Below are 72,089 nucleotides of genomic sequence, written 5' to 3'. Positions count from 1 at the left end.
TAGCAGCTTTTTTAAAACGTAATAAATTTCATATTTTTAAATACTTGTAAAATTTTCAAGACTTTTAGTAGTTTACTTTTTGTTTTAAAATAAGCTGATTTGCAAAATAAAAACATTACAAGTTTAGTTTTTGGTATGAATTAAAAACCTTAGACAATTTTTTTTAATACTATTAAACTTTCCATGGTTATAAAGGTGTACAGTTGTTTTAAGTTTTAGTTGTAATTTTTTTTGTTTTAACAAATTAAAGTTTTTACCAGTTCTATCTAATTATTTAAATTAATGAAAATATTTTTGTATTATACACTTATACTGTATACATGTAAATGTTTAAAATATATTTATCAAATGTAACATTACATAACAAAAATTTTTACGACATTTTATATATTTTTAGTTATATTACTTCGTACTTAATAAACAAAACAAGTTTTTTTAAGGTTAAAAAAAGTGTTTTAAAAAATTTCAAGCAGATTTTATGATTACAACTACTTTGAACTACTTATTAATGTTTTTATATGAGTTTCGATTGCCTTTATTTAACTTATAATGTGACCTCAAGTTTAGTATAGTATCTATAAAGCGATAAAATCAATTTTATGACATTCTTGTAAAATGCACAAACAACATATAAACCGAAATAAAAATAAATAATTTTGTAAATGAAAACATTAGTTTTAGTGTCTTGTACTTGTATTTTTTTGACAGTTTATCTTATAAAATTTTGATTAGTATTTGTTTCAAGCTTTCCCGACGAATAACAGACGTAAAATTATCTTGATTCGTTTGTAGATAAAATTTTATTTTACGTTGTTTGACATTAACCTCTGTTTAAATTGATAAACTTTATTTGATAAAGTTTTATCAGACTTTAATTAAAAATAAAATGTTAAGTTTCAACATAAACCTCTTCAATAAGTGTGTCTGATAAGTTTTAAAGTTGCAAAACTTCTTTTAAAAACTGTTTTATAAAAATAAGACACTCAAAAAGTTTAGCTTTAGAGAAACATATGGTTAAACAAAGAAATGTCTTTTTAAGTTTTACTGTACAACTTATTTTTTATCTTCATATTTCTTTACATAATATTCTATACAATCTTTCAAAATAACAATTTTCATAAGTATATAATATTAGATGTTATTTTATATTGATATTTTGTATTTTTATTAGAGACTGTGGTAAAAAAAATGATTGAACTGTTTTAGTAACACTTCTATAAAATTAAAAGCTAAAACTTAATTGTTTGAAACAGAGAGAGTATTTCCAGAATTTTATAAAGCAAAAATTTATAAATTTAATTCATACATTTCACATTTAACTAAACATGTATGATAAGTTATTACTGTTACAGCAACTAAATTTTATTCTAACAATTGTGGCGTTGTGCTGTTGTAACATTTTGAGTGACATATTAGTAAAACACACAAATCTGTTTTAAGTGTCAATCATATAGTACAACAAATTTATAATCCCCTCTGCTTAAGAATAGTAATACTTTATGACAGTATTTTTACATTTTATTTAAAATTTCATTTATTTGTTAAACTTAATTGTTTTAGTAAAGCAAAATAATTGTATGTAACTTTCTTTGTATCTTGCCTTAAACATTTTTTTTACAAAAGTTTAAATTTAAAGCTAATGATAATGATAAAATCATACGCTTAAAACTTTATAATCATATATAACATCTATTTTTAATAATAAATTTTTATGGAATGTTTAATTTATTATTTTTAGAAACTTGAAAAACAAAACTTGACTTTTTTGAGTAAAATTGAACTAACTACCTTAATTATATCCTTAAAGGCTTTTAGTTCAAAGTTTAATCTCTTAATTACATTTACTAAAAGAACAAACAAAAGAAATCTAATTAGTGGAGACAGTTTGTGTGTAAATAGTCTAAAACGTATCAAAGAAATAAATTAGACTTTAAATGAAAGAACTTTTTCTAGTATAGTAAAACATTTTTAAGAAATATGTTTTCTTCAAAATTGTAGTGGTGCATTTATCTGTAAATTAAAAGAAAAAAACAACAAAACTTTAAAAAGAAGCATTAAAATAGCACTTGGAAGTATAATATTATCAAACACCTCTAAATAATTTAAATTTCTTGTAATCGGTTCAAAAGTGATGTGTTAAAGTATTTTCATTAAAACAATGATATTGATTAACTTCAAAAATAAGTTGTCATGACAACTAATTGTTTCAAGTTGTCATGCCAATTGCTGAAGTGTTTATCTTTAATTACCCTAAAAGAAAACATCGGCGAAAATTTATAAGTACTATGCTTGGTCTTTCGTATGATTTGAAGTGTTTGCTCAATTTAACATAAAAGTTTGATCATACATATTTAATCATTAAACCACATGTCTTTGGTAGACTGTGTTTCATTTAACTAAATGTTTTTGATGTTATGATCAAATTGGTATAACCAAATCTTTATGTTGATATCGTTTTCCAATAAACTATTGCTAAAGATAGTTTGCAACGTTTTTATATTTTTAATCTTTAATTTTCAAAAACTACGGTAATAAATATAACAGTAAGAGTTTTATTTTAGATAAACACATACCCATTAAATTTGAAAAAAACATTAATCTCAATAAATGTAGATTCAAAAAAATAAACTGGTTAAACAAAATATATGAAATTTTTTTAACAAGCGTATCAAATGAGGTATTTAAAGTCTAGTAACACTAAATTATACACGGTGGCCAGGTAAATTTTTTTTTACAAATTTAGTTTTTCAATTGAATCTTAAATGGTTTATAGTTAAATATTTACTTTTATAAATACAATTTGTAACAAAATTTGTATAATAAACAACGTTTAAAAAGCTACAAAATTAAATTTAGAAATAACTTTCAGTCAACTAAAACGTTGAAATAGTTTTTTACTAACTTTGAAAACATAGCTTTCATTTGAAATGAATTTTCTTTAAGTCGATTTATATTTCAACACTTTTACAAGTTTATGCTAGATTAGATGTGAAAAAACTTAAATGCAAAAATAAATGCGATTAAGTTTTTATATTTCTAAGACTTACCCTTTTACAACTAACACTTTAAGTAAATCTCAATAAAAACTAAATGATTTTGTACAAAGTTTACTGTTTTTGTTAGAGGTTCAATAAAAAATTCAGTTTTGGAATTAGTTTTTTGTTCTATATAAAAAAAAAACAGTTTACACTGTAAGCTAGAAGAAATCGAACTGTTAAAAAAATAATAAGCTTAAAGCTTAGTCAATATGTTTCTCTTTTATATTTTTTTCTAGTTTAGATTTAGCATGTCTACTGAGTTGAACAGTTTCAAGATTAAATTAAAATTCTTATAAATAATACTGAAAATTACATTCAGTTTATTTAAAAAAATCAAAACTAACAATGTTATTGACAACATACATTAAATTAATTATAGTTATTTATTAAACGCCCGAAAAAAAGCGCTCAAAACGAAAAAACATTTCGGTTATCGAGTCGCTCACTTTTTACATACCTTCAAACGTCTTGTCTAGGACTGTATTACCGCTTTAAGTAGTTAAATGATTCTTTATTAATATTCTTTTTAACGCGTAAATACTTTTTTTTTTGAAAAATAAAGATATTTTAAAACATTTTAAATTTTGAATAGTTTAAAATTTAATGGGACGTTATTTCATAATTATTAATATATTTCTTTATCATTCATTTATATAAGTAACTATTTTTATCAAAAAATCGTCTCAAAAAATACATTTATAACAAAACAACGCATATTAAAATAAGTTAGAAATTGGAGGCTATTAAGTTTAAAAATTTCAAAAAAAGTTTGTAATTAAAAATTAGGTTTGAGTACTCCAAAAAGAGAGATGTTATTAGATTTATGTTTGGTAATTTTGAGACAATTGTTTACTTCTTTTACTGTAGCTTTGTTAACTAGTAATATTAGTTATAACTAAACTGATCAATCTTTAGCATTTAGTTGTGGAAGTTAAAACTAAAGACAAAGTAAATTATTTATTTGATCAATTTTTCTTATTAATTTAGATTTTTAAATTACAAATCAAAAATTTTTACACTGCTTTTGACAGTTTTTAAATTTCTTTAGATAATTTTCCTTTTTTGTTTAGATGATTTAGAAATATGACCTAATTTTTTCAGATAGGTTTAAATTATTTTACTTATTATAAAAGTAGTTAAATACTACTTTTATGCATGACTAAAATTTTAGTATGTGCAAAAACTTAAATATATTAGAAGTAATTTTTACGTATAGATTGAATAGTTATATATAAAGTTTGACAGTTAGATAAAATCTATAAATGGTTTTGAATTTAAATGATGAATTTATTTTAATTATTGATTAAACGCATGTTTTAAGAACTTGTAACTTTTTTTAATTGCTTAAATTTTTATTTCAAAAACAACAAAGCCAATAATTTTTATATTAAATATTTTAAGTTGATTTTTAAATTATTTTATTTCAAAAACATGAAAATTTATACATTCTCGTATAACTTAAATTGAAAACATTCATACTTATTAGCAACCGTGACTATATTAAAACGTCTTGTCAGAATTTAGAATATTATTACGCTAAACATAATGTTTGTATATCATTTTAAAGATAAAATTCTAATACAATTTACAACATAGTGAGCAGTAATGCTCGAAAGTTGAAGAAAATTTATATAATTTATGGTACTTTTCAGTCAAATAGTTTTGATAAAACTTTTGTCTTAAGAACTTAACATCGAATTAAAATAAATGTTAGAAAAATAAATTGTGCTATATGCCTATAGTAATATAAAAACAAGAATATTATAAATAAAAATTATCAACTAATATAATAAATTTGCAAAATATGCCATGAAGTTTGAATAAGTTTACGGTTTACTTAAAAAGGCAATAATTCATTCAGAAGCATTTGCAACACACTAATTTTTTAGTGAAGTTGGCAAAATTCTTTAAATCTCTACAAAATTGTGTTACAACACTTTAAAATTAATCGAGTAAGTTATTAGGATGACTGTTTGATTAGATTTTGTTTACGCTTGCAGAAAGTTATTTAAAATTAATTGTATGACAAAGTAAACATCTGAAAGTTATATATAAATTATTTACTTAGATCAAATTATCGTTCTAATTTAAACTTTTTAAAGTTGTTTTTATCTTTTATAATAACTTTTTTTTTAACTTAAGTTTAAATATTGAAGTATTGAAAGATAGTTTTTATACTTTTAAATATATGATGGTATTACAATAAGCTTATTAATAAAAAGTATTTACATGATAAGCATATTGTGTATAGTAAACAAAGAAAACTTTGAATGTTTTTTTTCATTTTTTTTTTAGTAAAAGTATTCTATTTAAAACAAACTTTCCTCTTCTTTGAGTTGTGATAAGTTTCTTTAAATAGTTTTTTATGTATGTTAGAAATCGTACTATTTTCTAACCATCTTTTACAAGTTTAATATTTTGTTCTACATATACAACAAAAAAACTATTCGACAGATTTAAATATGTATAGATCAGGGGTCGGCAAACTGCGGCCCGCGGGCCAAATGCGGCCCGCAAAATGTAAATCTGCGGCCCGCGAGCACGTTATTTTTTTGAATTGAATGCGGCCTGCGAAAGAAAATTTTGCGGCCCGCGAGCATGTAAATGTGGCCCGCTGAAAAAAAATATATTTTGAGTTAATTTTGTCTTTTAAGTTGCTGTATAACATTTTAAAACATTTAAAAGACTTTTATGATTTAGCTTAAAATATGAAAAAGACAGGTTAACATTCTACCAGGATTTTTTTTTCTCAATTTATTAATAAATTTCTTCTTGCAATAGCAAATTATTGTCTGAAAAAAAAGTGTAAAAATTGCTTTGAATTTGTAAAATAGTTATATAATACCTATTTGGTAAACACTAAATGCAAATGTTTTTCGTTTTGTACAACAGTAATGCGCAGTAATTAACTAAAATGTCATTACTTTAGTTTACTTTTTTTACACTTTTTTATACCTAAGTTTCTATTACAGATGTTTTATTTCTGAATGTTATATTCTAGTTTACACAAAAACATTTAATTAACATAATATTAATAATAAGAAGAAATAAGGTTAGTTTTATTTTGGTTTTGACACCTATGATTTTCCTTAACATTTTTTATTAATTCCTGTTCACAACAATGAACAAAGATGCTTATATTTTAAACAACTTTTTATTTAATACTAAACAAGATAAAATTTAGTTTATGCATAATTTTCTATCATTTTTTTTTCTACATGTAATATCTAAGTGTGTACAGAAACATTTAAAACAATATATATGACATAAATTTATAAAAATTTGTTAGGTATACTTTTTGATTTTTCATACCATGTTCTTTGGCAAAATAAGTTAATATTTATGCGTTGCATACTAATATAAACATTTGCTGTTTTTTGGAACTAACTATTTAATACAAACTAGATTAGGAAATGGTAGTTTATTAACTTTGTACATTTTAAATTAAAATAGTTCAAATTTGATCAAATAAACTGTTATAATATCAAAGCATTTATTTTACAATTTTAAACCGTGTGAATTAATATCGAAATTTTCGTAAACAATAAAAACTGCGATAAGCTTTCTCATAACAAATCATTTAAAGTTTCAAAACAAAAATATCATTTTCCCATAAATAAGCCAATATTGAGAGAATATGTGTTCTTTCCGAATGCATATATAAGCGGTTGTTTAAGAAACGTTTTCCCTTTTTTGTTATGCCTATAAAACAGCGCGGAACTCAACTATAAGCCGCAGGAAAGAATTTCTATGATCAAAGCTGCTACGACTTTCAAACGGATATCTGTAACGTGTTAGTGTGTTCTATGTTTTGTCACTGCACTTATTATACTTATTAAAGCACAATTACTTACTCACTATAAAGTTGTATAAAATAGCAGAAGTTAAGTAATATTATTAATGCCTCAAACGCGCGGGAAAAATTCCAAGTCGAAGAAACTTTCCCTCCAGAGAGTTTTGCGGTCCAAGGATAAAACGGACAAATCGTCTAACATGGACTCTAATACAGGTTACAATAATAATGGAGACCACGCCCACGCACCGTCCGATAATAACCCGAAATTTTCGCAGCGCAGTATAAACGAAAACGTAACAGAAGAAACTCGCGCAAAGTCTAACATAAGTCCTAAAAATTTAGACTCACATAAGGTTATAAGTGAGGGAGAAAATTTTATTTCGTCAACTAATCCCCAGGAAGATCTTGCGCTTACACGATCATTGTACAACCAAAAATTATTAGAGGTCCAAAAGTTAGAAGCGCAGGAGGAATTAGTAAAATTACAAAATGATATTAAAAAACTAGGTATTAGGTTAAATCAAAACAAAGTACAACAAATGCCAGATTATTACGATCGCGATTTGCAACATAAAAGCGAACATTTTTTCGATAATTATGAAAACAGCCAAAATAATACTAACAATAATTTTAACGATACACTTAGAGCACAAAGACTAAGTAAAAAATTTAAAAGATTAACCGTTGTAAGAAACCCGCGAGACACCATAAACTATTTCGAGGAGGAACTGTACGATGAAAACGTCATAAGCGACTCAGAAAAATACAATTATCTAATAGGGTTTTGGCCAAGAGAAGATATTTCAGATTATTATAAAATTATTGAAAGAGGCGAAAGAAATTATAACTCACTTAAAAACTTCTGTTTACACCGTGATAACGAATTAACCGAAATCTTAGACAAAATTCCGACCTGGGAAACCAAAACTACATTTAATCAAATCTTCTCAACGGCCACAAAATGGGCCAAATGCCCAGAAGACGACAGAATAAAGTTTTTTCTCGCGTACTTAATGCCCTCCGCAATAAAAAGTAAAATTAAAGAGTATTACGACGCGGACCTTGATGTTTTTAGACGTAAAAGTCAAGCCCATAAAGAAAGCGCATTACAAACTAGTCAAGTAAATTACAATAGGCTACACAAACCCGTTCAAAATCATTATAGCTTTAGAAAAAACTATCAAGGTAGATTTCGCGCTGAGCCTCAACAAGAATCTTACCAAAGGCATAATAATACAAACAATAACTACAATCACCAAAACCGAAATAGAAACTATGCGAACAATAACAACTCGAACCAATCTTATCAAAACTACCGATATAATGAAAACAGAGACCGAAACGATTCTAATTCGTATCCACGTCCTTATGCTCGCACAAACAATCAGAATCGACAACAGGGAAACGGGTCCCCGTCGTCCCGACAATAAGAGGAAGAGACGATGGGTACAACAATAATCCTCTTAACAACACTATAAATAGCCCAACTAAAGTAGCTAATGTAACTCATCGTAAATATCATAACCAACTTACAAACAAAAATAATAATCCTATATATAAACCTTACTTTAATGATGCCAAAAGGCTTATAAAAAAATCTAAACCATTTCAAAATAATAATGAAAAACCGCTTGCAAATACTAATTTATTAAACAGTAAAACGTCTACTACGAATAATTTGAAAAGTGATGATGCTTGGAAATTTGAAATAAAAAAAGCTTCACACGTTAGCTTTGAAAAATTACCACAAAGTTTACCATTTATAGTAGATAATAATTCCGAAGCATTATTTTTGGTCGACACGGGTTGCAAAATCTCTATTCTTCCAAAAAATATAACAAATGGTATTAATCACTATTTTCGACCGCAAAGTAAGACCATACAGGGAATAAGTAATACTCCTATACATCCCTTAGGTAGTGTTAAGGTCATTTTAAAATTTGGTAATTTAAAAGATATCGAACATAATTTTTGGGTCACTCAAGAAAATAGAGAATACGGCATCATAGGAATTGACTTTTTGAAAACTTATAAACTATCTATTTCGTTAGAAAACTCTAAGTTGTATCAAAATAAGACCAATCGCGTAGTTAAATTATATACGGCTAACGAATTGCCAAAATCGGTTGTAGTTACCTCACACAATTTAAAAGTAACTGATAACGAATTTATTTCACACTTTGAGGATAAATGTAAAAACTTACTTAATGAATTTCCAGAACTTACAGAGACACCTGATTACACTCGACCAGTAAAACACGGGCATTCTTTGGAAATTATAGTCGAAAATTTTAGCCCTAAAATAGTCAAAGCGCGCCGATGTAATGGTGTAAGACGAATGAAGGTTGAAGAAAATTTTAATGACCTTATTAATAGGGGTGCAATGTCACGTGGTACGGCAGATATGTGCGCTTCGCCCATTACGATAGTTCCAAAGAAAGACAATTCCATACGCGTGTGTGTGGACTACACAGTTCTTAATGCACACACACGCCCAATGTCTTACCCCTTGCCTAGGATTGATGAACTTGCAGAAATCATCCCTGAAGGAACTAAGTATTTTTCGTGTCTTGATCTTAAGGAAGCTTACTATAGCTTGCCTATCAAGCCTAGTTATCGAAAATATGCCGCAATAATAGCTCACCATGGGGTATTCATACCCCATCGCACGTCTTTTGGACTAAAAAATGCCCCAATGGCATTTCAGTCCATGATGCAAAGCATACTAGCAGGTTGCTCTGGGTATACATTTGTGTACCTTGATGATATTTTGATTTTCAGCAAGTCTGAGAATGATCATTTAAATCATCTCAGAAAAGTTTTACAAACTTTACACAAGAGTGGGTTATATCTTAATTTACAAAAGTGTGTTTTTGCCAGAAACAAACTAGATTTTCTTGGTCATTCAGTAAGTATCGATGGGGTTGATGTCCTAGAAAATAAAGTAGCAGCAATTAAAAACTTACCTATACCTACGAATCGCAAAGAATTAAAACGTTTTCTTGGCTTGTGCAACTATTATAATCGGCACATTCCAAAGCTAGCCAAGGTAACTGCTCCACTTAATGAAATATCAGGGGGCCCTAAATCTACTAATAGGAGACAAATGAAACCCAAATTAAATCTTATAACGATACTCTAAATACATTGTCAAACGCAGCGACCCTCGCCTTTGAAGACCATGAGAGGCCATTAATCGTTTATTCAGACGCATCCGATAATCACATTGGGGCCGTACTCGAACAGGAGGGGAAAAACGGGGAAAAACGTCCACTCGCATTTTTCTCTAAAAAACTTCCAGTTCTAAAAACTGTCAGATCGACGTTTTTTAAAGAATTGCGTGCGTTATACTTAAGTCTAAAACATTTTCAAAGTCGCGTTATAGGTCGAAATTTAATTGTCAGGACTGACAGTCTATCTGTAGCAAAAGCTATCAATAACCCTATGGGGAAACAATCTCCAATGGAACAGAGATACATTGCCGCAATTAAAGAATTTAATCCAATAGTTACTCATGTATCAGGAGATGAAAATAAGGTAGCGGATGCCTTAAGTCGACCCCCATTAGTAACGGCCATGTACATTAAAGTACCGCAAGAAGATTCGGATTACATCTATACCTCCGAAGAAGATGACGAAGATAGTCTATCAGACTACCAGTCATCTGAAAGTGAGGAAGAAATCATTACCCCAGAATCTTTAAACAAAAAAGAGATAGCTAAGTTACAAAGCGACGAGCCTGATTTAATACAGGCAGCTTATGAACATAAAAAAGACGTTCGTTTTTTAAAACCAGAAAATTTAGCAGTAATAGTAGAAGACGACCAACAACGAATTATATTACCTTTTGTTTTAAGATTATCTGCTTACGAGTTAGCACATAGCTACTTACATTTAGGGAAAGAGAAATCTGTTTTAGCAACGGCAAAAGATTATTGGTGGCCAACGTTACGGAAAGATGTAGAGTATTACGTGCAAACGTGCTCAACCTGTCAAGCTACGCGAACGACGAGACATAATCGTCCGAAACTGGGTTTCTACCCTGAGAACATCGAGCGTTTTCAGTTTGTTCATGTCGACCTCGTAGGTCCTATTGAAAAAGATTCAGGAACTTTCAATTATATTCTTACAATGAGAGATAGATCAACTGGCTTTCTTGCCACGGCTCCAATCGTAGACAAAAAAGCAGAAACAGTTAGAGATGCGTTTATACAAAACTGGTGTGGACACTATGGTATTCCACAGGTCGTAATGACTGATAATGGGCGTGAATTCTCAAACTTAATCTTAACTCGCACCTTTGAAGAGCTTGGTATTGATCATAGATTTACACCTCCTTACAGTCCCCAAACTAATGGTTTTGTGGAAAGAATACATAATCCCATTAACGTAGCACTTAGGGCACTTTCTGATAAAGCAAACTGGCCTTTGCATTTGCCTTTAATAACGATAAACATAAACAACTCGTTTATGGAAGGGTCGCCTTTCACACCTTCACAATATGCGTTTGGAACGTGCGTAAATATTAGCGGTCGCGTAATGCTAAACGAAGTAAATGATAACGAGCCAGAAACCAGCGTATTCGACACTAAAATTTTCCTTCATACAATGTCTAAAGTTAGTAAAGTTCATAGAAAGCATGAAGAGAAAAAAAATTATTACGAACCGGGTTTGTTTGAATGTGAACAGGTATGGTTAAAACGAAAAAGTAGAAAAAAACTTAGTTCTTTATACCAAGGGCCTTACCCCGTGCATTCATTTAGTGAACACTCGGCTATCATTGATAAAAATTCAAAGCTTATTAAGGTTAGTATTAGAAACATTAAAGCGTATTTTCCCAGGGAGGATCTTAACAAAAATGGCGAAAAAATAGGGAAAAATAAAGCGTATGATTTAAGAGAACGAAGAAATAAAATTAATTACGCAGAAAGTTCATCGGATGACGAAATATAAGTTTGGCTGTAAACGCAAAAAAATATTAAACTTATAGTTTCAGTTTTTTCGGAATCATAAATATTGATTTTCTAAGTATAAACTTACTGGTAAAATCAGCAAAAGTTATTTTTGATAATCAATATTTTCTTATCATTTCACTTGTTGTGAAACAATGCTGAAATTAATTTATTGAAATATTTTAATACTGAAACTAATTTGAAACTAAGTTTTTGTGTTTAAGCAAAAAAAAAAAAAAAAAAACTTTGACGACACCAGTTTATTAAAAAAATCATCTCTTATCACGTTTTAAATTAATTGTTTCCTAAGTATAAAACACTTGTCAGTTTTTATTACATTAGCAAGTTCAAGCGTTAAAATTATCGAAAGTGTTTCTTTTCACTCCCTAATGAATTTCATTCGCTACACGCGTAAACTTGCGGTTTTTATTTTCCCTTACTTTTAAAGTGTTCTGTTACGAACTCCAAAAAAACCTATACAGTTTTCTTTGCTTTCGCTACAATTCCGAGAATTTTTTTCTTTATTCATATTCAAGCCTCTAGTTTTAAAACAGTGATTTTTGTGAAACTTAAATGTTTTATAGACATACTAAGCTTTCAAAGGTAAAATGTAAACCAAATCATGCACGTTTAAAAAAGATTACAAAACGGAAACACCTGCATAAACAAAAATAAATCAATGTTATTTAGATGTTTAGTTTATTTTTAAACCGTACTCCTTTGATTATAAACAAAATGGATATTTATAAATTTCTATGACAAACTTTTCTTTTCTCTTTTCCGTCTTTGTTTCGATATATAGCGAGCATCGTTTTGAAGCAAACATTTGTTTAAAGATGTTCCGTGTAGTAGTTTGTCTGATTCTGGTCCTTATTATAAAAGCGGATGAGGTTATCCGTAAGCAATACTTACCGCTTTGCGAAAACTTTCCAGTAAAAGCCTACAAGCTGACAGACCCAGGCCCTTGCAAATCTTATAACGCCACACAAATAGTGTCCCCTGTTGACGTTTACAGACCAATAGGCGACACGAAAACATTAAAAGCAATTGCATGTAGAGTTAAGATTGAGTACCATGAGTGTACTTATTATTTTTTCTTTTCCAAAAACTGTATTTTGAAAAGGGTTGAATATCGACCGGTAGACGCTGATACATGCAAGCGTGCAGAAAGAAATAGGGTTACAAGGCAGGGAGTCTTATTCCCAAAAACTGATAAAACACTTTCATCCAGAAACATTCTTAAACCAGTGTTTAGTTACCCGTGGACCACGGTAAATAAAGTCGAGAATTTTATACTCGCATTTATAACGGTTAAAAAAGAGAGATCTTCGAAAACGTTTTCTCACATAACACTTGGAACTTTAAGATGTAAGCCAGAAGAAAAAGTTTGCTCAGCTGATAACTGGATCATCGTATACGAGGAAAAAATAGAAAACAGTTGCAAAGACCCACCAAAAATAAAAAATACCAGTCTAGTTTTGCACACTACGGCAAACGGCGTAATTTACGAGATTAAACAAACTAATCTCATTTCCACGATTCTTTCAAAGTGTGACGATAAAGTAACTAGATGCATACCTAGAAAGGAAGGGGGAAAACTATTATGCTTTCTTTCCGGTCACGTCATTAAAATCAATGAGAGTGCAAATGTTTCATCGACAGAAGGGTTATTGATGAACACTTCACTAAAATTCAAACAATTGTATGCAGCACTAGCAACAGTCGCAAATATAAATTTGTTAAACACACAGCTACTGCAACGTGCTTTCGAAAACGCGCTATGCAAGAACGCACGAACTAGTTTAGTAAGTTTAATGGGGTCTCAAAAGTTTAACCCTTCGAAAACTTTAAGCTTCCTGTTGGAAAGGGAAGTTAATGCTGTTTTCTCGGCTGGATTGTTACGCGAACTTAAGTGCGATATGGTTGAGGCATACTTGCAACCAAGTCTTAATTATAAAGGTCGCATTTCTGATCGACCTCTTTTTCAGGCTTATGTTGGTCTGGGGACGGTAATGACAAGCCTCCGTCAGGGGCGTTTCTTGTCAAAACATATTTCAAATACTGTTTTTACCGCAAAACAAAAACACTTTGAGTTCCGTGACAACGTTTTACTTTTTGAAAACGAAACGCTTGTGAACGAGCGACCTTCGATTCATCGAATAACAATTAAAAATTTAAATCTTAAAGAAAAATTATTTGCAATCAATGAAAGCGAAATGGCAAAAGACATTGAACTTATTACTAATTCTGAAAAAGAAAATACAAAGGAACAGCTGAAAAACCTCATCTATTTAACAAAGAAAACATACAAGGCCCAAGGCATTAATATCGAACCTTATCTATTGGAAGGCCAAGGGTTCGATTTTTCTTTTCTTACGGACATTTTCACATCAGTAACTTCCGGAATATGGGGGAAGACAGGAAACATCATCGATATTCTGACCAAAGTATATACGATTGCAATATCCTTGCTTCTGATAACGGTCATTGTTCAATCAGTACGAGAAGGAATGTCAAAAGTTTGCGGAAGAAGAAGGGCGATACAGGTTGAAACTTAAATTAAAACATTAAACAAAAACTAAGTTTACACATGTTTATTTTTTTCTTTTTCTAAAACTTTTTTTGATTAATAAATCTATTTTAAACTTTTATATAATACTACTAAACTTTTAGATTTAAAATACAAAAACCTATTGCCTTAAGTGTAATTACTAAGATACTCACAAAATTCGCAATTGTAGTTTTATCGTTAATCAAATTAATAACAACTTTTTTTTTCTGTTTTGACAAAAGTTAGATTTAAATATAGTATTTTAAACTTGTTGTTTTTCAAATAATTTCCTAGTTTTTTTCTCTCCGTAAATAAAGTAAACTAAAATCTTGATTACCAGTGAACGATTTATCTACAATATTTTTGTTAAACTTATTAACTATTCACATTATGTAGCTCGTTTGTGTTTAAAAAGTTTTACCTTTTTTTGAGTTAAAGATTTTTCAAAGGACTTATAAATTTGGAAACAAAATTACTTTTTAGATTAAACGACGAAATTTGCTTTTAATCGATAACTCATATCAATTTTTGATAACATCTCCCAATTTTGTGTGTGATTCGCAAAAACAAATTTGTTTTATTTATCTGACAAATATAATCTTTGTAACAATTTAACAACCAGTTTTTGTTCTATTCTCAAAACAAATCAGTTTTACTATCTGACAAATGAATTTTTTTTATAATTTAACTCTCAGTTGTTTTGCTCTGTTATTAAAACGAATCTTTTTTATTTTTCAAATCGTTAATACACATCGACCTTTCGAGAAATCAACTCTCAATTTGATTTTTTCCCTACTGGCACATAAGAAGAGCGGACATTGGAAGTTGCTTTTTCAAAAAATTTTGTACACTTGGCATTAGGATGTACCATAGAAATTATAGCCCAATTCGTCGTCGTCGAATAAGGTCTAGGTCATCAAAACCAAGAAGAATTAAAGTTGAGAGGGATGCCCCCACAATAAATATCCGTGACAGCGAGGATACAGGGTCAAGGAGTGATCGAATTATCCAGACGTTGGAAACGTGCTACCAAGTATTTGCTAGAGTGCAAGCAACAATCATGTTCATTTCAATGGTTATCATCGTGTTGAAAGCTGTTCTTGGAATCAATACATAAATTGGTGGAAGAAGGAACGAACATTGTACATAAACAATTTATAAACAATGAACACTATGTTAAATATAATATTTTTTTTGTGTTATGTGTTTATTACAAGTTAAATTTATGTTGTTTAAATATCTTTTTGAAGAGCAGCTTTCATCATTTTTTCGCGAGTTAAGAAAAGTAGGGAAAGAGTTTTTGTCTTTTAACTAGGCTTTAAATACTAAGTTAAAAAGTAAAAAAAAGAAAATGTTATAATATCAAAGCATTTATTTTATAATTTTAAACCGTGTGAATTAATATCGAAATTTTCGTAAACAATAAAAACTGCGATAAGCTTTCTCATAACAAATCATTTAAAGTTTCAAAACAAAAATATCATTTTCCCATAAATAAGCCAATATTGAGAGAATATGTGTTCTTTCCGAATGCATATATAAGCGGTTGTTTAAGAAACGTTTTCCCTTTTTTGTTATGCCTATAAAACAGCGCGGAACTCAACTATAAGCCGCAGGAAAGAATTTCTACGATCAAAGCTGCTACGACTTTCAAACGGATATCTGTAACGTGTTAGTGTGTTCTATATTTTGTCACTGCACCTATTATACTTATTAAAGCACAATTACTTACTCACTATAAAGTTGTATAAAATAGCAGAAGTTTAGTAATATTATTTAATGCCTCAAACACGCGGGAAAAATTCCAAGTCGAAGAAACTTTCCCTCCAGAGAGTTTTGCGGTCCAAGGATAAAACGGACAAATCGTCTAACATGGACTCTAATACAGGTTACAATAATAAAACAAATAAAAATTGCAATAAAATCAGACTATGACTATTTGAAGACTTCAAATCTCTGGCCAATCTAGTAATTTTCAGTTTTTGGCTTGAATTGCTTTTTGTATGCCAAAATATCAGGCTAGTTTTGGTCACTCGGACTGATTTTTTTTGCTTTAAAAAGTGGTAAATTAAATTTATGATGTATGTTTTGTTCAATGCACAGTATTGGTTTGAATTAGAATATATTTCAAATTTTAAGTTTTTCAATTGATAAAATTTAAATTACTTTTTATATTAATTGTATACATATAAGTGTGAAACAGTAAATGTTGTTTGAAAATCCCGAAAAAGCTTGGAACTTGACAATTTGTACTTAAAAAAGTGAAAAAACCCGAAATTTTAAACAATTTTTACTTGTAAAGTAACAAAATTTCGATCTGACACAAAAAATTTACCATATAAATATTTTTTATTAAAAAACATATTTAAAGTATCTTAACAGTATCTTTTAATTTTTTCAATATTAATATAAGACAGTATTTTTTTACCTTTAACTTAATTATATACTAAAAATAGAAGCAAAAAGTTGAACTTTTAAAAATTTTATATTGGTGCATCGCACCTTTGCTTTTAAAATGTCTTTACCTATTGTTGTGCTTTGTATTGGAACTAAACCTAGAAATTCTTCTAAATTGTCAAAATTCGTAAAACCAACTGTAATAAAAATTCTAAAATTAGCAATATCTGTTTAATCAGTTCTCGCATCTTATCAGATTGTTTTAAGTCCTAATTTGGTTTATGCGGCTTTTAAATTTTCAGATATTTCCTAAACACGACTTCTTGTTGATATTAAAAAAAACAAAAACTTTTTACTAACGTTAACACAAATTATTCAAATAAACTTTCAACTATCAAGGGTATCTTTTTTTAGTAAATACTTTTGCTACTTTATAACTTGCCTAAACAACTTTTTTCTGATCAGTCTGTAGTCACTGAAAATAATTATGTGCATTGTTGAAATGACTTAAGCGATTTGTTTTTTTTTTTTTTTCGTTTAACGAATAACTCCAAACTAACGTATTATGGTTCTTACAGCTCGTCTTATAACTCACATTTGCTCTATTTAAATGCAATATTTTTATTGCAGATAAAGAATTGCTATAATGGTCAATAAAAAATAGATTAATAAAATTTATGCAACTGTTAAAAATTAAAAAAAAACTTCATTGTCCATTCAAGCTGAATTACAATATTTTTTTAAGTTATATAAATAATTAACTGTTTTTAAACTTTGGTATTTCTTTATTTTGTGAACTTTATTTTAAAGAAGGTTGCCAAACAAACGGGCTAGTTTATTTTTTTTTTAATTCAGACTAGATTAAAGCTGTTTAAGACGTTTTTATAAAACTTAGGGGTATCTGAAACCTTTATTTTAAACACTTTGTATAAACCTTCGAATTCTCAGAAGAGTTTTTATGACCGTATTGTAGTTTACTAATTGTATTTTTGTCTATTTACATGTTGTGCTTTTTGTAATAATGATGTTTTAGATATGTATTTATGCTTGATTAACAGAAAGTTTTTAGCTACTTTAACTTTTAGTAAACTTTTCTTATAATTCAGACATTGTTGCTTTTAAAACGGCAAACGGGTAAAAGACTAATTAGTTACTAATAAGGTGTTTTATTATAGTATTCTTAAGCATTAATTATGATAAACAATTTGATTTAGCTTATCTACAGTATAAATAGGTATTAATTTTATTTAATTGACTAATTACTAAATTTTCTAAAGAGTGCAAACTATTTAAGACGTAAAAACTATTTTCTAAACTGAAAACTAAACAATGTATAAAATAGACCCATAAATGTTTTTCAAGCTCGGTTTTTATAGAGAGTTAGGTTGTAAGTAAAATAAGAAAGGTATTATACTAAGTTTATCTTATTAAGTATTTAAGAAAGTACACATTTCGTTAAGACTTAGATATATTAAACAATGTAAATTCTATTACAATAGATATTTATATGTTAAACAGGCATTCTATGTGTAGCTAAAAGTCATTTAAAGTAATTAAGTGAATAAAAGTAGAGCTATCTCTTGTGTGACCAAAACGAAAGCCAAAACATTATACAAATATCACTAAAACTAAAACTGTGGCCCGCGAAGATTTTTAAAACTTTAAATTTAGCCTGCGAGCACCATCTGTCTGCCGACTCCTGGTATAGAACGTTTAATTCAAGTGACTTTATTGTATCATAAAACTAGTAGTTTTTAGCTTATAAAATAAAATTTGTTATTATTTAAGCGTGGTAGTTTTTGCTGCTACGTCATAATGGTTAGGTACCGTTTAGTATTTTTAGTTCATTAACTCCGTATGAAGAAAACAATTTTATTTTCATAATAAGTCAATTACTAGGGATATGTTTAAATTGGCTGAAAAATGTAATATTATCCTATTTGCTGAAAATATGTTTTGTTTTATTTCTGATTATTGACGAATTGTTTCCAAACAAATTTTAAAAACTGAACAATTACTTTTAAATACTGATTTAATCTCTTAAAATTTATTAAATGAATGTCAACTTTATGAGTTATTTATTACTCTTTTAGTTTAGCTGATACATTTTTACGACAAAATTAAACTCATTAATTTCTATAAAAAAACTGTAAAAAAATAACGCAAGTTATAAAAACTATGCAGTTTTTAATACTAGTGTAGTTTTTATATCTGAAACAAAAATTAGTTTTAATATTTTATCAGAAAAATTTATATAGATTTTTTAGTTATCAACTATCAATTACTAAATTTAATTTTTCAGGAATAGGGATAGACCGTACTAAATTACTAATACTTTATTATTAGTTAAGATATATAATACTTTAAAAGTTTTTAGCGTTAAAATTTAAATTGTGGGCATAAATTAAGTATTCTTTTGGTTTTATCACATAAAAATGTTTTAAATTAATGAAACTTTGATAACTCAACAGCTTCTGATAAAAGAAAGCTTTTTGAGTATAAACTATGAACTATAATTTTAGTTTATATTAAGTATGTATAACTTTTTATTGCACGAACAAATATTTATGTTCAATTTTATGTGGTTTTCATCAATTATGTATGATTTTTTAAATTTATAACTGTAACATTTGAATATTTTGTAATGCATTGGCAATGCATCCCTGGTGTTGAATATGAATTGGGCGAATTTGTATTGGGTGAAGTTGTGTAACTAAGTGATTTTTGTCAATTAACAAATGCGTTTTTTGTTGATTGATGATTATGTACTTAGTTACACAACTTCACCCAATACAAATTCGCCCAATTCATATTCAACACCAGGGATGCATTGCCAATGCATTACAATTTATTAATTCATAACTAAAAAAAAACGTCAAGTTAGTCTCTAACTAGGTTAAAATTCTAACAAAAATTAATTACGTTTGCTGTTGACAATAAAAACATTTTAAAAGCATGACATACTTTAAACTTATTATACGGAAGTGACATGCCAAGAAGTACAAAATTATCAAAGATAATTTTTTGCTTTAAGATTATAATTTAAGTTGAATATCCAATAAGAAATTATAGTTTGAATGTTCAAACTTTCTCTATAACTTGGTTATATTATAAATAAAATTCAAGTAGATTTTTTACAGACCATATCTACAAACAAAAATAGTTGTAAAGTTGTAACAGTTGGTCAAATTAATAAAAATTATGTTAGTAATTAAAACTATATCGAAAATATTCAAAGATAAAACTCACAGTATCTTAGATTGTCATAATTTATCAATTATTCGATATCATGTTTTCATTATCGAAATCTGAATGTAATAGTTCAAAGTACTGTAATAACCTTTTTTGTTATAAATTTTAACGCTTTGTTGCAATAAAAGTAAACTGTTTTTATTTTTTTAGCGATTTGTATATAAAAACAAATAAAGTATTTTTAATTTACTGTGGACTTAACTTTACTGTTTTTAATATATTGTAGTAAAGAACTTATCTAACTTTTAACTATTTTATATTTAAAATATAAATCATAAAGTGAGTAAAATTTTTAAACAAATAAAAACGTATATTTGATACCTTGATTTGGTTATGTTACTGAAAATCTACAAAAACATTTTCAAGTCTAAAAAAGATTTAAACTACTGTACAAGAAATTTAAGAAAGTAATCATGTATAACAATAAACTGTTTAAAAGTTAATCTTTAAATTTTGTTAAAAAAATGTAACTTAATCAACAAAACATAAAACTAAACATATGAAGCAATTTAAACACAAAAGAGTTTAAACATATTATTACAACTATACAAGTCTTATTTTTAGCTGGTATTTAGTATTTCTAACAACATTTTATTAGCTATGTTTATAAGATTTTCAAACCATTTTATTTAAAGTAGACTTTGATAAATACTTGTTATAAACTTCTCCCAGCGAGTGACGGACGTGCAAAATTATCAATGTTTGTTTTAGATTACATTTTTGTTTTATATTTGACATTAAGGGCCATTTTTTAAGTGATGAAACTACTTTTTTAGATTAACTTGTTAGGTTAAAGGTCAACTTTTAATATTAAGTCTCTCAATAAAATGATTAGGTAAGTTTAAAGTTTTATAAGAATTATTTGAAAAAACCATTAGTTTTAAAACACAGACATATACCAGATTAAATTTTAATCGTAAATATTATTTTAGAACAAAATGTGTTTGTTTTAAACAAACTAAAACCAACTATTTACTTTGCTCTTACTAAAATATAAAAATTTAAACAATATTTCTACAATAAAATAGTTAATACAGTATTTAACATTAATTACAAAAATATTATAGTTTTCATAACTATTTATAAGTAAAGTTGATGATCTGTGTTTACTTACTGAAATGTTGTCGTAAGATAACTTTTTTCGTTTAATTTTCCGTTTAAATAAGTAATATTTGCAGAGTTTTTAAAACAGGAAAAATAATTGCAAGTTTCATAAAGATAGAAGTTTATATAAAATTCGTCATATGTTTACAAATTGAACTAAACCAAGGTTTTGAAAACTAATTTCTCAAAGTAGTATAATGATAAGTATATAAAAGCTTTTTCTCATCTTTATCGCAAATTTATTATGGCAAAGTGCTATAAAAATTTAACTGACTCTTATGTTGTAATCTGATATTTAAATAGTTTGAGTGACACATTAATAAGAAATATAAAGCCTTTCAAACTGCCAAAAACATATACTACAAACTAAAAAAATGTAAATTTTTTAATGTATACTTAAAAAATTCAGTCATGATTTATTCTTAAACTTTCCTAAAAATGTAAAAGTACTTTAATAATAATATTTTAAGGTTTTATCATTTTAAGATGCAAATTGAAACATTTTAAGAGGTCATATTTTTTAACACCTTAACAAAAAAAAATCAGGTTCAACATCAACAAAAATATAGTTAACAATATAAGCATATAAAATTTGTAGTCTGTCTACTTTTTAACTTTAGATTCTGAATTGGTTTTACTATCTTTACTTTAATATCTTTTAAGAACTTTTAAGTTTAAACTTGATTTTTTTATAAGCATAATTTTATGAAACATCTAAACTTAACACTTACAAAACTTTACTTTAAAGCTTAGGCTATTAATTAAGGTAGATATAATTTAGTAGCAAACAAAATAAACTTAATTATTGAGACAGTATGTGTAAAAATTATTTTAATTTTGCAAAAGTTAAAAATGGTTTACTAGATTTTAGAAATAACTTTTGGAACTAATCTTTGAAAAAACAAACATTTTGTAATAATAGACTTAATAAAAAAATTATGTTCAAATCAAACTTGATTGTTAATCTTACCGGAATTTATTTATAAATGTAGCATAACTCTGCTTTGTTTCTATAACTAACAAAAAATTAAAATCTTCTAAGACCGGTTCAAAGTAGTTTTAAAAATATAGCTTTAACAAAATAAGATTACTGTAGAAAATTATTTTAAATATTTTGCAAACAATGACATAATTTGAACTTACATTTAGGAATAAACAATCCAATAATTACAAAGTTACCAAGGGTAGTTTGCCAGTATTAAAATCAAACTTTAGTTGAATACTAGTTCAAAAATTATTTGCTTAAACTATATCTACAATTTACCAAAATAAAAACTCGAATTTCGAAAAAAAAAAGGATTCATTAATAATTAAGGTAACTTTTTGATTTAATAAAATCAAAAGTGATGTGAAGATACAAATAGAAAATATTATGGCAATAACTAATAAAAAATAACGATTAAAACACACATATAACACAGAACTATCAAAACTTAAGATTTCTTAGTTTGAAATGTAGTATACTTCAACTACTTGAAAGCTTTTTTGAAGTATAAAAGTTTGATATATAATTAAACTATAATACTTCGTTACATTAAAATAGTACACTTTTTATACGACTTGTATATGAAAACAGTTAAATACTTTATTTTTCGTAAAATATTGTATTTATAATTTTTTAGAGTTATAATTAAAATTGCGTTTTAGTATTTTGTAAAAAAAAGTAAAAATTTACTACTCAGTTATAATTATTATTTTTTTTTTGTTAAAAGTAACTTAAGATAAAACTAGTTCGAGCTTTAAAAGTTTTAAGTATACTAGACGTTTTATTGTATACTATAGTCTTTTTTAAACAAAAAATTAAGTATGCACAATGAAAAGCTAAACAAAGCATGTTCAATTTTTCAAACTTAGTTATGTAACTAAAAAAACTGTAAAGTAGTTATCAATATACAACTGATGAAAAAAAAGTAAAATAGCGGTTTTCAAATTCAATACAAAGTCGATATAAAAACAAGTTAGAGAAAACTTAAATTTATTCTCGATAAGTAGTACAAAGTAGTTTAATAATAAACTAAAGTGAAAATATATTACAGTACAACGAATAAAATATTGGCGTTTAAACATCAATTTTTATCAAAAAAACATTTGCAAATATGAATACTGTAAAAATTTGTTTGTGTGTAACTTCTCAAAGTTATAAATGTTTACTGATAACTGTGACCAAAATTGAACTTTGAAAACTATTTGACTTTATTTTTAACATAACACTATTTATCCTTTTGGATTTAAGAAAACATGCATAAGATGTTTTGATAAATATTTGGGATTAGTATGTTGTAAGAACGAACTACAAAATAAATATAGTATTGATGGGTTCTGTTGACAAAATAAGTAATAATTAACTTGTTTAAGAAAAACTTTTTTTGAAAGGTAAGGTATTTTTTTTTGTTTTTGATCAATTAAAATATTCTAACTGTTCGGAGTTTATTTAATGAAACAAAACTTAATATGTTCAGCTTTACTTTAGGTGAAAGTAAGTACTAGTTTATGTTTTATAAAAATTATAACAATTTTCAACTTTCAGCTGGCTTTCTTACTATGCTATATTTTTAAAGACACTCAAATAAAGTATAGATATCATAGATTTTGAATCTTAAAATTACAAAAATAAATTTGTATTTTAAAACTATTTGATTCTATTTATTTAAAAAAAAAATTCTTTTTTGTTCTATCATATATGTTAGAAATATAACGATAATAATATAATAAATTTACAAACTTTAGAACTTTATAGACTGGTTAAAAAAAAAAAACTTTTATTAAAAAGAAAAGAAGTTTTGAAATAAATAAAAACATCCAAAGTTTAACATAACTTTTCTTTGTAAGGTATACAAATACTAGTTTAGGTTTGGTGAGCATGTTTGTATGATGCAAATAAATTTTTTTTTTTCAATTTTCATATTCTTAATTTGAAAACACTTTACTACTTAAACAAACCAAAGAGTTTTTCAGCATGCTAAAACCTATGTTTAATTTGCATATATATTTTTAATCTAACGTCTTTTTTGTTAAAATAAACTATCTTATCTTAGTTTTTCAAACTTTTAAAGTACCAATCTTATAAGTCATGGGTTTTGATTATATAATTACTAACGGTGTAACAGGTGTTATAATTATCTGGAAAATATCTGAGATTTCGACAGATCACCAACAACTAAAAATTAAATAAATAAACTAGTTTATGGTTTGTTGTTCCTGAACTTTACTAGCTAATCTACGTCACAATATAAACTCGCTATAGCGTGACCAACTAAAAACAAATGTATATATTTGTGAGCAAATTTATTATACTTTGGTGACAAAAATTAAAGGTGGTCGTTGTCACGGTAATAACTTCTTAGTGTTCGTGAAAATATTTTATTTTGTTGCTAGGTGAACCTAATAAAAGGTGTCATAACGATTATCAAGTTGCTGGTATTGACTTATTCTGAAACAAAAATTATAAAATATAGTTTCATTATTTATTTAAAAATTGTTTTGTATATTAAGTACATAATTTTCAATGTAAAGATAAAATGAATAAACTTTTAACAATAAAGTTAAAATTCCATAAATCTTTATGAAAGTCTAATTAACTTAATACACATGTTTTCAATACAAACGGATGTATATTTTATTACAATGAGAGATAATCCTTTAATAATCGAGAAAAGCTCATACTTTATTTTAGCTGTAAACAAATCAACATTAAAACCTATTAAATACACCTCAAAAAAGGAAGTATCAATCAAAATAGTTTTAATTGATTGAGGTCACACATCACTAGTTTTGAGTAATCATATATTTCTAAAACCTTTATTTTTTATTTTTGCTGTAAGATATTATGTGAAGTTCTAATACATTTTTCAAAGATATAAAAAAACTTGAAATTAAATGTAGTTTAATTTCTTTAATGTAGTTTAAGATTGATAAAATGTTTTATATACTAATTAAGACTAACATCATTAAGTTTAATTTATTAGTCATATATTAATTTATAAAATTTTTTTAAGACTGAAAGTAACTTATTTATACGATTTGACTTTGTTTTTAAAACTATACGCAAATACAATTAGAATACTAATTACAAACGCATTACTTGAACAAAATTATTGTTATAACTTGCTTTTTAAACCTTAAGGCTAAAGTTCTAGTGATTTTAAAGAATTAAACTTATAACCGTCAATTAGAAATTACTAATTTCGTTTTTGAATGTACGATAGGCAGTAAAAAATATAAACATAGATTTTTGTTAAGTACAGTAAATTAATTTTTGTAATATGTGTAGCTATTAATTATTAATTGATTTGATTCTTGTTGGCTTCACATAAATAAAAACAATTTTTTTATTTCTAAGAAATTTATACTTTAAAATTGTTGATATTTTTTGAAAAATATATATTGCAAATACAATTTTTTTTTACACAGTAGAACAAGATTTCAGAACTTACATTCAAAAAATTTTAAATTTTTATAATACACTTTTAAAAGCAGTAAAAGATATTCAAAAAAGGATTAATTTATAAAAAAGATAACCAAATAACGTTTCTTAAACCTTGTTCATTACTTATTAAAAAAAAAAATTACCTTAAACTGAAAATATTACTTTACAGAAAAACGTGACAAAATTGTTTGGGAAATTAAGTTGAAAAAATTTCCATGTACACAGCGGTTTATTTAATTAAATTTTTGGTTTTTTTAAACCTCGCTTTTCAAAACTAATCATTTTTAAGACATTTAAGCATGAAACCAATGTATTCAAAACCAATTAAAGTTGAATTATAACACCTGTTTATATTAGAAACAATTATATATGTCAAAGTAATACGGTTAACAATGTTTTTTTCTAAAGTTATATTGTCACTGAGGCATAAACGTGTTCCAATATTTTGTTGGTATACTTTCCTAAACTGTAAATTACTTGCATACTTGTTTTAATCTTTGAAAGGATGTCGATGTTAAGTACAAAAAAAAAAAAAATTCTAACTAAGTAATCTGTACTTTTTACAAACATAATATTCAATATTAGGAAGGTTTGTAAAAACTTAATGATACTTGGCAAAAAAATGTTGATAAAAACCATTTAATTAGTACAATTTTAATAACATTTGTTAAAATAAAATAAATAACACTCAATAAAGTTAATTAAGTTAGATTTTTGAAATTAGTTTATACTAAACGTTTTATATTATACTTCGCCTAAATACAAACTTTTATTATTTTGTTGTTTAGTAATTAGTTTTACCTTCAAGTAGAAAAATTAACAGGCTGACGAACAATGTGATTTGACAAACAAATAAATGAAAGGTTATTTTCGAAACTAAGATTTTTTTTTCCAGTAAAAATATTTTCAATTTGTTTCTTTAAAGTATTTAAAATTTAATGTGTCGTGAAGTATTTTACTTGAGTCAAATAGAGGTGTTATTAATTCGATAGTAACATAAAAAATAGTTTATATGTAAACAAGATGCAATATTTATTTTAAACTAACATGATAGTAAAAACCTAAAACTATCTCATTGTGCTTTTTTCTACTAAGTTGTAAACTTTGTACTACTAGGTTAGTAAATTTCAATAATTTTTATTTACATATGGAAAAATATGTATAGAAATATACAATTTGAAATAGTTTAAATTGTGGTGTATCATTATCAAAATTCAAGACGTATATTATCAATCTCTACACAATCTTCTTTTCTAAGTTTATTATCGTAAAAAAAAAAAACGTAAAACCGATTTTTTAACTAAATACATTGTTTTTAATTTCAATTTAGTTTTTCTAAAAAACGAAATTTCGCTAGTACAGTATAAGTTAATTAGGTTTTTTTTTATTAAACCTTGTTAAATACCAACGACATTGACGCTTTATAAATATGTTGTAAAAAAATTAAATTTTATATCAAAAAGTTCTAATATTTTTATTTCAAAAAAAATAAAGGTTTATATAAATAACTATCATAACCCCATGTTAAATACTAAGTTTTATTTGGTATTAAATTTAGTACTTTTTAGTTGAAATAAATTCTACTCGCAAGTTTTGTTTTGTATACTAAACAAAAAAAACATGTAAATGGGTTTTAATACCTGAAGTATATTTTCACATTTAAAAAAAAAACTGTTAATGTGTTAATCTCAAAATTAAAAATAAAATTGAAAATATTTTTAAAACAAGCACTGAACTGCATATTTTAAAAATAATTTATAAATTAAATTTTGTTAGTTATAAGCACAAAAAAAGTTATTGTTTACTTTAAAAGTAATATGATACTTTTTAATATTATGATAAAAGTATACTGAAGTACGTGTAACAAATTTTTATATCAGTGAAAGTTTAAAAATATGTCTACAATAATAATGTTTTATTACATCAGTGTAAATATTGTAGAATTAGTCGTTAAATCTAAAGATAGTTTATCGTTAAAATTTTGGTTTACAAGTTAAGTAGGTTTCTAAGAAACTATTTTATAATAAAATAATTATCTTAGATACAGTGTATAGTTTATTGGGTGGTCTTTGTCACGGTAACAACCTTCTTAGTAAACTTGTGAAAGTATTCTGTTTTGTTGCTTGGTGAACTTAGAAGTTTGTCAAGTTTGTTAGAATCTCAACTCTGCAAATAGTTCTTATTTTTATAGTCACACTCTCTATTAGTAATGAATTACCTGTTTCGAAATTGTTTGACAGACTTTATTTCTTATGCCATTTTCTTTATTTTTCTTTATTTTTAATTTGTCTTGTTACTTTTTTAATTAGTTTAAAAATGTCATGATACTTATGATATTATAATTAATATAAATGTTTTTTCTAAAGCTATATTTTTAAAGAGAACTTAAGTCATCAAAAAATTTTTTTAAGTAAATTTAATAAACAAACAATTAAAAATATTAGGAATTTTATACAAAAAACAAAGGCGAGATGTTTATTAGATCTAATATTACACGAGAATATCTAATTATTCTAATTTTTGTTTTTTTATGGTATAAAAACATCAGTCTAAAACTCTACCCCTTGCAACGATAAACGTTTTCTACATATTTCATATACACATGTTTGCAACACAAAAGGAAATTAAATTTTTAATAGTTGACAACAACGCTATCTTGTTTATTTTAATTTTATACTAATTAATATTAAACCTACAAACTTAACACTAAAACTGAATTTTAGTTATACTTATTTATTTATGAAATCTTTTAGAACTCAAAAAAAAAGCAGTTAAATGCTTTTTTTTAGAAATAAGTGTATAAAAAAAGTTTTAGGTTTCATGTTCAATGCTTTTATAATACTAAGTTATTAGCTGCTTTCCATTAAAAGTTTTATTTAAAGCAGTTAATTTACAAAACTACAAAGCAAATGTGTACGCAATTTCGTAGATAATTTCTTTCGATTTGAGAAAAAGTTTATCTCTTTAAGCTACGCTTTATACAGCTTAGGAAAATTACATGTGAAGTCTTATATAAGTATTTCATTACTCATAATTTATACAAAAGCGTGTTTATCAATAATTATATATTGGAAAAATTATTTTACAGAAAAGCGTGTCTAAATTATAAATATTAAATACTACGTTTAAAACGTTGGAAGAGCAAAACAAAATTATATTTCACAGCCTTAATTTGTCTTAAATTAATTTTTTAAATAAAAAAAACTGACATTTTCATTTAGTTAAATATTTAAAACAATTATTTTAAATTTTTTTCTATTAAACATAGTTTCTTGAAATTTTTTCGAAGAAATGTAGCTGTACCTAATTTTGAATTTAAATTTTATTATTGAATTTATATCCATCAAAATTGATAACTATGATACTTATTTGTTTAAAAATTTTTTTTTTTCATTTACAGAATCGTAATTACTGTTACTTTACTTGAATTTTAGTCCTAAATAATTTATCCATGCTGTTTAAATTTAGTATTCAAGTTTTGTTTAATCACAACTCCACAAACAGTTTTTTATTATTTTATTTAAAGTCACACTATGAACACAAATAAAGTAATTTACCTGTTACTAAATTGTTTGACAGACCTTATTTTTTATGTCTTTTTCTTTTAAGTTTTATTTTTATTTATTAATTTGTCTTTGTTACTTTTTTAAGTAACTTGAAATAGCCATTAGACGTTTGTTATTATGTTTTTTTCTTTAGCTATATTTTTTAAAGTAATCTATACTGTTCAAAGATTTATTAAAAGCAATTTCAATAAACAAACAAGTTAAAATTTTAAACCGTTTTTTACAAAAAACGAAGGCGAGATGTATATTAAATCTAATGTTGTACGAAAATATATAATTCACTAATATCTAATAAAAGGAAAATAATCTTAAAGCTGACAATACCGCTAACTTGTTTAGATAAATTCATATTTAATCTACGAGCTTTATCTAATTAATTAAAGCACTATTTTAATTATATTTACTTATTTATGAAAATGTCAAGAGTAAAAAAACACAGTTTTGTGTTATGTTTAGTTTTAAATGTATATAAAAACAAGCTTTACATTTCATGTTCAATGCTTTTAAAATATTAAGTTATTAGCTGGTTCAAATGTAAGGTATAATAACAGATAATACTTTTTCCAATAAAATCTTTATCTGAAACAGTTTATTTTCAAAACTACAAAGCAAATGTGTAAGCAACTTCGTAGATAATTTCTTTCGATTTGAGAAAAAGTTTATCTCTTTAAGCTACGCTTTATACAGCTTAAGACAGCTACATATAAAATCTCATATGAATAGTACATTACTCATAATTTATATAAATCGTGTTTCTCAATTAAATGTATATTGAAAGAATAACTTTACAGTAAAACGTCTCGAAATTGTTTAAAAATTATTTAAGAATTACATTAATAAAACTTGCAAATACACAGTTGTATATTTTTCTATTTCTAGACTTTAAAACAGCGGTTTCAAATACAAACTAGTATAATGATTACTGCGGTATGTATAAGTTTGAAATGTAAGCATGAAACTGACATATAAAAACAATTAACTTTAACTTTACAGCTGTAAAATTAATTGTATTACTTGTAGGACAACTGTTACTTAGGATTATTTTTATTCAAGTTACCATTGAGGTTATAAAAAATTCACTTTTCATTTTTGAAAATTTTTTAGAGCCTTAATTTTTTATATGATAAATATTAAAAGCAAACGTTTAAAAAATAAAAAATGTACTGAAAAAAATACTTTAGCATAAACTACAAGTATGTTAATTTTAATGTAAGTTTTATAGCTTTTTATACACCCTATACAAACTTCAATTGACAACTTGAAAATTTTGTTTATATAGACAGAGAAATTAGCTTTGAATAAATCATTATGCTTTCGTTTAATGAAATTAAACTACTATGCATTCTAAAATCTATTAAAAATAGTTTATACAAAACTAATTATTTTATTTATATAAAAATATGTTTTTTTTTTAAAGTAAAGTAATTTTAATAAATAAAATTTATAAAGTATTGAAGTTAATTTGAAGAACACTGTAATTTGAAAAAAAGAATGTAATTGAAATTAACACAGTTTTTTGAAAAGGCTAGTAATACAATATCTTTAAATGATTTTTAATCGTATTTTAAACCGTTATGTGTTAGGAAGTTCTTTAAAGTAATTTATTTCAAATAAAGGTGTCAGTAATTTGATATTATCATAATAATTTAAAGTCATACGAAAATCTGCTACAATATATAATAATGATGTGTGTGCAGGCTTAAATTTAGAAGTCAAAAATAATCTTAGCGTATTGATTATAGTTATTAGCTCCTTCCTTCAATACTTTATACAACACTAGACAATGTTGTTTTAGACCTTAGAAGCAACTAAAAATATAGATTTTTAACCCAAAAAAAATCTTTAAAAAATTAACCTTTAAAGTTTACCTTTGAAGATAACATAAAGTTTTTGTTCCATTTTTAAAACTGAAGTTTTTTCAGTGTACCAACAAACACTTGCGCCAAATAACTTTTACTAGCAGCTGAAAATTGGTTGGTTTATGTGTATGTGTAAATATTTTGATCAAACCCTTGTGTTTTTGTTGACAATTTTCAGTTAACATCAAAGAAAAATTTTGTTTTTATAAAGTTAATGTCCCTACAAGCAAAATTAAAGCAAAATGTTCTTGTACTTCCTTTGTAACAGGCTAAAAAAAGACTGATCATTTTACAATGTCGTTAAAATTTCAAAACTTCTTGGATTTTTTCTATTGGTAACTAATAATTTTAAACAAAATTAATGTAAGATAAGATTTAGTTTACTAAAAGATTGAATTTTTGAGAAGTTTATTTTTTGAAACTAGGCTCACTTAATCAAACTAAAGTATAAAAAAAGTTTTTACTTCTGCAAAAATAAAAGACTAGCTGTTGTTATTTGAAGTTCCTAAAAAGTAATTAATTAAAAATGTTAATAACAGTCAAAATTAGACTTAAAAATAATTTAAAGTGTCCATTAAACTCTGTAAATAACTAAAGACTTGTTAAAAAAAAATATATATATAAAAACTATAAGCATCTAATTACTTCACGTTAGTTTATTAAAGGTCAAGTAAAACAAATAAATATTTTAAATACTAACTATGTTTAACATCGATATTTATGTTATTTTAATAACTATTTTTAAAGTCTTTTTATAAAGGGTAAATGTTGTTTATGTAGTTAAAAATTCAAGTTTCTAATTAAGTTGTAATTAAATTAAAACCAGTTATAATACAATTAACTTATAATTATTATTTATCCTAATAAACTGGTCAAAACTTAAACGTAGCACAAAACTTAGTTTAAGGTTAATAACATCATAATACACGTTGCAAACACAGAAAATAGTTTCGAAGTCACGTGAAATCCCCTCTGGGTAGTTGTAAAGCTTTTTTTAATATTTCAATAAATTGTGAGTTGGTTTTAGGTGGTTTTGAATTTGTCAGTTATTATTAAATATAAGTTGTTTTAATTAATAGCTTTACAACAGCAAATAGTAAATTGTACTTCTACAGTTTATAGCTCAACGTAAGTTGATCGACTAATGATTGTTGAAAGTAAATTTATTTTTAATCAATTTTAGTTTTCTAAATAACGTAATTATTTTTAGTATAGATGGTCGAAACCATAAAATTTAATTTTTACTATTGAAATAACTAACATAAAAAAGTTAATGTTTATTTAATTTCAATTTTTTATTTAGTTTTGGCATATAATTTAACTCATAAAAAAATAACAATTCAGTTTCAAATATTACTTTCATAAGTTTGTACTTTTAATAGTTTAGTCTCAATCATAAATGGTTTTTATTAATTGAAGAACTGTAAACTAGTTAAGTTATAAAAATAATCCTGTTTTGAAATATTTTCAACTGACAAACAGGTTAAATAAACCACAAATCTTGCAAATCTAAAATGTTGTAATACTCAAACATTAAGCACGCAATAAAAAATTATGCGTTAAAAATACATATTATATATTATTATATATATTATTATTGAAGTATACATTCAGTTAGCAAAAACTCTTACTACCGTTTATGAACAATAAAATTACTTTAATCTTTAAATATAAACTCTTTTCACAAACAAAAAAAATTAGAAAAAATTAAATTAGATAAATTTATATATAAAGAACTAGTTGATAACGACGTAACAAAGATAAGATAATACAAAAACTGACTAGCATCTTCAAAACTTATGAAGTTTTTACAATGAAATTATTGTTTAGTGGTATATAGTAAAACAACAACTTTTTTTTTATTGAACAATGGTTTTTTTTTATAAAAAAAAGTTTTACTGATAAACTTACTAAAATTTTTTAAAGACGTCCGGTTTCGTCTACGTAAGTTTAAAAGTGAACAGTATAATTATGGAATTAAATAGTATTCTTTTAGAAACTATTTAAAAGTTTTATTAATGGAAAAAAAAAGAGTAATAATCTAACTTAAACATGTTGTTAACCTGATAGAAAAGTAATTAAAAATTTTTTTACTAAATATATAGTTGAAAAATATTATTCTTTAAGTAACCAATTTATAAAATATTGATGTAGAATTATGATACATTAAACTTTTTTTTAATTTCTTATGTTTAACAAACATAGTTTTTTTTTTTTTTTATCACAGTAAAATATTAAAATTATTAACAAACGTTTAAATATCAAATTTAAGTTTAATTTATCAACTAGTTTATAAAGTTATGTTTGTTAAAAGACAAACTTTTTAGTTTTAGAATTTATATTTAATCAATAATCCCCCACATACAAAAGAAACATAAAAAATACGAAATAATTTTTAAAAATTTTATAAGTATTAGATCCATTTTAAATATATTCAAATTGTTTAAGTTAATTGTAAAGGTTTTTTATATGAATTAAAAACTAGAAAACTAAAAAAACCATCCAAGACATTTAACAAATAAAACTGTTTATAAACTATTTAAAATTTAAACTGTTTTATGTTTAAAACTAACTCTAAAACCTTTAATATTAAAAATTGTTCAACAATATAGTTTATTAAAAACAAAAAAAAAATTAAACAAAATATTATCCAAAATATCTGAAAAAATAATGATATTTTTACTACTTACCAAATAGTTTCAGTAATTTAGAAATAAAGAACGCATTACTTATATTCAAAAAACAAAAAATCTATTTTAGATTTGAGAAATAGGTTTTGAAGGATTATTACAGGATAAAATTGCTTATTTAGTACAAAATGAACGGCTAAAATACATTTGAACTATTTTAAGTAAATACATGACTTAAATTTATAGGTTTTTTTTTTGTTCTTTAACTAGTTTAATTAGTTTAATTTTATCAAATTATTTCACTAATTTAGTAGTTTTACAAATATTTATTAAATTTATGTTTACAGTTTATGTTTTTTAAAACTTATTTTAAAGTATATGCTTGATTAATAAATCAATTAAATCAATTGTTTTGCAATTATAATGCATTATGTTTTCAGATCAAAAACAGATCAAAAAATAGTCGTCAACACTCAGCTTTAAATTTAAAGAAAACAATTTATACTTGTAACAATGTATTTTCACTGCATGTATATTGATTTGAGTTAAAACATTGCTAAACGTAACAACGATTATTTTTGTGTATATTTTTACTAACAACATTATAAAATAAACAATACTTTAAAGCATTTTGAATAAGTCGAATAATTCTATTATTTTGACTAAAGTAAGATAATGATGCTAACTTAAAAATATCATATACTTTTGTTTAGCTTAATACTACCTTTATTTAAGTTGTTTTTTAATAACTTTTAATAATCTCTGAAGGTGTTTAAAAAACAATTAAAAAAAAAAAAAATAATATTTTAAGATAAATAACCTAGTCAACAACAACTATTTATAGAGTTATCGAACAGTATTTAAAAGTTACTGAAGTAAAACATATTTAAAAGTAGCCACTTAAAAAATAAAAGTCGTTTTATAAGTTTTTAGACACTTAGTTTTTAAACTAACTTTATTAAACTTTACAACTATTTTAGCACACAATAAAAACCGTTGATGTTGTTTTTATATTAGTCTATTTTAAGCTTTTAAGAATTTATAAAAACTTAAAACTAATATAATATAAAAACAACTTACTAAAAAAGACGAAGAATCTAAATTAAATACACTTAGTGATTTGTTTAATTTTAACAATAAACCCACAAATGTTGTAAAAGAGTCACAAAACTAAAATAATATCTGAAATACGAACTAAGGCATATAACTTACTGCAACTTTGAAAGTTTTTGGTCAACATAAAAATTATTTACATTTACTTTTGTGATTAAATTAAGTTTTCAAAAAAGTATATATACAATTTAAAATCATAGAATGCGACATAAATCCACATACTCCCTTCCGTAACTATCTATCAAACGTTTTTTGATAAGGCAAATAATAATGAATAGTATACACAGAACAATTAAATTCACGTATTTACATTCGGCCACTGATGCATTACAGTATTAGCTTGGGGACTTTCCGAGTTTTGCGAAAATGGTCGTTTCATATTATGAAAGATTTGCTGTGGACGAACCTGGTACGGATGATACTTATGTCCCTCAAACCGGTATCCTGAGTTGTAAGGTGAATACTGATTCATATCGGGATAAAAGCAATCTGAATTTCGTATTTCGTTTGAAGGAGAAACTGGTTGTATTGTTTCAGGATTATTCAAATTAGGTGAGTGATTAAACTTAAAATACTCTTTATGCTGATTGCTAAACTTTCCTGGATATGCAGATTGAATTGGCGCAGCTTGAAAACTGTTTCTAGATGGACCACTTAGTATCTCTGTTTTGACAGAAGAAGACATACTGTCTGTTGGAGTATAAACAGGTAACTCACAACTTCTGAGATTGTTATCATATAGGGAATTTCCCATGTCTGACACTGAATTACTGCATGAAAAAGGTACTGAACTACCGTTGAATGAAGAAAAAGCAGCTGTACTGGGGCTTTCCAGAGAAAAACTCCCGCTATTGACACTAGTTTTGTTTAATTCGACTGTTGAACTGGAATCCGCTGGAAAATAGCTAATTTGCATACTTTCCTGGAAGTTTTCGGGCGAATTTTGAACTGGGTCTGTAGGAGAAAAATTATTTAATGAAGACGTTTCTTTGCTGCATATTCGCATTCGATCTTCGTTTGTTGACATTATTCCTCCGTCTTCAGCCGCAGATTCACAAGTATTTTCTTCCGAGTTGTTTTTGGCGGATTTTCTTGTACTTTTTGGCGCTTTTTTTAATTTTTCTTCTTCGCTGTTCGGTTTAGAAGTTTTTCTTCGTCTGGGCTGGTATTTGTAGTCGGGGTAATCTTTTTTGTGTTTTAACCTCAATCTTTCTGCTTCATCGACAAAAGGCTTCTTGTCAGCATCGCTTAACTGCCTATAAGTTATTGAAGTTTGAAAACTAAAAATGAATATAGTTTACTTCATGTTTCACTTGAAAAATTAAGATAAAACAACGAAAATGAGCAATGAAAAGAATTATAATTTCAAAACGTTCATCGCTTGTTTAAATGAAAAATTGTGTTACGTTTAAAATGGGAATATAACAATTTGATTTTATTATGTTCCATTTAGTATACTTATTAAAGGCTTCAATAATCAAAGCCTGTGTACTAATTTTTTGAAACAAAACGTTATCGTCACAATTTTCTAGGAAATACCTTATTATTATTAAACTTGAAGTTTCAAACTTATAAAATTTTGGTTAGTTTTTGTGAATTATAGTATTTTACTTAAAAAGTGTAAAGTTTAATAAAGTAAACATGAATAAAACTTAGATTCATATTTAGATTTTTTTAGCTGTAAATAAAACGAGCATAGTTTTCAAATAAAATTTAAAAGGATAATGAAAGATATTTGATAGATTTTAAAAACAGTTTAGTTTAAAACTCTTTACAAAATTTTAATAAGTATTTTATCCTTTTTATCACTCAAAAAACCTTTAAAAAACGTACCACATAATAAAAATTATCTAAGTTTTGTTAATGGACTTATCTTATCAAGTAAGACGTTATCTACTTTATATGTCATTTAAATAAACTTTGAATCATTTATTACATTAAAATTGATATTTAAATATTTTCAAATGCTTAAATTTTCAACTAGTGGTAAATGAAACTTGATAAGCTAAATATTTCGATATTTGTAAAACTAGTTTTGTCAAAATATTTAAGTATTCAAAAACAAATTAAAGTTAAATAATATAATGTTTAAAATTATTATTTCGATTTATCATACGAGTAAAAAAATGGCAACTAATATACAAAATCTTTAAATTGGAATTTTAATGCCCTATTGACTATTGAGATATTGAATTATAACAAATAAATTTACTAGTTTTGTTTTGCTCACTAATTGTAGAAATATTTGAATTTCAAAAATTTCAAAACATTTATTTATTTTTAATATATAGTTTATCAAGTTTTCAAATTTAGTTTATAGCATTCTTGTTACAAACAATATTTAAAATGTTTTTGTTAAAATTAGCATAATATACAATTATTACAAAGTGAAATCACCTTAGTTAAAAGAACTTAATGTAGTTAGTACGACTTAAAATCTAAATAAGATAAGAGCTATAAATAGTGTTAAAAAGACTAAAATATAGTATAAATAATCAATAAAACTTACCTCCACAGTTTTCCAAGAGTTTTGCTAAGTTCAGCATTATGTAAGTGAGGATATTGATCTGCTAATTTTCTACGGGCTGCCTACTAACAAGACTATTATTACTAAAAAAATAGCTGTATTACTAACAGATTTAAAAAGTTAGTATTAAAAACTTACTATTTATATATGTTGAAAACAAACACTAGTTTTAAACTTTTTACTCACTTGAGCCCAAACCATGAATGCATTCATTGGTCGCTTGACGTGAGGTTTGACCTTTTGTCCTCCGTTCAACTTGGTTGGCATGGAAACCAACGTCCAATCGTAACCCTTCAAAACATTACTGACAGCTTCCTTGATGTCTAAGGAACCTTCTGAGATTTTGTAAGTTGGATTACTACTGTTCAATTTGTCATTTCTATTGTTCAAAGTATCATTGAACTGCTTACAGTTTGTTGGTGTCTTTTTAGTTGCGTAAATCTCCATTTTCTTATCTTCAGCTGTAAAACTGTCACGTTCTTTTGAATTAGTTTCGTTTAAAAGTGTCATTTCTACGTTCATTATAGATCTTGAATGTGACAAATTTCTGTCTAATTCTTTCACTTCCCAGTAACGATTCATCGGAAACAAATCAACAAAAATGTTTTATACTGAAGATCAAACACAGCTTATACGCAACAAATAACTGGTAGAAGTTTGCTACGTTTTACATTTTTAACATGATCTTGCCTTTTTCTTTTTTTTTTTTACTTTTTTCCCTTATGAAACCTTTTTTATTTTTTCTTCATTCTTTTTAAATTTTTTTTGAAACAGTTTACAAACTTGGTTTTAACTGCAATGTATTGTTACTTGTGACTTTACTGTTTCAGTAAAAAGTCTACGCAATTACCTCTAGCTTCAAAAACACCTAAAGTAAATTAAGTATAACATAAAATATAAAAAAATAACTGTTTAAAAACGAAATTTATACTGTACATTGTTAAACTATAAATTATATTATTTATAGAGGCGAAATTTATGACTAAAAAACCTTTTTATTTTTAATGTTTTTTTCTAAAACACGTTTCTTAAGTTACACTTATAAAAACTTATAATCATATAGTAATTCTATAACGCCGTAAGATACATATTAGCAGCTTAAACATAGATTAACTTAAAACTTCTAGTTAACATAAAAAAGTAATTTTAAGTTTTACAAGCTTTTATGTGTACAACGTTTTTGTGTATTTTTTATTATTATTACAATTATTGTTTTCTTATCAAGTACTTTTATTTCAAGCGTCACTAGGTACATATTGTATTGTTATGACAAAAAATTTCAAGTAACCAAAAGTTAACATCTACAAAAATGGATTTTTTACAGGGGTAAAATTCATTTAGTAACAATTGTATATTTAAATCATATTATTTTTAATTTAATAGTTTATTTTACGTAATAACGTCAAGATTAAAAAATGTAAAACCTATGGTAATGATTACTTATATTTTTATAATTTAAAGCCGAAAATTATGTTAATTACCAAAAAATGTAATTTTGATCTAGATTTTTTTTTATTTATTGCTGCTTATGTCATTATTTTTTAATAGTTATAAATCAAACTTCAAACAGTTTATTTTTCTTTTATCACCTTGCTTATCTTTTTTATTATTTTGTTATAACAGAACTATAATTTCTTTAGGTTAGCAAACTTTTCTGTTTATAAGAAATACAACCTTTATGCAAAATAATCTAATTCTAAAACTACAACATTAAAATCTGCAATAAAATTTTGTTAGGCTTAAGCCATGACTGTATTTTATGTTTAAAAATAATCTTTTTAATTCGAAGTTTTAAGTTATGTCTCAATAATGTAAAATAAGTGCGATGATCAAATTTTTTTTGAAGTCTTATATTCTAAAAAATGTAACAAAAATAGCTTTTTCAGACAGTTTGCTTAAACAAATTAATTGTAACTGTCTAGTTTCTATACTTCTGAACAAAAGAGTTGTTTTAAAAGAAAAAAGTTATTTTACTAAACAACTAGACAAATTATACTATTGATTAATACTATTTTCTTTTGATTTGAATACAGTTAGATTAACCATAATCTTGTAATTAGTTAACAAGATCTTTCAGAGAACATTTTAATACTGATTTTATTATAGATACTTTCAACTATTTCACTTGTAAAAAATAAACTGTCAACATATACTAAGTTCACTTACAAAATTATAAATTTTAATACAAAAATAGTTTTGTTTTTGATTTTGTTACTTCTTATGCAATAAAGTATGATCAATTATTATATAAAAACACTTAAATCTATTAATTTATAACAATCTACCCTTTTTCAAAGCTTCGTAAGTTCCCTGCTACGTAAATTTAATGCATCTAAAAATTACAAAAGAAATAAGTTTCAACTTTGTTCTTCTCAAAGCATTTTCACATAATAATTTAAGAAACTAAGGTTTAGTTTTCAATTGATATTCAATTTTCATATACTAATATAGGTCGTAAGCTCATTGCTCTATATTCAAAATAAAACCATTTTTATATAAAAAAAACGTTATAGATAGACATGCCACATCATTTAATAATTATCTAGAAATTATGTAAAGTTTAAGTATACTAACCTTACATTATATTAGACAAAAAGTTTTAAATTGAAAAATATGTAATAATGATTAAATAAAAGTATCATGACAATAAAGTTTAGCTCGAAAACAGATGTAATAAATTTCTATCACAATTAATTTACCTTAATGTAAAGCAAAAAATATACTAAGAAATGAGTGAATATGTAAGTGACCTTTACTTAGCTATGTCAAAGCTAACAAATAATGTACAGTATACTACCGCTTAAGTACGCACTTTTTTTGGTACGCATCACGCCTTAAGTACGCACTTATCCAGAAAGACAAAGTAAAGGATGTTATACTAGAACTTCAAGAAATTCCAGTTTTTTTGCCTAAATCATTTTAAAATCTATTAAAAAAATTTGCAAACTAGAATTATGTTTTAAATGTTATTTAAAATAAATGACTTGTTTATTTGGCATAATTATTTGGTGGCTAGTTGTAAGAAAGAAAACAAACAACTAAATTTCATATTATACTATATCGTCAAAAAGTACGCACTACCCGTGCTAAGTACGCACTTTTTGGTCGGGTTCAATTTGCGTACTTAAGCGGTAGTGTACTGTACTTAGTTATATAATTATATCGCTTTTCCGTTATATTTTTTTCAAAAAATTTTAAAACATTTATAAATCAAACGTGAAACTTGTTATGTTTGAAAAGTTGTTTAAAACAAAACCCCTTTCGTTTTGTTAATTTAAGAATGATAGTATTTACGACGTAGTATAGAAACCGATCTCAGAAACTTGAAAATTAATTATGTCAGTACAAAAACTGAACAAAAACTTAAAATTTTTTATGTAACTTAACAAACAACATTTTAATTAGTTTTTTGAATAGTTTGTCTAGAAAAATGTTAGTTAATACCTCAAAAATCATATTTTAAATAAAACTTAACGGTGTACTTAATAACTTTTGAACTGATATATAACTTAAAACAATTAATTTAAACTTTGGAAGCATGTAAGTTTTAAATATTTGAGTACATGTGGTTGTAAGTTAATCAATTTAAAATTATCAACTTTATAATTACATACTTTTTACACCTGTGAAAAAGTTAACTTATTTCTTCTACGTTTTGACGACAAATTTGTTTTTAGTAAAATAACGTAACTGTAGTTGTGTTTGAAAAACAAATATATCAGTATGAAATATTAAACTTGTTTAAAAATAGAAAAATGCACCTGCTTTGACCAAAAAATATTAAACTTGTAACCTCATATTTTGATTTGATATGAATTGATACTTTTCAAACCGGATATATTTATTTGATATGATTTAATTTTTCAAATGTGTCAATTAAATGTATTTATATTTGATGTGGGTTGAATGATGTAATATATTCTACGTTAACATAAAACTTTTTATTTTATAATTATACTTGATAAACATCAATGTTTTCATCATTTTATAACTTTTACAAGTATTTCTTTAAGTATTTATAAACAAGTTTTATTTAATACCAATAATTTTATTAAAAATAATTAATTTTTTAGTTTGTAAATAATAACAATTTATATAAGTTTTTTGTTTACTTTCTTGTTTAAGAATCATTGCATAAATAAAGCTAAAATAGTCTTGAGAAGAACTATATGTTTAAAAAATATGCTTACACATATTTTTATTCAGTGAAACGCTATATAAACTTTAAAGTTTAAAAAAATTGAATTTTTACTGAAAAAAATATTAAATTATTTTAATTTGAGTTTCATTACAGTGCAGTTAATTTTTTTATTGAAGAAAATGTTTTTTTTTAAGTTTACTTAGCTTTTCAAAAAAAAAAAATTATATATTAGTTTTACTCATGAAAAATGTTTCTACTTTTTTCCCCTGGTTTTTTAATTTTTACCAGTTCTATGTAGTTATTTTGACTTATAAAAATATTTTTGTGTTATACACTTTCCAAAAGCCTGTATAACTATAAATACTCAACACTTATTTATTAATTTTTTTTTAACATAATAAAACTTATTAATACACTTTCGATAAATTTAGTCATTAAAACACATCGTAGTTAATAGACGAAACAAATTTTTTAAGTTGAAAATAAAAGTATTTTGAAAAGTTTATGTAGCGTAATTTAAGTATTTATAAAACAATAAAATTCATATTACAACGTTCTTTAAAATGTACAAACAACATTTAGATTGAAATAAAAACTACTTGGTTTTGTTAATGAGTATTTGAAATATAATATAACTTTAAAATAATATTTTAAAAGTTAGTGTTTTGTATTTGTATGAAAAATATTAACATTAAACAGTTTTACGTTATATAAACTCTGATAAATATTTGTTTTGAATTTGACCGCCGTATGAAAGACGTAAAAAATTATCTAGATTCGTTTTTAGATAACATTTTATTTTACGTTGATTGATATAACCTCTGCTAAAATTGATAAATTTTATCAGCATTCCATTTTAAACGAAATGTCGAGTTTCAACACAAACCTTCTCAAATACAAATAGATATTGTTTTTCATTGATACTTTTGTATTATTATTGAAAAACTGTGGTAAAAAATAATTAAAATAGTTTTACTAAATTAAAAACTAAAGCTAAATTGTTTGAAACTGAATGAATATTTGCAGAATCATATAAAATATAAATTCTAAAAATTTTATCATATATTGAACTAAAAATGAATGATAAGTTGCTACTCCTACAGTAACTAAATTCTAATATACTATTGTGGCGTAATTTGATATTGTAATATTTTGAGTGACATATTAGTAAAACACACAAATCTGTTTTAAGTGTCAATCATTTAGTATAAAACATTAAAAGAGTTTAAAAACTATCTCTTATTCTTAAAAATAGTATTATTTTATTATAATTTTCTAACATTTTATTTAAAATTTCATACTTTTGTTAAACTTAGTTGTTTTAGTAACGTAAAATAAGTGTATGTAACTTTCTTTAAATCTTGCCTTAAATAGTTTTTTTACAAAAGTTTAAATTTCAAACAAACGATAATGTACATAATAGAATCATATGCTAAAAATATTTAACTATCATATATAAGTCATATATAAGTTTAAAAAAAAGTTTGAAGAGATGCTTAATTTAACCTTTTCAGATATTTCAAAATTAGCTATTAAAAGAAAATTGCACGAAATACCTTAGTTATATACTTGAAGGCTTTTAGTTCAAAGTTTAATCTCTTAATTACATTTATTAAACGAAAGAAATCTAATTAGTGGAGACAGTTTGTGTGTAAATGATTTAAAACGTATCAAAGAAATAAATAAGACTTTATAAGAACTTTTTCTAGTAAGGTAAAACATTTTTAAGAAATGTGTCAAGTTTGTGTAAATCAATAAAATTAAATTAATAAATTTAAAATAAAATGTGTAAATAGTCTAAAACTTCATAGTATTAAAGAAATAAATAATATCTAAAATGAAAGAACTTATTTTAGTAAGGTTAAACATTTTTAGAATATTTATTTTTTCTTAAAAATCTATTTGTGCATTTATTTGTAAGTTTAAAAAAAAAACAAAGAAAACTTAAAAAAAGCATCACAGTAGCATTTGAAAGTATAATTTTATAAGAAGCTCTAAATAATGCAAAGTTCGGGTAATTGGTTCAAAATTGACGTGTTAAAGTATTTGTTATTGATATTACTTAATTTCATAAAAGTAAGTTGTCATGACAACTAATTGTTTCAAGTTGTCATACAAGTTGTTGAAGTTTTTGTCTTTAATAACATAAAAGAAAACTTTGGCGAAAGTCTACAAAGACTATGCCTGGACTTTCGTATGCCATGAGACAAGCTCAACTTAATATAAATATTTGATATAAATTAAGTCATCAAGCCACAAGCCTTCGGTAGACTAAGTCCCATTTTAATAAACAATTGTGGTGTGATCATCAAATAGATATGATCAAATTTTTATGTTAATATCGTTATCCAATAACTATTGCTTCAGATAGTTTTATTTTTAATTAGTTTTTAAAAATTAAAGTAATAAATATAAAGTATGGGCTTCGTTTTAGAATTAAGATAGTTGAATAGTTGAAGAATAAAGTTGAACCTATTAAATATCTATCTAAAAAAGTTAAATGTTAAAATAAACGATATAATTTTTTAATAAAAGTAACAAACGAAGTACTTAATTAAACACTTAACACGGTAGCCAGGTAAAATGTATTTACAAACCAAGTTTTTAATTAAAGCTTAAGTGGGTTATAGTTGTTATTTACTTTTTGAAATAAACTTTGTAACATGTGTATAACAAACAACATTTAAACTTTAAGAAATTTAAAGTTTAAAAATTAATATACTTAAAAAATACAAAAATTACTTTCAGTCAATTTAAAACGCATGACATAGTTTCTCAAATGCGTTTTACAACGATTTTTTTTTATTTAGTTGGTTTATATCTCAACACTTATGCAAGTTTATGCTAGACTGGATGTGAGAAAGCTTAAATGCAAATTAAAATGCGATTAAGTTCTTATATTTCTAAGATTACGCATACCACCTTACAACTGAAAATTTCAGTAATTCTCATATATTTAGCACACAGTTTCATGATTTTGTTAAGGGTTAAATAACAACTTTTATTTTGAAACCTTTTTGCTTTGTATAAAAAAATAAATTTGTAAGCTAGAAGAAACCAAATAAATTAAAACATAATAAATGTTTAACTCCGCTGATATGTTTCCTTTTTTTATTTTTAAATTTATGTTTAACATGTTTACTGAATTGAATAGTTTCAAAACTATTTTGTACTTTTAATAAATAATACTCAACTTACTTTTAGTTTGTTATACAACATTCAAAAAAATAAATTAATTGAAAATTTAAATAAAATTTTTAATTATTATATATTAGTGGCGTTGCATGGTATTATTCTTAGGTGGTGCAGAAAAAAAAATCGTTGAAGGTGATCGATTTGCCCCTACTTGAGTTGTCCCAGCTCGAGTTGCCTGTGCTCGAGTTGCCCCTACTTGAGTTGTCCCTGCTCGATTAGCCTCTGCTCGAAACGCCTCTGCTCGAATTGCCTCTTCTCGAATTGCCTCTTCTCAAATTGCTTCTTCTCGAATTGCCTTTTCTCAAGTTGCCTCTTCTCGAGTTGTTTTTTTTTCGAGTTGCTTCTGCTCGAGTTGCTTCTTCTCGAGTTGCTTCTTCTCGAGTTGCTTCTTCTCGAGTTGCTTTTTCTCGAGTTGCTTCTTCTCGAGTTACCTCTGCTCGAGTTGCCCTTACTTGAGTTGTCCCTGCTCGAGTTGCCTCTGCTCGAATCGCCTCTGCTCGAGTTGCTTCTTCTCGAGTTGCTTCTGCTCGTCTTGCCTGTGCTCTATTTAGCTTTTCATTTTTTGTTCACAATAGCTTGTGGAATGATACTTAAGCCTGTACTGTTTTAGGGAATTTTCAACTTAGCTTACTTACCGCAAGATATTGATTTTGCGGTAATTCTTGAAGAAATTTTGCTTTGTGAGCAAAATGGTTGTTTTCTAAATTGGAGTTTTATAAGAGATTTTATCTAAAAAAAACGAAAACTTTATAGATAGTTAAAGGTGGTGCAATTGCGGCAGTGCAACACCCCACGCGACGCCCCTGCTATATATTAAACGACAAAATTAAAAGCGCTCAAACTTTTTGGTCTTAGGACCTGGTGCACGAAAAAACTTTTTGGTTATCGAATCGAACACCACTTGGATACCTTCAGACTATACAACCACTTTAAGTAGTTGAAATATTGTTTTTATCAATAAATTATTTTTTGAATAATCAAGATGTTTTAAATGTGTTTTAGATTAAAATAGTTTTAAAATGATGGAACATTATCTAATATTTATTAGTTATATTATATTTAAATAAGTTACTGAGAGAATGCTTTTATAGAAAAACCGTCTGAAAAATAACATTTACAAAAAACCAACGCATATTAAAATGAGTTAGAAACTTGATGGCTAATAGGTCTAAAAGCTTTTTTGAAATTGATTAAAAAAAAACCGAATGCTCCAAACCGAAAGATGTTATTAGATGTTAATTTAGTATATTTATAACAATTGTTTATTCTCTTAACGTAGTGTTATCAATTAGTAGTAATAGTTATAACTAAATTGTTTAATCTTTAGTAGTTGTAGAATTAAAAATTAAAAACGTAGTAAATTATTCATTTGATAAGTATTTCTTAAACATTTAGGTTTTGATAAATTTTATCTAAAAGTTTAAATCTAAAGTATTTTACACTGCTGTTAATTACAATGCTTTTGACAGTATTTAGTTTTTTGTTCAGATAATTTTTCTTTTTAAATTCAAGTAGTTTAGAAATTTGACCTAATTTTTTCAGCTAGGTCGAAATTATTCCAGTAGTTCAATCTTACTTTAATGCATGACCGGAATTCTGAGATGTGCAAAAACTTAAATTGTATAGAAGTAAGTTTTACGTATAAATTAAATAATAAAGAAAAGTTTGACGATTAGATGAAAATTATATAAATTTTTGAATCTAAATGAAGCAATTATGTTAAATATTGATTAAACCATATTTTGAAGACTTTTCTATTTTCTTTCAATTGCTTAAGTTATTAACTTAAAAACAACAAAGCTTATAGTTTCTATATAAAATATATTGTGTTGCTTTTTAAACTACTTTTATTTTCAAAAACATGAAATTTTATACATTAAAGTATAAATTATATTAGAATTTAATGTAAACATTCATACTTAATAACAACCGTGACTATTATAAAATATCTTGTCAAAATATTAAATTTTATTACGCTAAACTTAATGTTTGTATTCTAAATAAGTATAAAAGATAGATTTTTAAAATAATTTACAACAAATACATAGTTAGCGTGACAGTATTCCTCGAAATTTGAACAAATTCGATATAATTTATAGTAGTTTTCAGTCAAAACAAGTTAAATAGAAGTTTCATTAAAATATTTAACATTAATAGAAGAATAAATTGTGCTATATGCCTATACTAACATTTAAACAAGATTATTATAACTAAAAAAACTAAACAAATATAATAAACTTAATAAAAGTGCGATGAAGTTTGAATAAGTTTACGGTTTACTTAAAAAGGCAATTCATCAATAAAAATTATTCTAATAAAACTCTTCAGAAGCACTTGCAACAAACTTAATTTAAAGTGAATTTAACAAAATGCTTTAATTTTGTACAAAATGTTGTTAAAACATTTTGAAATTAATTGAGTAAGTTATTAAGATGATTGTTCGATTAGATTTTGTTCACTCTTGCGTTAAACTATTTAAAAATAATATGTGATAAAAAGTAAACATCTGAAAATTATTTATAATCATTTACTTAGCTTAAATTCTTGTTGTAAGTTAAACTTGTTTAAGTTTTTATCTTTAACTTTTTTTTAAATTGTGAAATTTTGAGAGATAGTTGTTATACTTTTAGATATATGATGGCTTTGAACTAACTTTATTAATGAAAAGTATTTACATGATAAGCATAATGTGTTTAGTTAATAAAAATAACATTCAATGTTTTTTTTTTACAAAATCTTTTTTTCTAAAAGTTTAATTTCAAAATAAAGTTTTTTCTTATTTAAATAATTTTTATGTATGTTAGATATCTTACTTATTTCTAACCATCTTTTATATAAGTAAAAAAAGTTTAGACTAAATGTTTTGTTTTACATATATAATGAAAAACTATTCGACAGCCCAAAAATATCTATAGATTGTAAAATTCAAGTGACTTGATTGTAACAGAAATAAGTTTTTAGTAAAATAAAGCAGTTTCTAATTTATAATGTAAAATTTTCTACTTTTTAAGCGTAATATTTTTGTTGTTACGTCATCATATTAGGAGCCGTTTAGTATTTTTATTTCATCAAATCCGTATTGAGAAAACAGTTTTATTTTGATACTAAGTCAATTACCAGGGATTTGTTTAAATTGGTTTGAAAAATATAATATTATCCTTTTTACTTAAAACATGTTTATTTTATTTCTGATTATTGACGACTTGTTGCCAAAAATATAATTTAAACCTAAATAATAACTTTTAAAAATTGTTTTAATATTTTAAAATTTATCAAATGAAAGTATAAACAAACAGTCAATTTTATGAGCTGTTTTATTACTCTTTTAGATTAGGTGATATATTTTTACGACAAAATTAAGTAAATTTTTTACATGAAAAACCAAATAAATACCATAAGGTAAGTTTAATTGTAATTTACTTCTTTTTCTAAAGTTATATCCGATAAAACTAATATCAAGACAATTACAAAATAAACTGTAAAGAAATTTTTTTGAAACACATTATGAAGTTAAACAATATTTTTTTCTACTATAGAGTGATAGATCATTTTATGTAAAACATAAAATTTTTAGGTGATAACTTAATACAGGATTAAATTTTTGCACAACTGTGTTATATCAAGCTAAAGTCTTATTTTAAGAAATTCGTTTCATCTAAAGATAGCTGATCGATCTTATTTTGAATACCACTTGTATCAAATTACTAACAAACTGATGTACGATAAAAAAAAGTATATTGTAAGTTTAAAACTTATCTTATCTAATTTTAGTCGTAAGTTACCATCTTTGTTGCTTATTACCATTACTTGTTTTTAGCCGTTTGTAAGTCGAATTGTAATAACTTTTAGCTTTATTGTAAATGTGAGATTAGTATATTAAGGGTATACAACTACTAAAAAACTTTACCCTCATAATGTGCCTTACAACCTAATAAAACTCTAAAAATATATTATTTATACTAACAGCAAATTATTTCTACGTTACCTTAAAAGTTTTGCCTTAGTTTGATTTGTTTTTGTAAGTATGCATTTTTATCTGATTTAAAGACTTTTTAATTTTTAGTAAATTTTACTAACTTTTAATGCTTCGTTACAATAAAATATTACACGTTTTTAGCGACTTGTATATAAAACGAGTAAAGTGTTTTATTTATTATATAAAACTGTGTTTGTAATTTTTATAAGTTATAACTATTATTGCGTTTTCTTATAACGTCAACAAAAGAAGGCAAGGAAGTCATACAGAAACAGATGGCCCACACAGGTATAGCGTTTTAGAATTTTAAACAAAAAAAAGCAAAAGAAAAGCTGTTACTATACAATTCTAATTATTTTAGTTTTAGTTTTGTTGAAAATAACTTATGATAAAACTAGTTCGAGATTTAAACATTTTTAAGTTTACTAGATATTCAATAATATACTATATTATTGTTTAATAAAAATTTAAGTATTCACAATGACAAACTTTTCAAAGAATATACATATTTCAAACTTATTTATTTAAGAAAGGTTGTAAAGCATTTATTAAGATACAAGTGAATAAAAACAAATAAGCGATTTTCAAATTTAATAAAAAGTCAATATAGATACATGTTAGAGAAAATTTAAATTTATTCTTGATAAGTTATACTGAGTAATTTAATAAAAAACTAAAGTGAAAATATATTAGAGTACAACAAACAAATTATTAGCGTTTAAATATTAATTTATAGTAAATACGTTTGCAAATATGAATACTGTAAAAAATAGTTTGTGTGTACGAATTCAAAACTTAATAAAATTTACTGATAATTGTGACCAAGATCGAACTTAAAAAATATTTTACTTTATTTTTAACATAACATCATTTCTTCACTTTGACTTTAAGAAAGCATGGATAAGATGTTTTGAAAAATATTTAATTTTAGGATTAGTATGTTGTAAAAACAAGTGACAAAAAAAAAAAAAACAACACTAATGGGTTTTGTTGTCAAAATAAGCTAATTAAATTGTTTAAGAAAAATTTTTGCTGAAAGTAAACGTAAGTACTTTTGTTTTCGACTAATTAAAATATTTCTAACTGTTCGGAGTTTTTTTTAAACAAAATAAAACTTTTCATGTTCAGCTTTATTTTAAGTAAAAATTAGGACTAGTTAATCTTTTATTTAACTTTAAACAGTTTCAAAATTTAAGTTGGTTTTCAAATTATGGTAAATTTTTAAGGCACTTAACTAAAGTATAAATATCTCGGTATAAAGTTTTAATAACACACAAAAGATATTTCTTTTTTTTCACTATTTGATGCTATTTATTCAAAATAAAATTATGTTTAGTGTTCAATCATGTATGTTAGAAATTTAATCATATTAATACAACATAATCATAAATGTTAGAACTTTATAGGCTTTTTAAAAATACAATACAAGCGTATATTAAAATGGAAAGAAGTTTTGAAATAAATTAAAGCAGTTTTACATAGTTTTACAAAGTTTTACATAGATGTTCTTTGTAAAATATACAAATACATATTAAAATAATATTTTTGGTTTGGTGAGCTTATTTGTTGCAAATATTTTTATTTTTAGATTATTTTTTCAAAAACAAACAAAAGAGTTTTTTCAACTTGCTCAAAGCAATATTTAATTTGGACAACGTGTTTCAATCTAATATATTTTTAGTTAAAATAAACTATCTAATCTTAGTTTTAAAACTTATAAGTAATAAAGTTTTAATTTAAGGGTTTTGACTCTATAATTATTTACGATATAACAGGTGTTCTAATTATCTGATAAAATATCTGAGATTCTACGCTGGTCACAAAAACTAGAAATTAAATAAATAAACTAGTTTATGATTTGTTAGTCGTGAACTTTATTAACTAATCTACGTCACAACTCAGACTCTTTTAAGCGTGACATAAAACAAACAAATATATAATTTTTTAAGGAAATTGATTATATTTGAGGTGATAAAAGTTGAGGGTGGTCGTTATCACGGTAACAACTTGTTTAGTGATATCTTAAAATTATTATGTTTTGTTGCTAGTTGAACCCAATAAGTAGTGTCATAACGATTATCAAGTTGCTGGTGATATAAACTTATTCTGAAACAAAATATTGTAAAGTATAATTTCAATATTTTTCTAAAAATTATTTGATATCAAATACATATACTAAAATAAAAAATTAAGCGGACTATACTTTCAATAATTAAACATATATCTCGTTAGAAAAGTCTAATTAAGCTAATACTTGTGTTTTCAACACAAACGGAAATTAATTTGATTATGACGAGAGATAATCCTTTAATAGCTGATAATACTGCTCATATCCAAGTTTTACAGTAAATAAATAAGTATTATTAACAGTTTTAATATACACTTTAAAAAAGAAAGCATCAATAAGAATGTTATTAATCAATAAAGGTCAACAAAACACTAGTTTTGAGTAATCATTTTATCTAAATATTTGTTTTTTAATTTTGCTGTAGGATAGCATGTGAAGTTCTGATATATTCTTAAAAGAAATAACTCTATTTAAAATTGATTGGGTCATAGCTTTTTTGTAATTTTGAAATGAACAAATGCATAAAACACTTACTAAACTAAAAATCAATAAGTTTTATTTACTAATTATAAAATAAAAACTATAAATAAAAGTTTGATATTAAAAGTAATTTATTAATACATTTTGACTTTATTTAGAAAAATAGTACACAAAAACAATTAGGTTACTAACTACGAACGCAGTACTTAAACAAAAGTATTATTATAACTTGCTCTTTAAATCTTAAGGCAAAATTTGTTGTTACTTTGATATAAAATATTTAAAATCATCAATTGAATATTATTAATTTGTTTCTTGAATGTACGATAGACCATAGAAAATCAAAACTATATTTTTTAAATAAGTGTAGTATATTAATTTAATGTAATATGTATAGCTTTAAAGTATTACTTCACTTGATTATTCTTAGCTTTACATTAAGTAAAAAAAAAACATTTTATATATATAAGAAATTTTTACTTTTAAAGTACTAATAATTTTGTTTAAATATATATTGCAAATATTAATTTTTTTTGTAGACACTAAAACAAGTTTTCATATATTACATTCAATAAGCTTAAAATGTTCTACAATACAATTTTGAAAGCAATAAAAAATATTCAAAAAACAATTTATTTATAAAAAAGTTAAGCAAATTATACAAATTTTTATTGTATGAACATTTTGAAATCTTGATTGCTAAGTTTAATAATTAATAATGTTTGGTTTAACTAAATCTTATCTTATAAATTTTCTTCAAAACAACCAACAATATTAATTGGTAGGTTTTTTTTACGATTAAATTTTTTGAATTAATCGTTTTATAACGAAAAAAAAAAAGTCAGTATTAAACTGTCTACGATGTTATATGTTAAAAAAACATACAAGTTACTTTTAAAATATTAAAGTAGTACCTGACTAAAATATTTAGGTTTAATATCTGATAATGATAGATAATACAGTTCCACAACTCAAGTTTTATCTAAGACTGTTTATTTGGAAAACTACTAAGTGAAAATATATGTAATATCAGTGATTTTTTTTTCGGTTAGAGAAAAGGTGATCTGTATAAGAAAGGTTTTATACAGCTTATAAATGATGTAACTAAAACCTTGTTCATTACTTATTTAGAAAAAAGTTTCTCAACTATAATAAAAATTATTACATTACAGAAAAACACGACTAAGTTTTTAGAGAAATAAGTTTGTAAAATTTCTATGTACACAGCAGTATATTTGGTTTAATTAACTTAAAAATAAATAATAATTAAAGTTATTATTGTAAAGTTAAGAAAATAAAAAGAGATGTGAAGATTCAATAAAAGATATTAAAGCAATAAATTAATAAACAAAATAAAATAATTAAAAAAGTTCACACACATATAACACAGAACTATCAAAACTTAAGTTTTCTATGTTTTAAAATAAAGTAAACTACTTAATGACTTTTTAAATGCCAAATTCTTTTATATCATAAAACTATATTGTTTCGTTATTATGAAATAGTGCACTTTTTATGCGACTTGTATATAAAACGAGCTAAATATTTAATTTTTTATAAAAGATTGTATTTATAATTTTTATAAGTTATCGTTATAATTGCGTTTTAGAATTTTCTACAGAAAAAGCAAAAGTAGAAATGTAAGTAAACAGTTCTAATTTTTTAAGTTTTTGCTTTGTTAAAAATAACTTTAGATAAAACTAATTTGAGATATAAAATTTTTTAAGTTTACTAAACATTTTGTAATATACTACAGTTTTTTTTACAAAAGTTAATGTATGCACAATAAGAAGACATTCAAAGCATATACAACTTTTAAAACTTAGTTATTTAGTGAAAAACTGTAAAGTATTTATTAAGATACAAGTGATGAAGAAAAAAACAAATAAGCAGTTTCCAAATTTGATATAAAGTCAATATAAAAACAACTTAAAGAAAATTTAAATATATACTTGATAAGTAAAACACAGTAATTCAATAATAATCTAAAGTGAAAAAATATCACAGTACAACGAATAAAATATTGGCGTTAAAACATTAACTTATATTAAAAAGTCATTTTTATATATTAATACTGTAAAAGTTTGTCTGTGTGTAAGAATTCAAAATTTAATAAAATTTTTTGATAACTGTGACCAAGGTTTAACTTAGAAAAATATTTGACTTTATTTTAACATATCATCATTTTTAAGAAAGTATGGATAATATATTTTAATAAATATTTGACTTTGGGATTAGTATGTTATAAGAAATAATTACAAATCTAAAGAAAATTAATTACAATACTAATGGGTTCTGTTAACAAAACAAGCTAATTAATTTGATTAAGAAAAACATTTCTTAAAAGCTAACGTAAAAACTTTTGTTTTAATCAATTAAAATATTTGTAACTGTTCGGATTTTTTTAACAGAATAAAAATTTTCATGTTCATCTTAATTTTAAAGTAAAGTAAATAATAGTATATGTTTATTAACATTTTAACAGTTTTAAACTGGTTTTCTTATTATGGTAAATTTTTAAGGCATTAAAACAAACAATAAACATCTATGATTTTAAATTTTAAAATCACACAAATGATATTTCTTTCGAGCTTACATGTTGCAAACTTTTTTTTTTCAATTTTCAGATTCTTTATTTGAAAACATCATAGTACTTAAACAAAACCAATAGTTTTTTCAACCTGCTAAAAACTATATTTAATTTGTTATAGTTTTTTGATCTAACGTCTTATTAGTTAGAACAAACTATCTAACCCTAGTTTTAAAACTTTTATGTACTAAACTTCTAAGTTATGGGTTTTGATTATATAAATATTACGATATAATAAGTGATCTAATTATCTGACCTTTCGACAGTGGTCACCAACAAATAAAAATTACATAAATAAACTAGTTTATGGTTTGTTAGTAGTGAACTTTATTAACTAATCTACGTCACAACTCAGACTCGCTTAATACAACCAAATATATAATTTTTATGGAAGCTGATTATATTCCGGACGAAATAAGTTGAGTGCTGTGGTTATCACGGTAACTACATGCTAGTGATATCGTGAAAATACTATAATTTGTTGCTAGGTGAACCCAATAAAAGGTGTCATAACGATTGTATTGCTGGTATTAACTTATTTTTAAACAAAAGATTATAGAATATAATTTTAATGTTTATCTTAAAATATTTTCAAATATTAAGTATATAAGATTAAGAAAAATAAATTTTTAATAATAATATTAAAACTCTATATATCGTTATGAAAGTCTAGATAAGCTAATACACATGTTTTCAATACAAATGGAAATATGATAAATTATAATAAGAGATAATCCTTTTATATCCAAAAAAAGCTCATATCTTTATTTTAACTATAAATAAATCAACATTAAGACCTATTAAAAAAACCTTAAAAAAAGGAAGCATTTATTTAAAATTCTTAAATTGATCAAACTAACACAACACTTGTTTTGATTAATCATATACTTCTAAAAACTTTATTTCTTATTTTCGCTGTAAGATATTATCAAAGTTCTATTAGATTTTTCAAAGAGATAAGAGAATTTAAAATTAAATATGTTATATCTTCAATATTATTTTAAATTGATAGAATGCTTAAAATATTAATTGAAATAAAAATTTATAAGTTAAGTTTATTAATCATAACATAAAATCTGTGAATATTATTTTTAACCCAAAGTAACTTATTTATAAGATTTCACTTTATTTAAAAAATAATTTACAAATACAATAAAAGTGTTAATTACAAACACAGTACTTTAACAAAATTATTATTATAACTTGCTCTTTAAACCTTAAGGTAAAAGTTGTATTCACTTCGATCATTTAAATTTAGAATCATCAATTATATATTTTTAATTTCGTTTTTGAGTGTACGATAAGCCGTAGAAATTCAAATCGTCACTTCTTTTGTAAGTGCAGTAAAATAATTTAAAATTTTTAAATTTAATTTAATATGTATAGCTATAAAGTATTACTTCACTTGCTTATTGTTAACTATACATTTTTATCTCTAAGAAACTAATATATCAAAAATATTGATTGTTTTGTTTTAAAATATATTGCAAATACTACTTATTTTGAACACAAAAGAAAAAATTTTCAGAACTTACATTCAATTACCTTTGAAAACTCTATAATACGCTTTTTAGAGCAATAAATGATAATAAAAAAATATTTTGTTTATAAAAACGTTAAGAAAATTATATGCTTTATTTTATTTTATGAACATCTTGATTGTTAAGTTTAATATTTAAAAATGTTTTGTTTAACTAAATCTTATCTTATAAAATTTCTTGAAAAAAATCAACAAAATTAATTGATAGATATTTTTACAATCACATTTAAAAAAAAAAAATCTTTTATAACAAGAAAAAAAAAACAGTCTCATAGTGCTTTAGATACTATATGTTGGAAAAACATACGACTTTCTTTTAAAATATTAAAATATTACCTGAATAAAATATTCAACTTAAATGTCTGGTAATGATAGATAATACAGTTCCACAACTCAAGTTTTATCTAAAACTGTTTATTTTGAAAGGTACTAGGTGAAAATATGTGCAATATCATAAATATTTTTTTTTCGGTTTGAGAAAAGGTGATCTGTTTAAGAAAGGTTTTATACACCTTTTAAATGATGTAACTAAAACCTTGTTGGTTTCTTATTTGAAAAAAAAATTCTCAACTAGATTTAAAGATATTACTCTACAGAACAACGTGACAAAATTTTTTGATTAAATTGATAACATTTTCATGTGCACAGTTGTTTATTTGGTTTAATTTTTTATTTATTTAAAACTCGCTTTTCAATACTAGTTTTTATAAAGACATTTAAGCATGAAAATAATACACTCAAAACCAATTAAAGTTGAATTATAACACCTGTTTATATTAGAAACAATTGTATATGTCAGAATAATACGACTAAAACTGTTTCTTCTTAAATTATATTGTCACTAAGGCATAAACGTGTTCCAGTATTTTTATGGTATACTTTCCTAAACTGTAAATTACTTGCATAATTGTTGTAAAGCGTTTTTATCTTTAAAAGGATGTCGATGTTAAGTACAAATAAAAAAAATTCTAACAAAGTAATCTGTACTTTTTATAAACATAATATTCAATATCAGGAAGGTTTGTATAAACTTAATGATACTTGGCAAAAAATTGTTGGTAAAAACAAGTTAATTAATACATTTTTAATAACATTTGTTTAAATAAAATAATTAACACTCAATAAGGTTTTTTATAGTTAATATCTTAATTAATCTAGGTTTTTGAAATAAGTTTTACTAAACGTTTTGTATTATACTTAATTTAAAAAAAAACTTTCATTTTTTTGTTGTTTAGTAATTAATTTTAACTTCAACTAGAATTTGTTTTAAACATCAAAAATAACAGGCTGACGAACAATGTTTTACAATTATGAAACAATATTTTACGAACTTAGGCATTATTTTACCAGTACAGATATTTTCAACTTGTTCCTTTAACGTATTAAAATTTAATGTGTCGTAAAGTATTTAATTTGAGTCAAATAGAGTTGTTAATAATTCGATAATATCATAAAAAATTGTTTATATAAAAACAACATGCAAAATTTATTTTAAACTAACATAATAGTAAAAACCTAAAACTATCTCAGTGTACTTATTGCAATAAATAATAAATTTTTACTTAAAGGTTAGTAAATTTTAAAACTTTTTATTTACATATTGAAAGTTATGTATAATAATATCCAATTTTAATTAGTTTAAATTCTAGTGTATAATTATCAAAATTTTAGACTTATATTATCAATATCTACACAATCTTCTTTTCTAAGTTTATTATCATAAAAAACGTAAAACTGATTTTATAAACTAAATACATTGTTTTTCATTTTAATTTAGTTATTTAAAAATTAAATTTCGCTTCTAGAATATAAGTTAAGTAAGTTTTTTAGTTAAACCTTATTGAATACCAACGACTATGACGCTTTATAAATATCTTGTCAAAATATTAAATTTTATCTCAAATTATTTTAATATTAGAAAAAAATAGTAGTATAAATAACCATGTTAAAACCTAAATTGTGTTTGCTAGGAATTTAGGACTATTCATTTAAAATATATTCTATTCGCAAGTTTTGTTTTGTATACTAAACATAAAAACATGAATATGGGTTTTAAGACCTGAGAATATTTTCACATTTAAAAAAAAATTAATGGGTTAATCGTAAAATTAAAAATGATTTGAAAACTATTTTTAAATTTAACACTGAACTGCAAATTTTAAAAACTATTTATAAATTAAATGTTATTAGTTTAGTTATAAACATAAAAAAAGTATTCTTTACTTAAAAAATAATATGTTACTTTTCAATTTTATGATAAAAATCTACTGAAGTACGTGTAACAAACTTTTATTTCAGTGAAATTTAAAAAATATTTCTACAACAACAATGTTTTATTACATCAGTGTAAATATTGTAGAATAATTCGTTAAATCTAAGGATATTTTATCGATAAAAATATGGTTTACAAGTGGAATAAGTTTCTGATAAATTATTTCTTAATAAAATAATTATCTTAGATACAGTGTAAAAATTATGTGTTTAAAATCATTTTGTAAGTTTAACTTGTTCTATTTTTTTTCATTGCTATTTACTAATATTTTTGGTTGAAATTAAAAGTTCCAACTTTTTAAGTACACTTTTTCTAGCATGTTATACTTTATGTTATGCTTGTAAAGTTTTATCATTTTTGGTATAGTTATAATAAGTAGCTATACAAACAACATTTTTGCTTCAAGTTTTGATAGATGTTTTATAGTTAGAATGAACTTTTTTTATATATCTTACTTGAAACTTTACTATTTTGAAATCATAGCATTAAAGTAATAGGCACCATAATTTTTTAAAGAGAAAAACTAGTAAGATTTTTTAAAAACCTTTTAACTTTGTAAATTTTTATTTGTTTTCTTTGATGGTTTACGTCACAATAATTAGGCGCCATTTAGACGTCCATAAGTTTATTGCGTAGAAATAAACTTGTAAACTTAGTACAAATATTTTTTTTAATTATCTTAGAATTAACTTAATTGGATTGAAGTTTGCTATATAATCCGATTTATTTTAAGGTATATTTTATTATGCACAAAAATATATAGATTAAAATGAATAAATAAATTTATTTAAAGCTACTTCCTGTGCTTAACCTTATTTTTTATAAAAAAAGTTTTTTTGTCTCTAATGTTATTCATTTACAATAAAATAACGGTTTTAAATTTCTAGAACAAAGTTTTATATTTTTGTCGTTTAAAATACAAACGAGATTTACGTTGACTATGTTGTCAAGCTTACTTTGTTTTTTAAGTAGAAATCAAAATGTAAATCTAATAAGTATAATGTCTACGAAAAATTAAAACTAAAAACTATGTTTTCATTTTATTGTAACAACAATAATTTTAAGCACCAGGTAAAGAGTATTATAGTATGAAAGCTTTAAGCATCAAAACTTAAACGTTTTGCATCAAGTAATAAGTTTGTTTCATAGCACATTTTTACACATTTGAGAACAGTTTTAATAACTACAGTTTATATTATCTTTATATCCAATAAACAAAGCTTTTATCTTGTCAAACACTCTTAAATGCGTAAGTGGTATATAAAATAACAAAATTGAAAACATTGAATTGATTTTTAATTATGTTAATCATAAAGTTAAAACGCAGTTTTGTGCATCAAAAAACTCAAAACACTGATGATTAGCAACAGGTGTTCTAGGTATCTCCATGGTTACCGATAAGATATCTGAAATTATCCGAGATTTCATGGTAGTTACCAGCATATAAAGTAGAAAATACAACATTAAAACAAAAATTACTTTTAATTTAGATGTTGATGAACTCATAATACTACACTTATAAAAAATTAAAAGCTTTAGAAAAACTAACATATATCTTTGTGGGGAAATCGATTATATTCTGGGTGATAAAAATTGATGGTGGTCGTTGTTACGGTAACAATCTTCTTAGTCATGTCGTGAAAACATTCTGTTTTGTTGTTAGGTGAACCTAGAACTTAGTTATCATGACAATTAAAATGTTGCTTATAAAGTTGACAATTATCAATGCTAATTATTTACGTTTAAAACGTTGGAACAGCAAAATTAAATTATTTTGATACAGCGTTTACCTGTCCTAAATTAATTTTTTCAATAAAAAAGCTTAAATTTTTATTTAGTTAACTATTTAAAACATTTATTTTAGATTTTTTCATAGTTTCTTGATATTTTATGAAAGAAAATTTGCTGTACTTAATTGAATCTTTCTTTTTATAAATTTGTATCTCTCAAAACTGATAATAGTTATTTTTAATTTTTTTCAGAATCATAATTACTGTTTGTTTACTTGAAAATTAGTAATAATTGATTCATGTTGTTTTAATTTTCTATTCAAGTTTTATTTGATCACAACTCTGCAAACAGTTACTTCTTAAAAGAATTAGTAACACTATCTATAAAAGCAATTAGAATGAACTACCTGTTTCTAAACTCTAAGACTGATTTTATTTCTTATGCCTTTTTGTTTGAAGTTTTTTTATTTAACTCATCTTTGTTACTTCTTTGACTAATTTAAAAATGTCATGAGACTTTAGTTATTGTAATTAATAATAACGTTTTTTCTTTAGCTGTACTTTAAAAAGAGATCTACACTCTTCAAAAATTTCTTTAAAATAAATTTAATTCGAAAAAAATTTGAAATTTTAAAACATGAATTGAAAAACAAAGGCGAGATGTTTATTAAACCTGGTATAATACGAGAAAATATAATTGGTCTTAATTAATAATTTGATACACGTGTTTTTAAATTAAAAGGAAAGTAATCTTTAATTAGCTAAAAATAACGCTAACTTGTTTATTCTAATTTTAGATAAATTAATATTGAACCTACAAACTTTACCTAAAAAATGATAGCACTATTTTAGTTATATTTACTTATTGATGAAAATGTTTATAATTCCAGAAAAAAATTGTCTTGTATAAATGTATAAAAAATAAGCTTTAGATATAATTTTCAATGCTTTTAAAATATTAAGTTATTAGCTGCTTCAAATGAAAGGTGATAACAGATAATACTTTTTCCAATATAAGTTTTATCTAAAACAGTTTATTTTTATAACTACAAAGCAAGTGTATGTGCAATTTTGTAGATAATTTCTTTCGATTTGAGAAAAAGTTTATCTAAATAAGCTAGGCTTTATACAGCTTAAGACAGTTACATGTAAAATCTCATACGAATTGTTCATTACTCATAATTTATATAAAGCGTGTTTCTCAATTAATATAGTGGAAGAATAACTTTACAGAAAAAAGCTTCGAAATGGTTTGAAAATTATTTGTGAACTAGTTTGATTAAAATTCCAAGTACACAGCGGTTTATTTGGTTTTATTTCTACATTTTAAAATATCAAGTTTAACAAAAACAACAGCTTCTAATAATAGCAGAAAATTTAAGTATAAAACCGTCATAAAAAATGATTTACTTTATCTACAAAAACATCGGCGAAAGTCTGCAGAGCAGAAGCCTGGATTCTCATATGCCGTGAGAAAAAGCTTAAGTTTAACATAAGAGTTGATCATATCAATTTGATCATCAGACCACAATCCTTCGGTAGACTGAGACCGGTTTTATCTTAATTAGGACTCAAAGTTTTCGGAATAAATAGGATAAAGTAACAAAGAGTCCTAATTAGTAGGAAACTGGTCTCAGTTTACCGAGGACTTGTGGTCAGATGATCGAATTGGTACGATCAACCTTTGGTTACTTTATCTATTTACAGCTATTAAATTAAATGTATTACTTGTTGGACCATTGTTACTTAAAATTTTTTAAATTTAAGTCGTCATTGTGATTATAAAACGTATTTTTTTGATATTTTTCCAAAATATTAATTTTTTCTATGAGAAACATTAAAAGCGAAAGTTTTAAAAATAAAACTATTTGTTACATAAACAACAAGCTTGTTACTTTTAAAGTAAGTTTTATAACTTAAATATATTTATACAAACATTAATTGACAACTTACTAAGTTTTTTTAATAAGACTGAGAAATTAGCTTTGAATAAATTTTTAAGCGTTTGTTTTATCAAATTAAACTGTTATGTATTCTATAAACTATTAGCCCAATAATTTATACTAAACCAACTATTTTATGTTAATAAAAATTATTATTTAATTTATTTGATTTAAAAAGCTTTAATATATAAAACTTGTAAAGCATTGAAGCTAAGTTAAAGAAAACCATAATTCGTCAAAAAAAAAAACCTAACTTAATTTAAAACAATTTTTTTAAATGTTAGCATTTTTGTCATTTCAAATATTTTTAAATTGTTTTGTAACTGTATTTAAAACCGTTATGTGTTAGGAAGTTGTTCAAGGCAATTCATTTCGAATAAAGGTGTCATTAACTCAATATTATCATTTTAAAAAAAGTCATAGGAAAACCAGTTACAATATATCTAAAAAATTTAAAAGTCCAAAATTGACAAAGAGTTTTGATTACAATTATTAGAAGCTAAAATTCAATATTTTAATAAAACTTTAGATATTGTTATATTGTTATATTAACTAACCCTAGAAGCTACTCAAAGTTATGGATTATTTACTAAAAAATAATATTTTTAAAATAACCTTAACAGCTTTTCTTTGTAGATAAAAATGAATTTTTGTTGAATTAGTAAAACTAAAATTTTTTCAGTCTCCCAACAAACACTTAAACTAAAGCAGCTTAATTTTTTTACTAGCAGCTGAAAACTAATTGATTTATTTGTTAGTAAACATATTGATCAAACCTTGGTGTTTTAGTTAATAATATTTAGTTAACATCAAACAAAGTATGTTTAATTTCTTTTTTTTTGAAATAAACGCTTTTACGAGTTCTTATAGCAATCGTGATACTTATATTTAACTTGTTTTAGAATTGGTTAATTTGTGTACGCGTAAATGTTTTGTTTAAACCCTTATGTTTCTGTTGATAACACTTAACATCACAGAAAATATGTTAGATTTTGTTATTATAAAGTAAAGGTCTTTACGAGTTAAGTTATAGCAAAATTTTACTTATACTTTACTTGTTTTAAAGACAAAAAAATAGACAAACCATTTTATAATGTCTTTTAAGTTTTATTACTACTTAGATTTTCGTTGCTTATTTATGCTTTAAGTCAAAAATTAATGTATGATAAGATTTAGTTTGATAAAATATTGAGTAATTGAATACTTCAATTTTAATAATAAGCTCACTTAATTAAATTTTAATATTAAAAAATCTTTATATTACTACAAAATTTAAAAAGAATAATGTTTTAAACTGAAAATTTTAAAAGGTTATAAATAATTATATTAGTGAAAATTAAACGCTAAAATTATTTCAAGCGTTCATTAAACTCCGTAAATATTTAAAGACGTTTTAAATATTAGTATATACATAAAAACTATAAGCTTCTGATTATATCACATCAATTTATTATAGGTCAAGTATAACAGTGATTTTTTTTGATACTGATTATGTTTAATATTGATATTTATGTAATTTGAATTTATATTTTTAAAGTCATTTGACAATAAGTAAATGTCGTTTAAGACGTAAAAAACTCAATTTTCTATTTAAGTTTAAACATAATTTATACCATTTATAGTATAACTTAATTATAACGAAGTATTTTGTTATAATAAACCGGTCAAATAATAAACGTAGCTCAAAACTTAATTTAAGGTAAATGACATAATGTTACACGTTGCAAACACAGAAAACAGTTTCGAAGTCACATGAAATCCCCTCTGGGCAGTTATGAAGTATTTTTTAAAATATTTCAATAAGTTTCGATTGTAAATTGATTTTAGGTGGTTTTTAGTTTGTCAGTTATTATTAAATATAAGTTGTTTTAATTAATAGCTTTACAACAGCAAATAGTAAATTGTACTTCTACAGTTTATAGCTCAACGTAAGTTGATCGACTAATGATTGTTGAAAGTAAAATTAGTTTTAATCAATTTTTGTTTTCTGAATAAAGTAATTGTTTCTAGTATAGATGGTCAAAACCATAAAATTTAATTTTTACTATTGAAATAACTAACATAAAAAAAGTAAATGTTTATTTAATTTCAATTTTTTATTTAGTTTTGGCATATAATTTAACTCATAAAAAATAACAATTCAGTTTCAAATATTACTTTCATAAGTTTGTACTTTTAATAGTTTAGTCTCTATTATAAATGGTTTTTATTAATTGAAGAACTGTAAACTAGTAAAGTTGTAAAAATAGTTCTATTATGAAATATTTTCAACTGACAAACAGATTAAATAAACCACACATCTTGCAAATCTAAAATGTTGTAATACTCAAACATTAAGCACGCAATAAAAAATTATGCGTTGAAAAATATACATTTAATAAGCAAAAACTCTTACTACCGTTTATGAACAATTATTTGTTATTAAACATAAACTCTTTTCACAAACGAGAAAAAAATTAGAAAAATTGAATTAGATAAATATATATATAAAGAACTAGTTGATAACGACGTAACAAAAATAAGATATTACAAAAACTGACTAGCATCTTCAAAACTTGTGAAGTTTTTACAATGAAATTATTGTTTAGTGGTATATAGTAAAACAACAACTTTTTTTATTGAACAATGGTTTTTTTTTTATAAAAAAAATTTACTGATAAACTTACTAAAATTTTTTAAAGAGGTAAGGTTTTGTCTACGTAAGTTTAAAAGTGAACAGTATAATTATGGAATTTAATAGTATTCTTTCAGATACTATTAAAAGTTTTATTAATGGAAAAACAAAGAGTAATAATCTAACTTAAACATGTTGTTAACCTGAAAGAAAAGTAAAGAAAAAAATTTTTACTTAATATATAGTTGAAAAATATTTTTCTTTAAGTAACCAATTTATAAAATATTGATGTAGAATTATGATACATTAAATAAGCAACTTTTTTTTTTAATTTTCATCTTTCCAAACTTATGTTTAGCAAACATAGTTTTTTTTTATCACAGTAAAATATTAAAATTATTAACAAACGTTTAAATATCAAATTTAAGTTTAATTTATCAACTAGTTTATAAAGTTATGTTTGTTAAAAGACAAACTTTTTAGTTTTAGAATTTATATTTAAACAAAAATCACTATTTTAATCCCCCACATACAAAAAAAACATAAAAAATATGAAACAGTTTTTTAAAATTTTATAAGTAAATAGATCCATTTTAAATATATTCAAATTGTTTAAAGTATTGTAAAGGTTTTTTATATGAATTAAAAACTAGAAAACTAAAAAAAACCATCCAAGACATTTAACAAATAAAACTGTTTATAAGCTATTTAAAATTTCAACTGTTTTATGTTTAAAACTAACTCTAAAACCTTTAAAGTTAAACATTGTTCAACAATATAGTTTATTAAAAACAAAAAAAATCTTTAAACAAAATATTATCAAAAATATCTGAAAAAATAATGATATTTTTACTACTTACCAAATAATTTCAGTAATTTAGAAATAAAGAACGCATTACTTAAATTCAAAAAAAAAAATCTTTTATAGATTTAAGAAATAGATTTTGAAGGATTATTACAGGATAAAAATGCTTATTTAATACAAAATGAACGGCTAAAATACATTTGAACTATTTTAAGTAAATTCATGATTTAAATTTATAGGTTTGTTTTTTTTTTCTTTAACTAGTTTTTTTAGTTTAATTTTATCAAATTATTTCACTAATTTATTAGTTTTACAAATATTTATTAAATTTATGTTTACAGTCTATGTTTTTTAAAACTTATTTTAAAGTATCTGCTTGATTAATGAAACAATTAAATTAGTTTTGCAATTATAATGCATTATGTTTTCAGATCAAAAACAGTATCTTTTTATTAGTCGTCAACACTCAGCTTTAAATTTAAAGAAAACAATTTATACTTGTAACAATGTATTTTCACTGCATGTATATTGATTTAAGTTAAAAAATTGCACAACGTAACAACGATTATTTTTGTGTATATTTTTACTAACAACATTATAAAATAATCAATACTTTTTAATAAGTCGATTAATTTTATTATTTTGACTAAAGTAAGATAATGATGCTAACTTAAAAATATTATATACTTTTGTTTAACTTTATACTATCTTTATTTAAGTTGTTTTTTAATAACTTTTAATAATCTCTGAAGGAATTTAAAAAACAATTAAAAAAAAAAAACTTATATTTTAAAATAAATAACCTAGTCAACAACGACTATTTATAGAGTTATCGAACAGTATTAAAAAGTTACTGAAGTAAAACATATTTAAAAGTAGCCACTTAAAAAATAAAAGACGTTTTATAAGTTTTTAGACACTTAGTTTTTAAACTAACTTTATTAAACTTGACAACTATTTTAGCACACAATAAAAACTGTTGATGTTGTTTTTATATTAGTCTATTTTAAGCTTTTAATAATTTATAAAAACTTAAAACTAATATAATATAAAAACAATTACTAAATAAGACGAATAATTTAAACTAGATACACTGTGTGATTTGTTTAATTTTAACAATAAACCCACAAATGTTGTAAAAGAGTCACAAAACTAAAATAATATCTGAAATACGAACTAAGGCATAAAACTTACTGCAACATTGAAAGTTTTTGGTCAACTTTAAATTTATTTACATTTACTTTTGTGATTAAATTAAGATTTGAAAATAATATATATACAATTCAAAATCATAGAATGCGACATAGATCTTGATAGTCCTTTTCGTAACTATCTATCACACGTTTTTTGAAAAGGCAAATAATAATAAATAGTATACACAGAATAAACAATTAAATTCACATATTTACATTCGGCCACTCATGCATTACAGTATTAGCTTGGGGACTTTCCGAGTTTTGCAAAAACGGTCGTTTCATACTATGGAAGTTCTGCTGTGGACGAACCAGATACGGATGATACCTAAATTCCTGAAACTGGTATCCTGATTTGTGAGGTGAATACTGATTTGTATCAGGGTAAAAGCAATCTGAATTTTGCACTTCGTTTGAAGGAGAAACTGGTTGTATTGTTTCATGATTGTTCAAATTAGGTGAGTGATTAAACTTAAAATACTCCGTATGCTGATTGCTAAACTTTTCTGGATATGCAGATTGAATTGGTGCAGCTTGAAAATTGTTTGTAGATGGACTATTTAGCATCTCTGTTTTGATAGAAGAAGAAATACTGTTTGTTGGAGTAGAAACAGGTAACTCACAACTTCTAAGATTGTTATTATATAGAGAGTTTCCCATATCTGATACTGAATTACTGCATGAAAAAGATACTGAACTACCGTTAAATGAAGAAAAAGCAACTGTATTTGGGCATTCCAGAGAAAAACTCCCGCTGTTGACACTACTTCTGTTTAATCCGGCTGTTGAACTGGATTCGGCTGGAAAATAACTCATTTGCATAATTTCCTGGAAGTTTTCGGGCGAATTTGGAACTGGGTCTGTAGGAGAAAAAATATTAAATGGAGAAGTTTCTTTACTGCATATTCGCGTTCGACCTTCGTTTTTTGACATAATTCCTCCGTCTTCAGCCACAGATTCACACATATTTTCTTCCGATTTGTTTTTGACAAGTTTTCTTTTAATTTTTGGCGTGCTTTTAAATTTTCCTTCTTCGCTGTTCGTGTTAGAAGTTTTTCTTCTGGGCTGGTATTTGTAGTCGGGGTAGTCTTTTTTGTGTTTTATTCTCAGCCTTTCTGCTTCATCGACAAAAGGCTTCTTTTCAGCATCGTTTAACTGTCTAAAAGTATTTTTAAATCAAAAAACTAAAAATTAATATATCTTGCTCCATGTGTCAGTTGAAAAATTATTATAAAACAACGAAAAAGAACAATAAAAAGAAATATAGTTCTTAAACGTGGCATCGCTAGTTTGAATGAAAAGTTATGTTTAAGTTTAAAATGGGAATAAAACCAATTGATCATATTATGTTCTATGAAAATATAATATATAAAACTATAAAGGGCTTCAGTTAATCTAAGGCTATGCACTAACTTTTAAAACAAATCATTATTGTCACAATTTCCTAGGAAGTACCTTATTATTATCAAATTTAAATTTTTAAAACACTAAAAACAATCTTAGTTTTTGTAAATCATATTATTTTATTTCTAATGTGTTAAGTTTAGTGAACATGAATAAAAACTAGATTGTTACTCAGTTTCTTTTAGCTCTTAATGAAACTATCATGGTTCTCAAATAAAATTAAGAGGATAGTAAAAGATATTTGTGAGATTCCATTTTAGTTTAAAACTCTCTACAAAACTTTATCAAATATTTTTTTATCCGTTGAAAAACGTGACATGCTATAAAAATTACCCAAGTTTCGTTTATGAACTTATCTTTTTAGGTAAGACGTTATCTAATTTGTATATCATTAAAAACATTTTGCATCATTTATCATATAAAATTTGACATTGAAATATTTCTAAATGCTTAAAATTTTCAACTACTGGTAAAGGAAACTCGATATGCTATTCATTTACAAATTAGATTGGAAAAGTTATCAAATCTTTACCAGACATATAAAAATAAGTTTGACCGTAAATTTTGAAAGCTGAAAGTATTATTTTTTAATCTCAATTATTTATATAAATAAGGAAAATTCAATATAAATCATATGCTAATTCATTAACCTTTAATAAGATTTGTATTCTTTTGATTTTTTTATGATATAGTCTTTAAAAACAGATTCATGTTAAATTATGTAATGAATAAATATGTGGATTTATCATACAAGTAAAAAAATGGCATATCATATAAAAATTTTCAAATTGGAAATTTTATTGCACTATTAACTATTGAGATATAAATTATGTTGCAGATAAATTTAATAGTTTTATGTTGCTCGCTAATTGTAGAAATATTTGATGTCAAAAAAATTCAATACGTTTATCTTTTTAGTTAGAGTATTTTATTAAGCTTTAAGGACTTGTTTTATAGTATTCTTGTAACAAACAATATTTTAGATATTTACGTTTAAATTTGCATTTTATATAACTACTTAATTTTAAAATCACGTAACTTAATCTAGTTAGTACAACTTAAGATTTAAGTAAGATAGGAAATATAATTAGTGTTTAAAAGAATAAGTTATAGTTATCTTAAAGAATAAAATCCTACCTCCACAGTTTTCCAAGAGTTTTGCTAAGTTCAGCATTATGTAAGTGAGGATATTGATCTGCCAATTTTCTACGGGCTGCCTACTAACAAAATAATTATTACTAAAAAAAATTAGCTGTATTACTAATAGATATCATAGTTATTGTTTCTTAATTATATAGTTTACAAACTAACACTAAGATAACACAAACACTACTTTTAAACTTTTTACTCACTTGAGCCCAAACCATGAAGGCATTCATCGGTCGCTTGACGTGAGGTTTGTCCTTTTGACCTCCGTTCAACTTGGTTGGCATGGAAACCAAGGTCCAATCGTAACCCTTCAAAACATTGCTGACAGCTTCCTTTATGTCTAAAGAACCTTCTGAGATTTTGTCAGTTGGATTACTGTTTGATTTGTCATTTCTATTGTTCAAAGTATCATTGAACTGTTCATAATTTGTTGGTGTATTTTTAGTTGCGTAAATCTCCATTTTATTATCTTCAGCTGTAAAATTGTCAGGTTCTTTTGATGTAGTTTTGTTTAAAAGTGTCATTTCTTCGTTCATTATAGATCTTGAATCTGACAAACTTCTGTCTAACTTTTTTACTTCCCAGTAACGATTCATCGGAAATAAATCAACAAAAATGTTTTATACTGAAGATCAAACACAACTTATACGCATCAAACAACTGGTAGAAGTTTGCTACGTTATACATTTTTAACATGATCTTGCCTTTTTCTTAGTTTTCACTTTTTTCCCTTATGAAACCTTTTTTCTTTTTTCTGCATTTTTTCTAAACTTTTTTTGAAACAGTTTACAAACTCGGTTTTAACTGCAATGTATTGTTACTTGTGACTTTATTGTTTCAGTAAAAAGTTTACGCAATTACCTCTAGCTTCAAAAACACCTAAAGAAAATTAAGTTTAACATAAAATATCAAAAAATAACTGTTTAAAAACGTAGTTTATATAGTACATTGTCATACTATAACTTATATTAATTATAGAGGTGAGAGTAATGACTAAAAAAAAACTTTTATTTTTAGATATCTTTTAAAACACGTTTTTTAAATTACACTTATAAAAACTTAGAGTCAACCAGTAATTCTACAACGCAGTAAAATACAGCTTAAACTTCTAGTTTACTTAAAAAAGTTATTTTAAATTGTTTTAAACTTTTATTTGTTGTAGTAACGAGCAGAAGTTTTACAATATTTTATGTGTGCAACGTTTTTGTGTTTTTTTTATTTATTAAATTTTTGTTTTCTTATCAAGTACTTTTATTTCAAGCGTAACTAGGTACATATTGTAATATTATGACAAAAATACTTTAAGCAACCAAAAATTAACAAAAATAGATTTTTACAGGGGTAAAATTCATTTAGTAACAATTCTATATTTAAATCTTATTATTTTAAATTTAATAGTTTGTTTTACATAATAACGTCAAGATTAAAAAACGTAAAAACTATGTTAATGATTACTCATATTTTTATTATTTAAAGTGAAAAATCATATTAATTACCGAAAAATATACTTTTGATCTAAAATCTTTTTTTTTTTCCTTATCGCTACTTATTTCATTATTTTTGATTAAACTTCAAACAATTTTTTTTTCTTTTAACACCTTGTTTATCTTTTTTATTTATTTTTTATAACAGAAATATCACTTCCTTAGGTCAGCAAACTTTTCTTTACAAAAAATACAAACTTTATGCAAAATAATCTGATTCTAAAACTACAACATTAAAAATTGCAATAAAATCTTGTTAGGCTTAAGCCATGACTTTATTTTACGTATAAAAGTAATCTTTTTAATTCGAAGTTTTAAGTTTTCTCTCAAAAATGTAAAATAAGTGCGATGATTAATTTATTTTTAATGTCTTATATTCTAAAAAATGTTACAAAAATAGCTTTTTCAGACAGTTTGCTTAAACAAATTAGTTGTAACTGTCTAGTTTGTTATACTTCTGAACAAAAGAGTTGTTTTAAAAGAAGAAAGCTATTTTACTAAACAACTAGACAAATTATACTATTGATTAGTATTACTTTCTATTGTATTAAACACAATTAGGTTGACCATAATCTTGTAATTATGTAACAAGATCTTTCAGGGAACAATTCAATACTGATTTAATTATAGATACTTTCAACTTTTTTACTTTTAAAAAAATAAACTATCAGTATTTACTAATTTTACTTACAAAATAAAGAAACTTAATACAAAAATAGTTTTGTTTTTGTTTTTATTACTTCTTATGCAATAAAGTATGATAAATTATTAAATAAAAACAATTTAATCTATTAATTTATATTAATCTAATCTTTTTCAAAGTTTTGTAAGTTTTAGCTACGTAAAGTCAATGCATCTAAAAATTACAAAAGAAATAAGTTTCAACTATATATTTCTTAAAGCATTATTTTTTTACACAATATTAACAGAATTAAGGTTTAGTTTTCAATTAATATTCAAATTTTCATATACTAATACAGGTTGTAAGCTCATTGCTCTATATTCAAAATAAAACACTTTTAACATAATAAAAAGTTATAGATAGACAAGCCACATAGTTTAATGATAATCCAGAAATTAACCTAAGTTTAAGTATACAAACCTACATTATATCAGACAAAAAGTCTTAAATTAAAAATATATAATAATGGTTGAATAAAAGTATCATGACAATAAAGCTTAGCTCAAAACAGATGTAACAAATTTCGATCAGAATTAATTTACTTTTTTGAAAACCAAAAAATATATTAAGAAATGAGTAAATACGTAAGTGAGATTTTACTTAATTGAATAAAAGCTGAAAAATCATATACTTAATTATATAATTATATCGCTTTTTTATTATATTTTTTTTGAAATTTTCAAAACAATTTATAAATTAAGCGTGATACTCGTTATTTTTGAATACTTGTTGAAAACCCCTTTTGTTTTGTTAATTTATGAATGATAGTGTTTACGACGAGATATAGAAACCGATCTCAGAAACTTGAAAATTAAATATGTCAGTACAAAAACTGAAATAATAAACTTGAAATTTTTTACGTAACTTAGCAAACAACATTTTAATTAGTTTTTTGAATAGTTTATCAAGAAAAATGTTAGCTAATATCTCAAAAATCTTATTTTAAGTAAAACTTAACGATGCACTTAACAACTTTTGAATTGATATATAACTTAAAACAATTAATTTTAACTTAAACGGAAAAATGTAATTTTTAAATACTTGAGATAAAATTATTAACTTCATTATTACATACTTTTTACACCTGTAAAAAAAATTATTTACTTCTTCTTCGTTTTGACGACAAACTTAATTTTAGTAAAATAACGTAACTGTAGTTGTTTTTAAAACACAAAAGTATCAGTATAAAACATTAAAAGTATCAGCATAAAACGCACCTGCTTTGACCAAAAAGTATTAAATTTGTAACCTCATATTTTGAATTGATACTTTTCAAACCGGATATATTTATTTGATATAATTTAGTTTTTCAAATGTGTCAATCAAATGTATTTATATTTGATGTGGGTTGAATGATGTAATAAATTCTATGTTAACGATACATTTTTTATTTAAACTTGATGAACAACTATGTTTTACCATTAAATATTTTTACAAATGGTTCTCGAAGTTTTTATAAACAAGTTACATTTAATATCAATAGATTTATTTGAAAAGTTTGTTTCATAAAGAATAATTAACTTTTTTATCAAAAAAAAGAAATTTTTAATAGAAAAAAATGATTATTCTAAAATTTTATTGTACAATTAATTAATACTTTGATAAAAATATA

General features: G+C 24.3%; 2 protein-coding genes across 2 annotated transcripts; both read right to left on the bottom strand.

Moving 5' to 3' along the window:
• Positions 1 to 34,615: 34,615 nt before the first annotated feature.
• Positions 34,616 to 37,827, bottom strand: LOC145844014 (uncharacterized). Its single transcript, XM_082951324.1, has 3 exons — positions 37,398 to 37,827; positions 37,194 to 37,273; positions 34,616 to 35,940 (listed from the first exon to the last, which is right to left on the bottom strand). The coding sequence occupies exons 1-3, from the start codon at positions 37,791 to 37,793 to the stop codon at positions 34,983 to 34,985; spliced, it is 1,434 nt and encodes a 477-aa protein (XP_082807450.1). The 5' UTR covers positions 37,794 to 37,827; the 3' UTR covers positions 34,616 to 34,982.
• A 27,812-nt stretch (positions 37,828 to 65,639) lies between these two features.
• On the bottom strand, positions 65,640 to 68,959 carry LOC145844152 (uncharacterized). The gene is made up of 3 exons (XM_082951515.1): positions 68,515 to 68,959; positions 68,300 to 68,379; positions 65,640 to 66,917 (listed from the first exon to the last, which is right to left on the bottom strand). The coding sequence occupies exons 1-3, from the start codon at positions 68,905 to 68,907 to the stop codon at positions 65,963 to 65,965; spliced, it is 1,428 nt and encodes a 475-aa protein (XP_082807641.1). The 5' UTR covers positions 68,908 to 68,959; the 3' UTR covers positions 65,640 to 65,962.
• Between the last annotated feature and the right edge of the window lie 3,130 nt (positions 68,960 to 72,089).

Source organism: Thalia democratica, chromosome 9, assembly GCF_965202585.1.
Source record: "Thalia democratica chromosome 9, ktThaDemo2.hap1.1, whole genome shotgun sequence".
Taxonomy (NCBI): domain Eukaryota; kingdom Metazoa; phylum Chordata; class Thaliacea; order Salpida; family Salpidae; genus Thalia; species Thalia democratica.
The sequence above is the reverse complement of the archived record's forward strand: the minus strand, read 5'-3'. Positions and strand labels throughout refer to the sequence as shown.

Coding starts and splice junctions, on each gene's coding strand:
- LOC145844014 (XM_082951324.1), bottom strand. CDS start 37,793: ATGAATCGTTACTGGGAAGTGAAAGAATTAGACAGAAATTTGTCACAT. Junction 37,274..37,397: donor CATTCATGGTTTGGGCTCAA/GTGAGTAAAAAG, acceptor TCTTGTTAGTAG/GCAGCCCGTAGAAAATTAGC. Junction 35,941..37,193: donor ACTCTTGGAAAACTGTGGAG/GTAAGTTTTATT, acceptor AATAACTTATAG/GCAGTTAAGCGATGCTGACA.
- LOC145844152 (XM_082951515.1), bottom strand. CDS start 68,907: ATGAATCGTTACTGGGAAGTAAAAAAGTTAGACAGAAGTTTGTCAGAT. Junction 68,380..68,514: donor CCTTCATGGTTTGGGCTCAA/GTGAGTAAAAAG, acceptor TTTTGTTAGTAG/GCAGCCCGTAGAAAATTGGC. Junction 66,918..68,299: donor ACTCTTGGAAAACTGTGGAG/GTAGGATTTTAT, acceptor AAATACTTTTAG/ACAGTTAAACGATGCTGAAA.